The 72089-nt window shown below is 44.5% G+C and overlaps 1 protein-coding gene across 4 annotated transcripts; it reads left to right on the forward strand.

Moving 5' to 3' along the window:
• The first annotated feature begins 2023 nt into the window (after positions 1-2023).
• On the forward strand, positions 2024-58026 carry LOC146392122 (transcription factor COE1). Of its 4 annotated transcripts, none has more exons than XM_084941994.1 (17): positions 2026-3106; positions 4026-4182; positions 5462-5525; positions 6240-6295; positions 7652-7725; positions 9178-9246; positions 31801-31882; positions 33772-33913; positions 36275-36405; positions 38405-38531; positions 45762-45850; positions 49197-49262; positions 49829-49991; positions 51534-51713; positions 53312-53509; positions 53753-53821; positions 55005-58026. In XM_084941994.1, exons 1-16 carry the CDS (start codon positions 2973-2975, stop codon positions 53818-53820), a joined length of 1800 nt encoding a protein of 599 aa, XP_084798120.1. In that variant the 5' UTR covers positions 2026-2972; the 3' UTR covers position 53821; positions 55005-58026. The 4 variants fall into 4 exon arrangements, with proteins under 4 accessions (XP_084798130.1, XP_084798137.1, XP_084798120.1 ...); XM_084941986.1 differs by having other exon boundaries at positions 55008-58026; XM_084942004.1 differs by lacking the exon at positions 53753-53821 and having other exon boundaries at positions 2024-3106.
• Positions 58027-72089: the final 14063 nt, after the last annotated feature.

Below are 72089 nucleotides of genomic sequence, written 5' to 3' on the forward strand. Positions count from 1 at the left end.
TTACATCGTTTAAATGGCGTGCGCATTCCTGTTTGCGAGTAATGACCTGAGATATTTCGCAAACCTTACGTCCGGGTGCCAAGGAGTTAGTAAATCGCGGTATTAGCATTGCTGGGAGATCGGGGCCCAGACTGACATGCCTGTTTTTGGATACTGGGACAGTGATATTTGGGGTAACCGTGTGCGTTGGTGTTTGGGGATATAAATATATGCCACCCCGGAGACCTGCAGTGTTCGCGCGGGCCTGCATGCCGACCGAGGCAGACAGATAACTTTGAGGGAGCCACAATCAAACAAATGTGCTGAAGGATAGATCTGAACTTGTGTGTGTGTGTGTGTGTGTGTGTGTGTGTGTGTGTGTGCGCAAAAAAAAAAAGAAAAGAAAAGAAAAAAAGAAAAAACTGAGTCAGTACGAGCGTGAGAGACTTTTTATCACTATTTATTGTATCGTGTACTCACGTGGTAGGGTGCTCACATTTCTCCTCCCACAGCAGGAGACATAAATAAACAGCTACAGACAATGATGAGATGATTGCCGCGGGTTTGGTGTCTAACCTTGACCGTTTATGGCATTTCTCGGCGGTTTGCTGGTCGCTTATTATGCCGAAATGTCACTCAAAAAGTAATAGTTAAAAACAAAGTAAAACTTGTTTGGGGTTATTAGAGTGCCAAAATATATAACCTCATAATTCCAAATAGTGTGTATTTTGTTTTAATTATACGTGAGCTTTTTTTCCTGAGCCCGCAACCGCCAGCATCAACGTGTCAGACTCTTTCATTTGAGCCGTTTTTTGATAAAATCTTAATTTTTCCAGATATAGCCTCCTGATAAAAACAACAAAACCAAACGACTCTTTCATCCTTTCCATTTCATTATAATTAAGCAAACAGTACTTAGTGAGCAGATGCCTCCCCCGGACAATTCAATTTGACAATTTAGAAATGACTCTAATGATCGGAGGAAAACCAGGACTGGTGAGCAAAGTGGGGAGAGCTGCAGCAGCATCCTCATTTCCTGCTAGAGCTGCTGGATTTGTTCGTCCGGTCTTCATGCATGTGAGCTCACCGCGCAGTTTCATGGCTCCGTGAGCAACCATGCAAATTTTTGTCACACTTTTTTTCTTCATTTCTTTTTTTGTGCTGTTATTGTTTGTGAGCAGTTCCTTTTGAGTGACTGCAAATTTCTTTTTGGGCAGCAGGACGCAGAACAGTTTAGCTGTAATCCTCATATTTATGTTGGATTCAGCATTTAGTCCCGCAAGATTTATGTAATGCATCTAATCAAAGCTAATTTCAAACCACCGGGCTGTAACACAAAATTGTGCGCAGCGGCTGCCAGGCTCTGTTTTTTCTTTTTTCTTTTTTTCCTTTGGTGCGCTGAAACTTTGTTAAGCCCATAATCTGCCGGAGTTGATACTCTGAATGAACACTTGGACTTCTCCGTGCAGTTGATTCCGAATCTCGTGTGAAAACAACAAGACGGAGCTTCAGTTAAAAAAAATACAAATAAATGTTTGAACAAAGTCCTTTTTCTCCACAGCACACGCGTGCAGAATGTGGACAATTAAAATATTGGTTTTTGGTTGTTTGATGTTGAATTAATCTGAGACATATACGCATAAATCTGCGCGCAGATGGTGAGTGCTTCTCGGATTGTTTCACTCCACTAGTGCATGCTTTGTCACATAACGAGACAAAAACGAAAAAAATGTTTGTATATTAGAACATTTAATCAGAATCTGTTTGGGCTTTTTGCAGATGGATGCGGGGATAATTCGTGGCGTGCAGTTTCTCTCGCTCTTCTCTTTGCTCACAAACGGAAAACTATATGGATCAAACTAACTTCCTCCCTGGAGCTGGTGTTTGATTGCCATGAACATATTAACTGTCAGCTCTAAACACTAAACACAAAAAAGATTTAACACGCACACATCACGCACGCACAGAGAGAGAGAGAGCGCGCGCAAAGCTTCAGGCTAAGTGGCTGGGGCGGGACAGTGCGCGGAGCGAGGCGGGGACAGAAGGCAGGCGGGCGGGCAACGTGGTGGTCGGGTTGGTGGACAGATGATTGTCCGCGTTATTAACTACGTTTGAGGCGTGCAGACCACGCCTCCTTCACCTACTAGTCCTCCCCTTTGCGTGAAGACCACGCCTCCTTCACCTACTAGTCCTCTCTCCTGTTTGGCATCCCAGAGATGGTCCAAAGTGATTCCTCAGGGAAGGAAAAAGAGCGCAAATCACCCGAGCGGGAGATGAGGAGGAGTTGAGCCGCTGCTGCCCGGGACTGCCTCTTAATTGCGCGTAATCTTCCGTTTCATTCATCTGAGCTGAGAGAGAGATGAGGGGAAGACTTTGTAAATAAGGAAACGGAGCTAAGGAAAGCGAAACGCGTTTTCATCTCCTCGTTTTTCGTTTTCTCTTTGGACTGTTTGTTTGCAAGGGAAAAAAAGAAAAGAGCGAGAAAGAGGGGGAAACTGACATTTTTGCTCGCGTTTGTGTCAGCTACACCTTGATCCCGGGGACTGTCGCCAACTCAGTGCAGCCTCTCATCCTGCGCTTCCCCCCTCTTTCATCGTTTCTCACGCTGTTCATCTTCACACAGCTGCTTCTTCCCCACTCCGTTTTCCTTCTGGAGTCGCTGACACTAGGTGCAGCTAACCTCGGATGCTGACAGCTCCCGGCCTCCCTTTATTCTTTCTTTCTTTCTTTTTTTCCCTTCCACATGTCGCATCTTTTGTTTACTTTGAGAAACACGCCGAAACTAAACGCTGAGTGAAACAGACCACGCCACTTTGCTCGTTCTGACAGCGCGATCAAACAGACACGCAAGAGGAGGGGAGGCAGGAGGGGAAAAGAAGAAGAAGAAGAGAGAGAGAGTGAAAGGAGGGAGCCGAGGAGAGGAGGAGAGAGAGAGGGGGGAGAGGGAGAGAGTGAGTGAGTGAGCGATAGAGACAGTGTGAAGGTGCGTTTTGATGTTTGGCATCCACGAGAGCATCCAGAGGAGTGGGAGTAGTATGAAAGAAGAGCCCATGGTGGCCGGGATGAACGCGGTTCGGACATGGATGCAGGGCGCCGGGGTGCTGGACGCCAACACAGCCGCCCAGAGGTGAGCCAGAGGCGGCCTTGGCGGTGCGCTGACTGCGGGGCGTGGAGACCGGGGATATGGGGGGGAGAAAAGCCGCTCAGATCTGCGGTGTTAAAGACGGGAGAGCGGCTGCATCACTTGGGGCAGCACGAGTCCCAAGAGGACGCAGTTGTGGGATAATCACTGCTCCCCCCTCCAGGCATTTCAAGCCCATTTTTCCTCATTTTTCTCTTTCTTTCTTTTTTTTTAGCTCAAAGTCCGACTTACTAAAATATTGTATGTGCCTTGAAGTTTTGTATTTAACGGATTTCAGGAAGAAGGGCTGTAACAGTGACTAAAACTCCAGGGCGAGCGGTGTTTAAATCTTTCCTCAGCATAACTTTAGTTTGAAAAAGTGAGCGCTGAGTTTTGCTTAGACTTTTCAGCTCACTTTGCTGTTTACTCCTCCTTTATTATTCATATTACTATTAGTAGTAGTTGTGATTTTGTTGTGATAAAGCCGAGTAGCTTATGTGCATATAGAATTATATTTTTCAGGTCTACAATTTCGCAGTTTTCCCACAAAATAAAAGAAAGTGAATTTGATTTCATTAAAGCTTCAGTAGAAAGTAATGACGCTAACATGGACGACAGGCCTACCATCGAGAGAGCAACTGACGTGTCCAAATTATGACTTTAATATTAAATAGTACGTCGAAGCAATTTAACTTTACGCTTTAACATTTAGCCATATTTCTGTAATTATTGTTGATGAAACTGCAGCTTTTTTATTCAACTGCACAGAGACGAATTTTGCCACCGATGAGGCTGAATCTGAGGGCAGGTTTCTGGCGTGCTGTGATTCTATTTTCTTTATTTTATTCTATTATTTTTTTTATGTATATATTTTTTTGAATGCCCGTCGTTTTGGATGCTAGTTGGTCTGTGCTTGTGTCCGCAGCGGAGTGGGTCTCGCTCGGGCACACTTCGAGAAACAGCCGCCCTCCAACCTCCGCAAGTCCAACTTCTTCCACTTCGTCCTGGCTTTGTACGACAGACAGGGTCAGCCTGTGGAAATAGAGAGAACCACTTTCGTCGACTTTGTAGAGAAGGAAAAGGTGAGTTTGCAAATTAAATACACACACACACACACACACACACACACACACACACACACACACACATATATATATATATATATATATATATATATATATATATATATATATATATGTATATATATATATATATATATATATATATATATATATATATATATATATATATATATATATATATACACAAGCCTTATTATTTATTTTCATCGTCTCACCGCGTGTAATAAAATATTCAAAGGAAAGAGTACAATGTTTAAATTGCAGCGAAGCATCGACTGACGCCTGACAATATAGTCAAAGTGATAAATTACCAAACGCACACAGCAGGGATTATTACTCCCGAAGGCTTCCCTGATGTGATTTTTAGACGTGGGTTCCTAAAAAAATATAATACTTGCAGACTTCTGATTATATTTGTCATTACTCTGACTTCCTTTATAGCTGCAAAATAATGAATATTACACATGTTTACGACAACTTTTGCGCTCATCTGCCGAGAACCATATTGACTTTTATATTCTGTGACAGCTCAGCCCAGCATGCAGCCCATTCCTGCAGGTGCTCTCCTGACAAGCTTCTTCATTTTCACGTTTTTTAAAATTTCTTTAAAAAGGGAACTTTCAATATTAGTCTTTGAAGTCACATCGATATAGGAAAATGTTTTAGTTATTAATAAGTGCTGCATTTATTAGCATTTAACACCGACTTCTTTATAATTAATTATAGTCAAATGTTTTTGTGCTGCCCAATAAGAACACGTTACACATTGCGCGTTGTTGTGTTGGGGGAAGATAATAAATGTGTTGGAAGTTGTATCATTTTAAAAATAGGAAATAAAATAAAATGAAGCTGTGGGAGAACAGTAGAATAGTTTAGGTTACAAAGCTTAAAAACAAATTTAAAAAACAGTGTTTTTAAAAAAACAATTAATTATTAAGAAGTTGGGTTTCTTATTCTTTGTCAAATAGCCTCATTAAAAGTTACCGGTTAGGGTTAGGGTTTGGTTACCGATTCCTTTTTTTTTTTTTTTCTAACTCTTCTCTGCAAACTCGAAACGAAGAGGTGAGAGAGAAATGAAAACTTAATTTCACTGTAGATATGAAGTTATGATATTTCGCTGATGTAAAATATATATATATATATATATATATATATATATATATATATATATATATATATATATATATATATATCAAGTTGTAGACATGCAGTCGAAGTCCCAGGACGAGGTGGCTCGCTTGCCTGCTTGCTTTTACCGGGTCTGATTTAATTTTCATAGGAAATGACGGGGGAAAAGACCAACAATGGGATCCATTATAGACTTCAGCTCCTCTACAGTAACGGTGAGTTTGCTTTCCATAATTTTTATGGAGCAATAACAGAAGCAGCGTGTCAATGAAACGTCAAAAGCAAGTGAGAAAACTCTGGAAATAAATGTTTTAGGTGGTTACTTGGTTGAGCTTCGGTTTAGAGATTTTATAGTTTTCTTCTATGGATTTATTAGCTTTCAGCCAACATGAAAGATGATAACTTCAGATATTTTTAAATTATTACATTATTACTCATAAATGAAAAATCAAAAGCATGTTTTTTAATTATTATTTGTATTATTTATGTATTTATTTATTGCTGTTGCTGTTGCTTCTACCAGTAAACGCAGTGTATTCCTCGTCGGCTTGCTTTAGGAGTAAAAAACTCCAAGCTGCAAAATAAAACGTCTTCCTTTTAAACTTTTTTTTAAAAAGTCTTCCTTCCTTCGTTGAACAATTAAGTTGTATTGATTATATTTTAGTAGACTCCTGCTGTGCTTATTTCCACTATTAAGTTGATAATAAATATTTATGCAGATAAAATCAACACAGTAAAGACAGCAAATTGAATTTTCAAGTTCCAACCAAACTGACAGCGTGCAACAAATACTGAAAGTCATTATTAACAGTTTAGACTCATCGTTTCCATGAAGTGCCTCGCAGGGGAAATCAGAAATAATACATTTTGTACTCAGAGAGATTCCCCAGCCCGTAAACGCTTTGACTTTTTAACGTGTGTGTCTGCAGGGATCAGGACGGAGCAGGACTTGTATGTTCGTCTCATTGACTCTATGACTAAACAGGTAAGACGTGCTTCCTTAGACTAAAAAACAACAAAAAATGAACTCTACGATGGTTTGCTGGCTCTGTTGATCTGACTGTTGCCCCCCCACCCAGCCACCCAAACCCAGCCACCAACCCCCTCCTCTTGCTTCCCCCCCCCCCCCCCCCCCCCCAACCTGGCTTTGCTGCATGCCTGTGTCTGAGACCCTCAACTTCAGCACAGCACAGCCTGCTTGATAAACGACCTGTCTTACCTGTGGAATACATTTACAGAGGCCCAGAAAAGTAGAGGACATGTGTCCTCATATTCTACCTCTGCACAGCAGCTAGTAAGGGTGTGTGTGTGTGTTTTAACAGGCAATATATAAGTGTGTGTTCACATGAATGTGTGTGTGTGTGTGTGATTGTGAGTGTGTGAATCTCTCGGTCGTGGCGGTGTGTTAGTGTTTGAGAGAGACAGTGATGCATGCCAGCTCACTCTTTGAGGACCTTGACCCTCATTTCCTCAATGTGAAACAGAACAAACTATCCCAGAGTGCGTTATTGCCAATTCAATCGCACAACGAAATACAGAGCAGCTCATGTGGGCTGGCGCACTACTGAGGGATTTCACCGCTCGGATGAATTAGACAACGAAGAAAGTGAGCCTCTTCAGCGCTGTTTTGATATCAGGTCTTTTGTTTTGCCAATTCTTCCTCTGGTGCCATTAGGCTTGAAGAGAGTTTGTCTGAGATTGAAAAGAGTAGGAGGAGATGTTGTTTGTGCGAGAGCGTGTGTGTTTGCATGTTTATCGGCGCCCGCACGCGTGTGTGAGTGTGTGTGAAATTGTGTTTGTGGGTGTGTGTGTGTGTGTGTGTGTGTGTGTGTGTGTGTGTGTGTGTGTGTGAGATTGTGTTTGTGTGTGTGTGTATGCAGGGCGATCACAGCCCTGGAGAGCATGTTGAGTGGGGTTGGAGGGGTAACCAGACTAGATTTTTGGACGCTGTGCTGTATGGACCAGATGGTGCACTATACTCCAGTCTGGCAGTCCAACTGCTCACTGTACACCACGTATAAACATACGTGCATGCACAAACACATATGCACGAGCAGTAGTACACACACACACACACACCAACAATTTTGCTCTTACTGTCTCTGTCAGAACAGAGAGTTCCTGTTCAGGAGGACTGGATTCCCACGATACACAGATTTGCCAGATAGACAAACACTACTCCCAGATGAAAGACACACACACATGCACACACATCTTTCTGTTTTTTACTTGCCCCCTGCATCGTAGTTTGACTTTTTTTTTCTCTTAATACACCACTGAAAAAAATGTAAACTACAATCATTTTAACTTTCTGTCATCTTTCCCCCTCCCCTTTCTTTAGGCCATTGTTTATGAGGGCCAGGACAAAAATCCAGAGATGTGTCGGGTGCTGCTGACCCATGAGATCATGTGCAGGTAAAACGCAAAGAATTTTATACCACATTTCTCACTCGGGAGATGTCTTTGTTGGTGTAAAGAGGGGGCAAGGACATGAGGAGCGCTGCTAAATTGCAATAGAAATCTTATCATTTTCCTCAAAGTGGGTTGGGGAGACGGGCCCTGGCCTATTTCTGTTGTGCGTGTATGTGTCGGTGTGTATGTGCGCGTGTGCAACCCTCTCATGTTCAGCTAATTAGGACAAGGAAAAGCTCATTACTCAAACCCATCCTCCTCAGTTTGTGTAATACATGCAGTTTGCTGTGTCCTGACAGTGAGCTATGTGCAGAGGGAGACAGACTCAAATTACACATAAAATACAGACACACACACACACTCAGTCAAAAGTAGTAAGCTGGGAGGACTCTCACAGTCCCGTTGCATGCATTCACAATCAATAAAGGCATCACACAGCGTGCGATTGTCTCTTACAAAACCAGCCATCTAGAAGAACATGTAAGAGTTGCATGGAGAAAAATGGCTAGTGGCAAAGTGTAGACACTTCCTGGTTATCACACAAGGCAATTTAGACCACTTGTTTTCATATGCTGCAGGAAACGGTCGAGATCAGAAATCTGATCTGGCTCTCCAGTCCTCTTGTCCTGGGGGACTTGAGAAAGCAGGGGGAGGGTCAGTCTCTCTCCAGCATTCTCTCACTTGCTTCGATGTCTTTCTCCATCTCCTCCCACACACACACACACACATACAGTAGATGCACACATGTAGTCAGACACAGGTACACACAGACATGCAAAGGCTCAGGTGAGCAGACAAGAGAGGGAAAGGTAGACGCAATGATACTTTTTGGGGGGGAATACAGAAGGGGGGGTGTCGACGACACACAACACGCTGTTACATAGCGGTGCAGTCAAATGATTCAGAAAGGACTCGTCACATCAGTATGCAACCCCCTTCTACCCGGCATGCACTACTCTCCAGGTCCAGTGGGACCACTCTGTGACCCACTTCTGAGAGAGAGAAAGAACAAGCGAGAGAGAGAGGGAGAGAGGCGGGATAGAGGGAGGGGACGAGCACTGAGGAAAAATAGAGAACATAAGATGTCTGGTTTTGTGATGTCTGACAGAAATGGAGCTAACCTGAGCCCTGGAGGCTAATTCAAGTTTTTATCCAGTCCCATTCAAGCTCGCCGCTTTTCCCGTTCTCCTCGAAACTTTGCCTAAAAATCGCCTGGCTGATCTCGCCTACTGTAGTGCAAAAGCCCCTGTCTTACCTTGACAAGCTAAACAGAAATCCAACCCATGCTTCCTCTTGAACTCCACAAAAGTCTCACGCCCCCTTTACTCCCACATCCCTCTCCTATATGCTCATCTGCTTTCTTCTCCCCCTAATGCTGCACCTTATCTTGCTCTCGCTGCTGTTTGCATCCAGGTGACTAACCCCCCATCCTTTTTTTTGTCTCATCCCCTGCAGTCGATGCTGCGATAAGAAGAGTTGCGGCAACAGGAACGAGACCCCATCAGACCCTGTCATCATCGACAGGTAAGCAAACTTTGCCCTTTGACCCCCTTTGATGATGCGCTGTCACCGCAAACACAAGTGCAGCAGGTATAACTGTGGAGGGGTGTGTGAAACAAGCGCTGTGGGCCAAGTACAGGGGCAGTAAATAATGCCGGAACATACAAAGCATGACGAGAAGCCATTTAAATTTTTAGCGAAAGAAAGCAGTTGGAAGGGGTCTTTGACATGTGATTTGGCTGAGAAATTGCAACCTGCAGGCCTAATAAAGCAGCCACAGGTTGTTTTCTGGGTTTTTTTTTGAGCAGCCATAATTGTCTGTGTAAGCAGAAAGTGTGAAACGGCAGTAAATTATATTCCAGCTGTATGTTTGTGTTAGTGTGTTTGCGTGCGTGAAGTGGAGGAGCAATCATGGAGCAGTCGAGCTCTGCTTCAAGTGTGGTCAAACAGCGTTTGTGTGGTCGTGCTGATGACTTAGCTGATGAGCAGTTAGGGTTACAGCTACTACGCTCTGGTGTGTGTATTTCTGTGTATAAATCTCACTCGTGGATGGCTGTTGTTAGCTAGGTTGTTTTTTTTTACACACTCACAGCCTTTTGCCTTTCTTCTGCTGTCATAAACTACCTCTGACTGATGCAGCAGCTTGCAGGATTTATAGTCAGAGAGATTTACTGTCCGGCCTCTGCCGCGTGCGTGCGCGTGGCACACGGGAGGACGAGGGAAGGTATTTTGCTCGTACTCGAGCTGTTCTTGTTCGTGCAGATTTAAGGCGGTTCTGATCAGGACTTAAAGAGAGCTGAAGAGACTTTCCATGAATGAATTTTGAATGTATTTTCTGATATTCAACTATGTCCTAGCCACTGCGTCATTGGGTAAAATGAGGCAGATTGTAGTCTATCTGATGTCTGATTTGAATTTGTCACATTTGAGTGTATTTGTGTGAGTGTTAATGAGGCAGTGACCTGTGCTATCTGATGAACACAGCTGTCCCGTTCTCACTGCTGCTCTGTGGAAAGCTACTTTTTTACCTGTGCGAGTGTGTGTGTACATATATATATATAAATATATATATTTATGTGTGTTCAAGTTTGTGTGTGTGCATGCGCCACCCTTGTTCCGCTCCACTGAAGCAGAAGGCCTCACCTCAGCGCTCCCTGAGACAGCTGCACCCCACCACGTGGCCTCAGACAACACGCCTGCCCATCACTCTGTGCCATATTTCTGATTTTTGTTTTTCATGTGTGCATACTTGTTGAATTTCTCATCTGCGCGCTCCGTTGCTCCGTCTTCACGGACGCCATGTGAAAACTTTTTCTTTGGGTTTGCCGCGGTTTGAGCACAACCAGCCTTAAGTGAAGCGGCCTGATCCTCCCGCCAACAGCTTTTCCAACACTGAGCATGTGTTGTGGTCGCTCGCTGGCGGTATTCCCCCGACGCCCGATGGCTCAGGTGTGAGGGCAGCATTAACGAACAACAAATTAGAACAGGGGGAGGGAAAACAACAGCAATATCTCTGTTTTCCTCTCCAGCGAGCACTCTTTCTGGACAGCAAAATAGGTCAGGTGAGAGGAGAGCAGTTAGGAAAGGTTGGGGGGGGGGGTAGCTAGTTTTTAAAAAGGGGGGGCAAAGGGGAATAAGCAGAGGAGGGTTTATACGTTTGCTCATTTAGTACCAATATATTCTTGGCAATTGTAATAATCAGGGATTCATAAACAAACAAACAACTGTGAGGCTGAAACTGACTCAATTACCATGAGCTCCCCTCCTTCAAATTCATAAAGAAATACCATCAGCAGCCTCTCTCCACCCTTGAAGTTATTTAGTTCGTTAAATAAGGGCTCGTTAGCCCTCTGCTGTTTTGCAGAGATGATTAGATTTTACAGCCCTAATTAGCTGGGCTAGCTCTAACTCTTCTGGAAGAGTAATGGGTCTGATTGCCTAATTAGCTCTCTCTCGTTAAGATTGGAGAAACAGGCCACTGCAGCAAAACCACGGGAATGAGGAAAAATAAAGTCAGCTAATGAGAAACTTATTTGATTGTTAGGAGAACAAATCTGGTACAGTGTGGATTGGCAACGCTTTTGGGTACTGTACTCACTCACCGGGAGAGTCTCAGCCCTTTCTTTATCTCGCCCCCACCCACCCCCTCTGTTGAAAAGAGAATTTGTTTGGGCTTTAAAGCATCTACGAGGAGCAATATGCTTCAGATTTTTTGTTAAGAAGCGTATTTGTTTAGGCAGGAGTCGCTTTAACGCGACGCCAATCTGTACCGCTTTCTTGGCTGTTTTGATTTGAGGACTATCGTGGCTCGCGTTGTCATCTCTCTCTGCTGTCTGATGTGGATCAGCGCTGAGGAAGGAGAAGAAGAAGAAAGCAACTCGTGCCATATTTTATGTATTTAACCTCAGTAGCAGCGAGTTCTTGGAAATTCAGTCAGACCTTGGCATGACACATTGAGTCTGTGCTTGACACTGGGCAGGAGAAGCATCTGAAAGGTGTGATGCTCCTGTGCTTCTGCTCCCCAGGGAAACATGTGTGGTCCACTTTAGCCTCTTACAGAGGCAGGATAATATGAGGGGGAGCCCTTAACCCCTAAACCTCCACTTCCACTTCTCCCCATCACTCTCGGTTAGCATGGGGTTAATTGTATTCAGCCACAGTGTATGATCGCTCTATCACGTGCCCTGATGGGCCCCAAATCACAAACACATTTCCCTCTCACTCATGTAAAGCTTTTTTTTCTCTCCCTCTCTCTCTGAGTCTTATGTTTGTCTTCTCACTGAACTATTTTAGTATATGCACTTGGTATAATTGTGGACAAATGTGTCAGCCCTATTCGCAGTGGAGGGGGTATGGCAATCCCTCCAGCACCATGTGTCCTCTCCTGCCTCTTACCACCTGTGTCCTGTAGCCCTTTCCTGCTCATCCAGTTCCCATAGGCCTGCTGCAGGGTGTCCCCGAGGCTGGGAGAGCCTCTCTGGAGGGGTGGGATAGAAACACTCTGTGACCAGCGATAAGAATCCACTGGTTATCACGCGTAGCCCGCAATCCCTCTTCCGTTTGCAATGCCAGGAGGGGCACAAAGCGGTGTCAAGTTTACATGTACAGACAATGTTATTTCAGGTTTATTGCTGTTTTTTCTTTTCTTTTTTTGAGGGTGTGTTGGTGTGTGTTTGCCTTTGCACACACTCCTGCAGCCCGCTGTTGATGTGGCCCATTTCCTCGCATGCGTGTCTGTGCTTGTGTATCCGCATCAGTGTTGGTTATTTCCCCAGGAGCGAGTGTGTGTTTTGATAGAGGCCATTTCCTGACAAGTGTGTGTGTGTCTTGAGTGAAGAATGTCGGGCAGGAAGTGCTCCTCCCGGGGAGGGTGATGTCATGGCCGACAGCTTCCTGTTCTCTGAACCAGTGGAACAGGCTGATTCCTCAGCTTCACGGTGGGTAGTTAGCACTTGTGAACCAGGTTTTGGTTCACCTATCAGCTGTGTCGGGTCTACACCTTTGCTTAAAAAAACCCCACAAATAAACATTGGGTCAGCGTTTTTTTAAACACAGCCTTTTTCCAGTCTCATGTATGGCTAGTTTATCTCAGGTCCCTCTCTTGCAAGCAGGGAACCCCCTCATTGTTTTGGTTGTTATGTTTGGATGCACTTCCTGGGGTGAGAGGTCATGTGTTGCCTTGGCTGGGCTAACGTGCACTAGTGAATAATGTATGTCATTGACTTTATGTCAGCCCTGCCAGCCCCCCAAGCAGAGCCCACCCATGTTTAATTCATCCATCTCATTTGTGTGTGTGTGTGTGTGTGTGTGTGTGTGTGTGTGTGTGTGTGTGCGTGTGCCTGCAAATATGTGTGTGTGTGTGTGTGTCATTTAGAGGCCCAGTCTGCACCTGTCCAGCCATTAGCCCCCTTCTCATTTGCATTTGATGCTAATGTGGTTTACTGGCAGTGCCTTCCGTCCCCGTAGCTTAGTTTCATTTTCATATCCATGACTGTGTTAGTGAGAAGGTGAAGGCTCACACTTGCACCGCAGTGATCCTCTCACTGTACACGCTGACACCTGAAGGTCTTTATCATTTGCTTTTCTTTTCCACATCTTGGGTCAGTTGTATTTTATGCAAGATTGTGATTCCTTTTTTCTTTCCCTTTTTTTCTCACAGCTGTTTTTCTGTTGTCCATCTGACCACCTATCAGTAGTTTGACATTTCTCTAGGAGGGAAAGAGAAACTAGAAACACCCTGGGAGTGACACTTGCACATTCAAGTTGTCTTGCACTCCCCAGCAACTTTTTTTGTTTCCTTCATAACTTTTATGATCTCGCCTTGGCTTGATTTGTTGCCTTTCTTTTTTTTTTTTTTGGGGGGGGGGGGGTAATGTGCAGTTTCTTTTTTGTGCAGTCCTAAGCAGGATGCTATGGGAGGCTTTGAAAAGTACTGGCCCATAGCTGGATCTGGTTGTTTGCACGGGGCTCGGGGGCAAAGAGGCGAAGTTGCCGGCTCATCGATATGCAAGCAGAACTCCCCTCCCTCAGGTGCTAACGGCCTCGCAGAGCTGCCTGAGCTGCCTCCAGCCCAAGTGCACATGCAGGCATGCGCATGCCCAGTTGCAAGGCGTTCAGAAATATAGCATGCACGGATGTACACTGACCTGCAGCTTTTTGCATCTGTTTGCTTGTGTTCTACCCCCCCCCCTCCCGTGATGCCCCCCCTGCCAGCATTGGAGGAAAGCATGTCCCCAGGGTACGGACAGCTACGCTGATTGACAGCAGGGAGTTTGGAGGTCGAGGAGGCTCTAAAACAGCGCTGCCACTTTCTCTCTCATCCAAACCTACAATCTCCCCCCAAAAGCTGTCTCACTTTTATTTGCGATAAATTACCACGCAGTTCTCAGAGTTTATGCCTGGGAATTGTTCTGGGGGGGTGAGTTACTTCATATCAAATTAACCCTGGATAAGTTCGTTTTGTGGAAAGGAAACAATTAGGTACATGTTGAACATATTATTTTATTAATGCTTTTTGTGGGCGTGTGTGTGTTTGTGTTTTTGTTTGCTTAATTCTTTCCCCCAATAAACTAAAACTGAGCTGCAATCCCACTTTATAGGTATTTAAGCTGATTCTCTCCCCCCTGCTGAATGAAGGTAACAGCCAGTTTATTAGTCCATATAAAACGTCATTTACAAATGTCATAACAGTGAAAAGTTCATAGTTTCACAACACCAGGGTTTTGGGATTTTTTTGTTTGTTTTTTGGCCGGAGCCACATAGCACCGTTGTAAGCTCTATTTTCTCTCCAAACTGCTTTGTCATTACTGCTTGACATTCCCCGCTTGACCTGGCTGCTCTCCTTGGCTGTTCCCTCTGCCTTTGTGTCAGTGTTTGTTCTGTCCCAGAATGGAGGGGTTTGGCTGGCCAGAACTGACCCAAATGAGTAGCGTCCTACTTCTCTGAGAGCTATTTAAGACATTTTTTGGTGTTGGAAATTGCAGGTTAGAGAGATAGGGATAGAACGGGAGTGAAATAGAAGGAAGATATATTTGCACATGCAAAGGACCTCGTGTGCGAGTGTGTGTGTGGTGTACTGCAAGTGAGGAAAGAGTAACGTTTTCCAGGATTTAGTCCATGATTCGCCCTAGAAGATGCGCTCAATTTGCTTTTCAAATGAGGCGTGAAGAGCATGTGTGTGCGCGTGCCCCTCCAAGTGTGATGCTATACATTTGGACGTGCAAAGCTGTGTGTGTTAGTGTGTGAGAGGCTTTGTTTTCCCCATGCTCTGATGTGCGCAACCCACTAAGTGCTCTCTCACTGCCAATGTGATACACAGCTGCCCGTGTTGCTGCTCTTAATTGAATAGACACACCAGCTCCTCTCAGTGAAGGATACTCGGGCATCCTTTCGTAGCAGGCTGAGCCAGTGTGTCATCAAGCAGTGTAGCTTCAAGCTGCCCCGATCGCAGCCCTCACTGATGATTCATTGTTTACTGATTGTTTATGCTAAGTGAGGACACAGACAGTATGTCTCATGCCAGCTCCATACACCTCCCCAACCCTCCTGATGTTTCACTTCCTATCAGCCAGTAGTCCCTCCTCTGGTGTTTTACCTCAGCGCCGTTGCCCAGGATGTAAGTCCAGGTGTCCAGGATGAGCGCTTGTGACACGCTGTGCCCGAGCAAGATGTATATTCTGTTGATTGTTTTCCATCAATCTGTCCAGGAAGAATGGATCGCTGGCCAGGCGCTGCGAGCGGTGCTCTCAGTTTCACATGTCACAATGGAAGGAAAACCTGCACGCCATGTGGGAGATTGGGGGGTGGGGGGTGGGGGGGAGATGTGTTCTGTGATATCGGCCTTGGGATCCTGCGACAAAGTTACAATATTAAAAGTCATCTTCTGATTATTCTGCGCAAGATTTGCTTTTAGGTCCAGCGTTTTCAAAACCATAAAAAGAAGAAGAAGAAAAAGCAACCAAAGGCTATTTAGTTACTATGTCATCCTCTCCCAGTTAAACCTCTTCATATCTGCTCTTATATATGAGTTGTGTGACACTGAGCTTGACTAATTTGAGCTGCGATGTTAAGAGACAAAAGGAAATCTTCAAAGTAGCATCTCTGCCATAATTAAATGTAAAGCGGTGGACGTCAGTGTGCAGACAATTATGGTCAACAGCTCAGTTCGATCAAAGGGATGATATATTCTTACATTCCTAATATATTCTTTTCTTTTTAACTTTGCATTAATCAACAACAAATGAGACCTAAGCACATGTCACTGTTCCACCTCAAAAAGCAGAGCTGGATTTAAAGGCCTTTGTTTGTGTTTATGTAACTCATGTGGGGAGACAAAGTAAGGCGTAGGCAATCGACTGAGGCACTTTGTTGTTTTACACCGCCTTCACCCCCCCTCTCTTCTGTGCGCGCCTCTATCGTTGTTTGCTTGTTTACTGAGTGGCTTGACCTCACTCGGAGGAATGTTCACTTGTTTCCTTTGCTTCTGCGTCTCCTTCTGCGATCTGTGTCGCTCCCTCTGCTCTTCTCCATCCATGTGTCTCCCCTATCTTCCATCTCTCTCCCTGTCTGTCTGCCCCTCTGCCTATGTGTCTTTTTCTCTTTGGTCCTCCCACTCAGAACTCCAGATTTAACTCCGGAGGCTTTTCGGTTAATCACACTTGGAATCTTCCTCGCTTTTTGAACGCATCTTCCTCGGCAAACGCGTTCCTCCTCGATCTGCTCCTCGGCTGCAGGAGAGACTGCGCGCTAATTATCCCCCCAGTTATTGGCTTCCCCAAACACAGGAGCTGTGATTTACATGAGGTGACATTCAGTTCAAACACACAGACCTTTGCAACCTTTTTCTCTGGAAAACAATTAACAGTGCCGCTTTCTCTTCTGCCTCTCTCTCTCTGCCGTACCTTCTCTTTTTTCCTCTCGCGCGACACCGCTCCCTCCCTGCCTCCCTCTTCCTCTGGCTATTGTCTTCGCACAAACAGACAAGATTTACTGCCAAAAGAATGAAGGGGTGTGTGAGGTGTGACTGGCAAAATTGCTGGTGTATTTTTTTATATTTTTTTGTCTTAGCAGGCAATTACTTGCTTGTTAATTTACAGCTATTCTGTCGAGGTAGCTTTTCAGAGAGGAGTTTGGAGGAGCCTTCGAGAGAAACAGATAAGGCGCCAAGTTTAGTTTTGTAGAGCTGAAGCGGACTTAAATTAGGTCACGTTTTTACAAAAAGAAAACAAAAGATAAAATAAAAGCACTTTATCAGATTCGTCTGTATTTCCTCCATTGACCTGAGTAAATATGACACACGCTCCCTCACACGCACACACCTATGAAGAGACGTATAGCCTACACAGGCACGTTCAAACACAAAGACAAACTTACAAGCGTGCCGTTAATGAAGCGCATCTCTCTTCTGTCATGACGCCCATGTTAGCATGACAAGATGTTTACACACACGATCACGCCAGCACCTCTGATGTGGGCCCGGATCAAAGAGAGATAAGAGGAGAGAGAAAAGAAGAGGCAGGGATGCGACGGTGAGCGTCAGGTATGGGATGCTTTTCTCTGTTTGACAGGAGGACGCTTGTAATAGTACCCCACTGAGAGGCTGAGAGTGAGACAGATAGACAGACAACAGAGAGGGAGGCGTATACCTGGAGAAATGCATTCTGAAAAAGGGAAGACTTTTTTTCTTCTTCTTCTTCTTCTCCTTCTTCTTCTTCTTCTTCTTCTTCTTCTTTTTCCACTGCAGAGGACTTCTCTGAACTCAACCTCATTCTCAAATCTGGAGGAAAACAATTAGATCCACCCGCTTCCCCTTGTCCCGCAGTGTAGATTACAAATGAGCAAACCTGGCATTTATCACATTACTGCAAACATTTATTAAAGCCGGTTCCCCTCTAAAGCTGCAGAGATAACAGTGGGTAATTGCAGAGACTGGCTCTATTAGTTAAGTATGCCTAATGTCACTGCCTCAGAGCATTAATGGACGCCGTAGTATTATGTTCCTGCACTCATTACCACCCCACTCCCCTTCAAACAGATACACACACACACATCCACACACCATTCTCTCCCCCCTCTCCATTGACCCTGCAGCAGGAGTCTGTGCCACTCTAATGAGAAATGGAAAACACCGCTCCGCGAGCTCCAAGACACGCACACACGCACACACACACTCACTCACACATATACACGGACACACGCACGCTCAATGGGAGACATTACAAGGGGACAGAGGGGTACACTATAATCACACACGCCCAGGGAAACAATTGTGCCGTTATCAGAGTGATCACATTATAAAAGTTTAATAAACACCAAACGGCCTAATGGTGAATTAGCCCGCATCTGCCCCGTGTTGTGCCAGGCTATAATTAGTGATTTAACAGAGACAAACAAATGTTTTTTAACCAGAGTTCGTAGCGGCTTTTCACAGTTAACAGATTTTTAGTCAGGCATAAATTATCGAGTTTGTGCCGAAATTAAAGGGAAATGAAGGTCTTTATTCTGCGCTCCTCTTGACTCCAAGACACTAAAAGTCTCACACACACACACACATACATGCGCACACACAGAGCCATACAAACACTGAACCACCAAGAGGAGAGTTTGGCTCAAACCCCAGTCTGGTTTTCTAAGTGGCACTTGAGATGTGTATGGAGAGAGGCGGATGGGTGCTTGAGATTGTTGAGGAGAAGAAGAGAGAGAGAATGAAGGGGGGTGGTGGAGGGGGTGGAATGGAGAAAAGAAACAGGAAGAGATCGTGGCGAAAGACGTGGAGTAAGTCAAAAGGAGGTGGGGGGGGCACTCTCTTTCTTTCCTCCCCGGGCAAATGCAATTGTGTGACTGTTTTAATACGTGTGTTTTTGCGTGGACACATATGCATGTGTGCATATGGGGGCAGGGACGGGAAATCGATGACAATTTATAATTTAACAATCACAGGGACCTATCAGTTTTTATACAGCCTCCATACTCATTCATCAATATTACATCAGGACTCAGACTCTCCGTGTTAGGGAGTAGGAGGGTGAGAAAACAGCTGAGGAGAGAGAATATGGCTTTGGTCCAGTGTGTGTGTGTGTATGGTGGGCTTGGGGGTGTTGGTAAAGGGGGGAAGGAGGGCATCTGCTGAGGTTGTAGAAAACATGGCTTCCAGCATACACAAATGTGCAAACGCACACACCAAGCTGCATGAGTGTATGTGCGTCTGCATCTGTCCGGCTGCTTTTGTGTGTGTGTATAGGTGTGTGCGTCGTTGTGTGCGCGTGCATGTGTGTGCATGTATGTGTGTGCTTGCCAGCTGAGTGACAGCTTACTATTGATCTGTGGGAGGCCACGGTGTCATTAGACCCAGTATGGACCAGCAGGCACACGTGGAGGTCAGGGCATAGAGTTTGTGCATAAGTGCATGTCTGTGTGTGTGTGTGTATGTGTGTGTCTGTGTGTGTGTGTGTGTGTGTGTGTCTGTGTGTGTGTGTGTGTCTGTGTGTGTGTGTGTGTGTCTGTGTTTGAGTGTGCATGGAGGACTGGGGGACCAAGTGTTCAGTAGTGACAGGCTCAAGCCTCTGAAAGAAAATCAATCGTGTCATAAGAGGAAGGTTTCCTCCAGCCTCCTTCTCCCTCTTTCTTCCCTCCTCCTCTTTTTTCTCTCTCCTCTTCTCATCCTTTCTCCTCTTTTCTAGCTTTTTCTCCTTTTCATTCTCCTCATCTGAGAGGTCATCCACCCACTGCTCCATTTATACCTTTATCACACCCTTTTTTCTCTCTCACTTTTTTTTTGGAGACTGTTTTTCTACCACACGCTCATACACAGCACTCCCCGTGTCACACATGTATGACATACGGATCAATTCAAGAGGTTAACCTAGCAAAAACTGAGCCATTAGTGAGAGAACTGATCCTGGATCAGCCCTCATTAACTAAAAGGGTACGCAAACTGTTTGTCCAGATAAAAGAAATGACACCCCCACCCAAACCAAGGCCAATTAACCGAGAGGGCTGAGACTAGTTGAATTGATGGCACGCCTTGTTTTGTTTAACAGAAGTTTGGTTTAAAAAAAAAAAAGAAACTGATAAGACTTTCTTTTATTGTGAATTTAAGATGTCCTTCAGTTATTTATCATTAAGGATGAGCACACACAGACACACACACACTCTCGTATACACATAGGGCAAGCATCCACCTGTTCTCCTCTCCCCTGTCTCGCCTGAGGGGACTAGTGTGGTAGATAACAGTTTGAGTGGGCCTTCTGCAAAACACTAATCAGACCTAACACTGCCTAATTAGCACAGAGTCCACTGATTGGCTTACAGCAATAATTAACACAGGTGAGAATAATTAGCTCCCCATAGACCTGTTTGTGGCTGTGTGTGTGTGTGTGTGTGAGAGAGAGAGAGAGAGAGAGGGAGGGAGGGAGTCTATGTGTGTGTGTGTGTGTGTGTGTGTGAAGGATGTTATTATGCAGTCTTGGTCCCTAGTGAGACTGAGGAGGCAGAGAGAAGAATCAAACTCATTACTGAAACCAGGCCAACCTGTGTTAGGTGCTCTGCTTTCCCACACCCAGAGAATTAGCCACACAGAGATCCACCTCGTATTTCTCCTTCTCACTCATTCACTCTCTTTGTATGCATGTGTGTGTGTATGCTTATACTTTTTCCCTTTTCTTCTTCTTTCTGTCTCCGTCCCTTTCCCTACCAACCCCACCACCCCCTCCCCCATTCCCTATTGCTGATGAGTGAAGGTACGTTTGAGGAATCTCACCGCTAGCTGAACCTGCTAAGATGAGATGAAACGCAGACGCGGAGCATCTTTCGATCACATTCTGTCTCACCGGTGGTCTGCCTCTTTCTTGTATCCCGCACCCAACCCATCTTTCAATCTCTCCTTTCGAATAGCATGAACGTCAGTGACTGCCGCGCGTTCCTCGTCATATAAAAAGCTTTATCATGCGCTTCACCCTCTCCACAACACGCGAAATACCGCCAAGCCGCTCAGCTGCATAAAGAGGGGGACTGAAGAGCCTCATGTTTGTCTTACAGAAACAGAGAGCGAATGGGATAATGAGGTAGACTGGGGAGGAGAGACAAAGAAAAAGAGGACGTGACATTGTTTTGCTGCAAGACTGGCCGTCGTTCATCAGTCTGCGAGCAGCGTGGTGTCCTCCATCTCACTCTCCCCAGTTATTTTTACCAAAGTGCTGCTGCTTTGATCAAGCCGACATCACAGAGAAGGAGATGGGCATAAAGACATTGAGAGGGGGGTTAATATTGGAACACAATTGACGGCTTGTCACTTTTTAGCTCCAAGGCACCAACATCGCCAAGTAGTTAGTTAGAGAGAGTAAGACAGAGAGGGGGTAACACACACATACACTCACATATACACCTCCAAGAGCTTTTTGTGTGCTAAATAAATAACAACCACTGATGTAAATTGGTGTTTCCTGTAGTGTGCGGCTGCTCCCGGGATGTATTTTTCATGTCGAGGCATTTTAGAGTGGTTTCGGAGCACAGCATGTACAACTAATGAATTTAACCCCCCGAAACTGAGTGTAAACTCACACAAATGCACAGTTTCGCTCTCATGCGCACATGCTCACTGGGAAGGGAGTCAACCATTTACCTGACCACAGGTGAGCCACGTACCAGGCGGCTGATTGCCACCCACGTCTTCCTCTCCACACAACTGTTCTCCACCCACCGGGATCCAAGGGGAGGCGCCAGGGGCAACATCAGGCTGTAATGACAAACTATCAGAGACATTGAGGGTGCGGGAAGCTCACTGCTGGTCGACTGATCTCCGGCGTTTCATTGACAAGGCCTCACATGTTCACTAGATTTGTTTTATTGGGGGTTTTTTTGTTCTGTTTGCTCGTGGTAAACACTCACCTCTTGTAACAGGCAGCTACTGCCTCTGTCACACCGAGGCTGTCAACACAACATTCAACCTGCACCGTAATCCACATCACACTGAGCTGCACAGCATACAGATACACACACACACACACACACACATGCATGCGAGATGTACTGTATGTATGAGCGAAATAGATGTACTCAGAGGCAGCTTAAATGCATATAAGGGCTGTTAAAGCTGTGTTTATGGGAGGCATTTGCATAGTGTTCACAGCGCGTTCTGTTTCCCATACACACACAGGCACAAGCACACACTCCTAAGAGGCACTTCTCTACCACAAACACTCTCAATACGCCTTCCTGACTTAAAAAAAAAAATGAAAGAAGCTTGATTGAGGCAAAACAAGAAAGGCTGTTTTTTTTTCCATATTTCCTGTTTCAATAATTAATATGCATGAGTTTTATGGCCGCTTAAGATGCGATCAATTATTCATTAACAGCATGTTAATTGCATCCACAGTCGTGAATATTTAACCAAACACTAAATCAATGAGGTCGAATGAGCAGCAATATGGACACTTTATAAGCTTTGCCAAAAAATTAGGTTAGGCTTTAATGAAAAACAGGAGAGAACAGATTGAAAAGGGACAAAAAAATGTGAAGAAAGAACCAGCTTCACAAAAGGAAGGGAAGTTTGTGTTAGAAAGCAAACAACTGGAATAAATGCATGATCGTTGTAATATTATAGTCAGTAACTCTTAGCCTTTTCTCCCATTTTGTCTCTTTTTTCTAATCTCCTTTTTTAAATGGAGAGGATGTAATCTCTTCATCTTTGCCCACTGTAGCCAGCCTTTTTTTTCACTCTCAAAGACTCCAGACTCCTTTGTCCTGGATCTTTGTGTGCTCGTGTGTGTGTGTGTATGTGTGTGTGTCTGTGCGTGTCACAGCGGTGTCTGGACAGTGACATTTCTCTGCTTGGATAACCATCGCGCCCTCTGTCCCTCTGTCCGTCCAGCCATGACGCAGGGTAATGTCACCTGTCAGTCTCAAACTCCTACTTACAACCGCTGTCCCCCACCCCTCCTCAACTCTCCCCCCACTCCATCCGCATGGAACTTCACCACCCGTACACCACCTTCTCACTGCGACCCTAACTGCCCCTTCCCTGGACCTCACCTGGGGTACAAAGCCCTCACCGTCTTCCTTTTCCTGCTCCTTTTGTCCTCTTCTCCACTACCTCATATGACTCCATATCCTCTTGGTCTTTCATTGCACATATCCAAATGGCAACCCCACCCCTTTATTCCCCCTTATTTGCCCCCCTAGGACCCCAAAATATGGCATAGGAAGACAGCACATATAGCACTAGTCAAAGTCAGGGGGGTGGGAAGTTGACTTTTTGACTGGGCCCAGTTGCATTCTGCGCCTGTTTTCAATTATTCTCCTGGCACTGGCAGGGTGGAGGTTTATGCATTATATGGGAATGTAATTGACTATAACTGCCCTCTTAACATTAACCAGGTGTACTAGCTGAGTGTGTGAGATTAGGCCCCGGGACTTGGCTGTTATGGAGTGTTGGCCTGTCTGTGAGGTTGTGTTGTTGTTGATGTATTTATATCCTACTCCTGTGCGGTGCCGCCCATTACCACCGCATTTAGATGTGCCTTTCCCCGACTCTGTGCGCGTTTCTGTGCACGCCTGTGTTTATGCGTGTGTGCACTAAGCTCCCGCTCGCTCCTTTTTGTGTAACTTCCATCATGCATCTGCCTGTGTGCGTGTAAGAGTGAGAGGGAAAGTAAAGAAAGAGGCAGGATACAGATACAGGGGGGGCCTGACTTTACAAGGACAAAGTCAAAATGGGCCCATTCACAAGGCTGACATGCTGTGATTTGTATGTATAGTGGTGTGCAGCCTGCAGGGCACTAGCCCAGGGGCTATCACAGACACCCAGACCAGTACACCAGCAGGGGGAGGTGATGGAGGCGAATCGAGAGTGTGTGTGTGTGTGTGTGTGCATCAGTGTTTGTGTAGAGAAAGAAGGGTGTGTGATGGAGAAAAAAAAAGAAGCATCAACAGGCTGTCAATCAAGCCCTAGCCACAGCTTGTCACTCCTCGATAGAGCTCATCCGGGGGAGAATGGGAGTCCCTGGGACCCTGAGAGGAGAAAGGAGCAGGTGCTGGAGGGAAGGCGGAGGCAGCAGGGAGGAGGTGACTGTCTGCCTGTCTCAGTGACTCAAGCTTGATTTGATATTTGATACCGAGCATGTGGCATTTGAATGCAAATCTATTTTGATTGTCTCACCGTCTGATAGGGTTAAAAGGAATCTATAGGGGATATGCATGCGTGCATTTGTATCAGAGGGCCGGCTGGAGACATTCACATGCACAATATAAAAAAGAGAATTATTCAGATGGATTATATTACTGACCATTTTGCCTGCATCAAGCAATCCCCCCTCTGCTCTCAAAGTGATATACAGATATTTAATATAATAAATACAAAAGGTAAAAAGGTCAGAGGTCACACAAATGGGCCGTGTAGTCATCATCGCCTCCTTGATGTTATAGCAGAACTGAAAAAACTCAACTGTGTGCATACACATGATGTGCACGTGTACATCTGAAAATCTGAGCCCGTGCAGGATAATTATTTTTCCTGTATGCACGTGGAGGATTGTGTTTAAAAGCAAGCATGCCAAGTAGGTAGACAGACGGACAGATAGATCGATGGATAAAGTCGGTATTACTGCAGTATGGAAATCTGAGGCTCAGTTCCCCTCCCAATTAGAGTAGTGACTTCTGAAATGCCATAATACCCATTAATTAGCAGGCTGCTATTTTCTCAGTGATTTGGCTAATTAGTCTGCGAGGCTCTACACTATCTGGACCATTATTATTGGGCTGAAGCCATGCAAGCACACTCGCATGCACGCCCGCGTTCGAGTTGGTGCACAAACACGAGCGTACTCACCGTGTACCTTACAACTAGAAGCACAGTTGAGACTAATTTAAGTGGCATCATTATTTGCTTGCGGGACAGCATAAAAGAGTTTCAGCTGAAGAATGGTTTGATGAAGAGGCAGACACACACACACACACAAACACGCACATTGCCCTCATCGTTAGCTATATGGTCTTCGTAACATGGTACTGATACTGGCAAAAGCCCATCCTACTGTTAGAAACATAAGGAAAGCTTTTCAGCCCTCTGTAATGACTTGGCATGTATGTGTGTGTGAGAGAGAGTGTGTGTGCAGCTCTCTCTCTCTCTCTCTCTGCTTCGACAGTCCATCAGTGTCTCCCACCGGACAGACAGGCCACTGACACAGCACCACAAGGCCAGGAAACCTCTTCAATCACTCCCTCACTTTTCCTTCTCTGTCAGGCAGCAGAAAGGCGTGATTGATCTGTTGTTTCATCACCACCATGATAAAAGAAAGAAGTTGCTCTTCTTTCAGTGTGTGTGTTTGTGTGTGGCATCCACCTTCTTAAAACTTTATTAATCATCTTCATCAGTAACACAGCCCTAACATTGGTCATCTTATACTTCGCATGTGTATGTACGTGTGTTTGCGCGCACGTGTGAATGTATGCTTGCACCACTTGCAGCCCGGTGAACTTCATAAGTGTTCCATCACCACTTTAATCAAATTACTTATGAACCAAAATTGACAGTTTTCATTAATTATAAAGGATTATTCTAATTGCGATTCAAATTTATTCATTTAGAACAGACGGCATTCAGTAATGTTTCAGGAAATTTGCATATTAAATGGAGAGGGTAGGCGATTAGCTATGCTAATGTATGCATGATTCCTTATTTTGTGATTGGTGGGCCATATGTAGCAGGCTGGGGGTGTGCAGGTGAGGAGTCTAGAAGGAGCTGTAATATGTTTGATAAACACAGAAGGATGCAAGGCCAAAACATACACGTGCACACGTATTTGCACACACACACACACACACACACACACACACACACACATCTGTGTTCAGTATCAGTCTCCCTCCATCACACACTCTTTCTCTGTCTTGCATTTTCTCGGTCTCACCCCGCTCCCTGTTTCCACATTCCTCCCTCAAGACCCATTGGAGGAAACAACTTTTCACCCGAGAACAAACATGGCACACTAATTACGTTTCTGATTTCTGATCCTGCTGCATTTAGAAACATAACCTTGAGCCTGTGTACAGTCACAGTCACAGTTATGATTTAATGTGGTGTTTAAATGGAACAAAAAGAAAGAACTTTTGCGAGCGGCACATTCATCCCCACAATGTATGGGGCCGGTCCAGGGTTGACACAGTGCTCTTTATCAAGCTATATATAGTCGATGCATTATGCATTAAGTTTAACATGTGCTTAAATCAACAGTATTCAATATGAATGCATCAGTCTTTAAGTAAGGCAGAGGGGAGAACAGTTAAGGTAAATGACTGCACGGGGAGGTACACAAAGCAGGCTGAAGGGCCCGGTCTCACACACACGCACACACAAACGTGCGCGCATGCATGCATGCATGCGGTCACACACACCCTTCGGCTGTGTGGCGGTGTCAACCCAGGCTGATGACAGGGCCATTATTCACTGGTCAGTCCCACGAGGGCAGGGTTTGGGCTGGACAGCGTAGCAGCGCGTCCCAGCATGGCAGGACAGCGGTGAGGTGAGAGGGACCAGGACCCTTCATTACTCCCGTGGTTGGGGGCCTGGAGCCTCTCTTTCTCTCTTTGTCTCTGTCTCCATCAGATTAATGGGCCAGGCCCGACAGAGGAAGTGTTTCAATCAGTGCCGCCTGCCAAGATTGTCCATCACCTAGACAGCCTGCTATTCATCATGGCTTTGATACACAGATGCACATACACACACACATGCACAGATGTTTATTTGGTTGCATTTTTCTGTGGGTGGTTGTGGCGTAAAGCCAGCCCACAGGTAGCGATCTTATCCGGCTACAAGTTGTCGAACCGGGCGCTCTTTTCTCCGTCATCAGGAAGGCTCTCATTTCCTTGTGTCACAGCGCTCGGCGCACAACTTCTCAGCTGAATTTTGAATGATCTTTTTCGGATGAAATGGATGAAACACAATTGGTTAAGTGTCTCTGGGACTTCTGTCCCCAAGCTGGGACTTGAGCTCCGGATCCAGGGGGAAGCGAGGAGAGATCTTTCCCCAAGCAGAGCCTCTCCCCGAGCGGCAAAGGCACAGCGTGGATCCCCCCACGCTCCCTGACCCGTCGTCTCCCTCCTCCTGGGTCCATTTGTTCTGAGAAATATTTAACGACAGGGCAAATTCAACCAACATGACGTGCACACACATCAAGCAGATAAAGAGGAGGATGGGACGATGCGTGGAGTGAGCTGAAATGAATTTTTCAGCGCAGTGAGATGTTCTATTTGAATAAATCATGACACTTAAGATAGACATGAGGGCAGTATAGAGGTGCCCATCACTACTTTGAGGAGTAGCACTCCAAAGGAATGAAGTGCGTGTTTGGGAACGAGACAGAGAAAAATGGCCTCTCTTTGTCCATTTACTTCAAAGTTTTTGTGTTCAGTATTATTTTTTTTATATATTTAGTTAAATATTTTCTCTTTTTAGTCAAGTCACGTCACTTTATCTTACACTGGGTGTTTCTGTCACTGTCTGTCTAAAGTGGGCCATTGCAGACTATTACAGGCTGGTGTCCGAGACTGAGGGCCAGGCCCAGAGACAGACCTGGTTCTGGATTATTAATGTCCCCCCAACCCCGTGGAGCCAGGCCGCCTCCTCCACCCAGTGCCACCCCCCCTTCCTCTGCACTACACCCCTGGGGTCAGCCTGCATGGCTCCTGGTGCAAGGCCCCCCTCATAAATCTCCCTAAATTAGTGTGTGTATGTGTGCACGCGCGCGCGTGTGTGTGCCTCCATGCTTAAACATATACTGCAGGCAGGGAGACAGGTCACCACAAAAACAAGCCAGTCAGGCTCTCGGTTGAAGTGTCAGTGATGCATGGCGGAAAGAGTGCAAGAAAGAGTTGCAGAGGAAAGAAAGAAAATGAGAAATGAAACACAAGGGGAGGAAAAGAAAATATACAAAACAGGAGTTGAAGAAGATATTTGATTCCGTGAGAGCGCCGGACTTCGCTTTTAGTTTGGTCGCCTATTTATTGCTCCTTTAATATTTTTTTCTTGTTTTTTGTGCTGTAACATTATATTTGCTTACAAATATTTACACTTAATTTGAATCTGCCTCTGACTTCATTAGGATTGATCTCCTGAGCAAATCTTAATGCTTAATTGCTGAAGTGCAGGAACTTCCATCCTTCTACCTGCCTAGATTAGTTCAACATGTCCCACGGTGGTAACAGGCATGGGGAAGTGCTGTTGTGTCACTTAGTTAACCCCGGAGACAAATGGCTCCCCTCCGGAGCACAGTGAATTACACACCTCATGAAGCATATTAGGAGCCAGACACAGGGGCTTTTCTTCTGGAGATGATCTGTACAGCAGAAATGGATGGAGGGAGAGGGCTGAGTAATGGTATCACCCGCAGCCATTTTTACAGCGCATCCGCATCAGAACAAAACAGAGAGAGAGAGCGAGAGAGCAGCATGAGGAGGGGCGAGGGAGAAAGAAACGGCAAAGAGATGTCCAACAAAAGGTGGAAAAGATAAATAAACCAGAGCTGCGGAGGAAGATAAAAAACCCAGAGTTCCAAAGTTATCTGTGTTAGATTTGACAAGGAAAACAACTCTTTACCTCATTTGTGGCTAATGTGGCAAAATTATTAGAAAATATAACAGCATTGTCCCTCGGAGGCTTCATTGCTGTTAGCTAATCACTTAGACAATCTTTATCACCACAGTAATAATATTTAGATGCTACAGGGATTACTTAAAAGTTGTGTTATAATTGCTTTTCCTTGTTTTGTTTTTTATGGGCAGAGGGTGAGTTTGTGTTTAATTGCTCCAAAGTGACAAATAATGCCCCTTATGATATGATGAAAGTGTGAGATCATTAAATTACTACGCCGACTGGCTGCGTGTGTTTATTCGTTCAGGGGTTTTTTTTCTGCTTTTACAAATTTATGCCATGAGGCTTCAAGAGGCCAAGCAGTTATTTTCACAAATTCACTTCCACAGCCATTTCTAGATTTGGAGGGGGGGTAATTACGTGAAAGCAAAATGGTTTTATTTCATTTAATCCAGCCGGCGCAGCAATTTGCACTGGTAATATTTGTAGCTGTGGAGTCTGCACAGTAAAACAGCTGAAAACCACAAGAGTTTCAAATACAAACAAGGTAGAGGGAGGCTGTAATTGAAGCACGACCGTGCGCGGGAGACAAGGGTGCGTGTAAAGCAACTGAAAATTGATGTCTTCAGAGAAGATGCTGTTTTATTTTTTCATTTACTATGTGTAAGACTTAAAAAACATCATATGCTGGCCTGAGGAATATAAATACAGAAGTAAGGAGGCAAAATCCCCAAACACACACACAAATGAGTTGTCAGGTTTTCCAAGTGCTTTTCGGCGTTCAGCTTATTCGTTTCATTATTTTCTATAAATCTTATACACCTACATCCCCCTACGTCTCCCTATAGTAAAAAAGTAAAGAATTAAAGATACTGACTTTGGTAGGACTGACTCTGTGGGTCCTGAGCCTGATAAGATGTAATGTGACCATGATTATTTTGCTTGGTGTTCCCATTTTCCTGGACCAAACTACTCTCACACGCCACCATGTGCATGGAGAGAGTGAGAAGCAACAATTGTTAAACATCAAATGGGTCCCCTATTGATCAAAAAGCAAAGAAAACAGTATAATAGGGAGCTGGATCGAGCAAATGAGAGAATTACAGGCTATCTGTCCATATTTACCGGTCAGCTGTCAATCAGATTATCCATAAATCCGTATGGTAATCTCCTTGCTAATGCATATCCACCCCCCACTCCTACAGCACACACCCACACTCTGTTGATCCATGTAAATGTGTGCCAGTGGTGATTCTAGTCCCCTCGGCTCTCCCTGGGAGACGAGATGGAGCACAGAGGAACCAGCTCGCTGCAGTTTTGTAATGTTTCCACACGGCTGACTCGAGACACCTTAAGTCATGTAAATAATGAATCAGATGATGCGCGATTGTGGGAGATCCGCATGCTGACATATAGAGCAGCATATGAGACGCGCTGACTTTCTCTCGCTGTGTTTCAGGAGCAACCCAACCCCCTCCTCCAAACTCTAATATTTAACCATCTGATTTGGTCACCTCTGACTCGGCTGACCCTAACTTTTCTCCTTCCACTTATCCATCATCTATCTGTCATGAATAGCAGAGCAAGAGGAGGAGGAGGAGGGCAGTTGAAGAAAGCGTAGAATCGATGAATTAAACAGGAGGCGCAGCTAGGAAGGTGGAGTATGTTGGACAAGTGGAGGTAGGCCACAGCTGTCTGTGAGGCTGCTCCCTGACCTCGAGGAGACAAGAAAGTTGGGAGACCCTCAGTCTGTGGGGTCTAACAGCCACTGTAAAAAAAAAAAAGGGGGGGGGGGGAACTCCATCTCTCTGCTTCATGAATTATTGAGATATTGGCCTACAGCTTCTAAAATATACAGGAGGGTGGTCTGTCTCTCCTTTCAGATTTCACATACTGTCTACCTCGTCTCTCTGTCTATGTTTCTATCAGTTTCTCCTCTCACTTTCTGCCTCCTCTGTTTTTTCCCCTCTTTTTCTCCCCTCCCCTTCTCATTTCGATTTGGCCGCTCGAGCCAGCGAGACTGTAAATCAGAGCACAAACAAAGCCAAAGAATAAAACAGAGCATCAGAGAAAGACAGTTTGTTATTGAGAGCATATAAGAGTCTTTTTCTTCTTCTTCTTCTTTTACTTCAAGAGGAGCATCTACCACTAACCAGCTGTCACGCATTTAAAAGTTGTCAGGGATAAATTCACGAGTTCTTGTGTTACATCAGATGCTTATAATGCACACAGCAGTAGGCTGGCCCTTGGAATGAGACATAACTCCAGCTTGTCCATTTATCTTCTTTGCTCCTTTCTCTCTCTCTTTTTTTTCGTAACCCTAGATGAAGCAATTGTCCAAGGCACGCTGCTACTTACAGTGTTTCTCTTGACATGTTTCTGTATGTGTGTCTGTGTGTGCCCGTGTGTGTGTGTGTGTGTGTGTGATGCGCTCACTCGTGCATGATTATATCTGAGGCGGTTGGCTCCAAACGCGCTGCCCAGTGCAGAATCCCAGCCATAACAAATGAACAGAGGGGAGAAAATAAGACATATGAAAGAAAAGCTGAGCAAAGGAGTGATTCTCTCACTGGCTGGTCGAGATCTGTATTGTAAGCAGTTTCAGCTGTCAGCACTTCTTTGAGCTACCTCAAAGGGAAGTGGGGGGGGATTGGGGGCGGGGGGGTCGGTGGTGGTGGCGTGTGTTGTAGTTTCATTTTTCCCCTTTTGAGGGTTCCTGTTTATTTGTACACGGCGCTGTTTATTTTCGCGGCTCATTTGATTTCTGTGTTTTTTGTGTGTTTTTGTTGTTGTTTTTTAAGACAGACAGACAGCGCAGAAGGGAGAGTGACGAGACATACAGTAGTGTAGGTTCAGTTAAAGAAGAAGTTGTAAGGCTTCGAGCCTTGAGGTGGGGCTAGGGAATAAATTGTCAGCCGTCCCCCTTCCTGCTTTTCAGCCCACCCCCACAACTCTCCCCTTTACTCCTCCGACCCTCCCTCTCTCCCCCTCTCTCCTTCCCCTCCCTCCCTCCTTCATTAAGTATTGATGCGGGTAGCCATACTTGCCATCTCAGCCTATTAATAATGCATGGCAGGTGCTGTTGATGTGGTCTCTCACACTGAGATTGAGAGAGGCAGGAATGACAACACTATGCTGCAGAGTAGCTACAGCACAACCTCCGTCACACGGCTGTGCAGCTGTGGGGGGTGGGGGGGGTTCTGCGTCTGCCCTGGTGAGTTTATGGCAAGCTGTGACAGCAGCTCCAAGAGATGGATATACAAGGTAGCATCTTACTCAATATCCCGGAGCTGTTTTTACATAGAAAAGTGCCTTTGTCATAAACAACTGATGGATGATGGTGGGATAGTGTATGAGCCTTGTCTGCCACTGCTCTTTTATTTGTTTTATTTGTGTTGTGTGTTTTATTGAAGGGAGCGCACTGTTTCAGTGACTCACAGGTGCTGTTGCAACAGCTCATTCGGTTCTCTTGCTGTTTGTTTCTCTTGCACGTGCAGGTTCTTCCTCAAGTTCTTCCTGAAGTGTAACCAGAACTGCCTGAAGAATGCAGGGAACCCTCGAGACATGAGGCGTTTTCAGGTGATACATAACTGTCTGAATGCCTAGCTCAGTGTTTATAGTGGACAGGAGTAACACTTCTGTCTGTTTCTTCTTCTTCTTTCTTTTAAGGCTACACACACAACCACAGCAGAATCTCCTTCCTTTCAAAGAATAACAGAAAGAATTCAAAAGATCTCTTTCTAGTAAAAATGTCCAGAAGTCACAGAGCATAAATGTTCGAAAGTTACAAAAGAATTAATAAACAAATGTCCTGAGGACTCAGAGAAAAGCATCACAACAAAAGAACGTTCAGTTCTAAACCCACATATGGAAACGCCACAAACAAAGCTGCAAAATGCCTCATGAAACGATAAGTAGATGTGAACCCCTTAGGAATGATAAACCCAGCTTTCTATTTGAAAGCTCTTCAAAGCATCTTTCTGCTCTTTGCTTTGACAACTCTACAGTTTTGGATGACTCCTACTGCTCTCACAACTTTGTTTTTGGTGGCAGCCACTGGCTCCTTTCAGGGAAAAAGCTCTGAGAATCCACTGTGCATACACTTCCTGTTCCTTCTGGAAGAAAGGCTCACCACTGGCAGCCATCTTGGCAACAAATTTGGTGGTTATTTTGAAGCCCCTGTCTAAGTGAATGAGGAAATAGCAATAACTTTAATTTCAAAGGGACATAAGTGTTGCATGTCTAGAATCACCAGTGAATCAGAATCGATTTTTAAAAGTTTTCCTAACAAGTTACACTTTAACTATTCATGTTATAATAAAAATACAAAATACTTTGCACATGCATTTGTGCATCTAAACTGGCTAATAGATGTCCAGATGTGAGCAACCCCCATATATGCGTTCAAGGAATTCTCCTATGAATTTCTATTACGGATCATTGGTGTCATGTGTCTAGTGCAGAGAGCTGCTGGTAAAGGTAGAGAGGTATTTAGCAGCTAAAGAGCACGCCATTTCTATCAGAGGTTGGTGGAGACCAAAGCGTAGCTAAAAGGAGAGTGCTCCACATCTACAGGATGTGTAAGTAGGCAACTGTAGGCTATGGTTTGCTAATACATTACCAACACATACTGTGTGTTCCCAGCTATTTTCTTAAGTGACCAAAGTGGGTTTTTTTTTAACTAAACAAATGGTAATATAAAAATATGGTAAAGCAAGCAAAATAATGTCAAATTAACCCCTCTGGGACAAAAAATAATGGAAGTAAAACTTAAAAAGTGTAAAATATACTGTTCATAAAAAAAAAACAAGTCCTAAAAGTCATGAACGTGAGACTATACGAATAAATATTATAATGTAAATAAGAGTATTTGTTAAACGTGGGTTAAAGATTAGGTAATGTGTGTAAGCGTGTGTGTGTAGGTGGGAGTGAATCTCAGGGTACACGTATGTATAGCGCAGGTGACTGGCAGGTCATGTGAAAGTAAGATATTGCTGTCATTCATTAGACAGGAAGGAGCATCAGGGTCATATAAGTTTATACTACTTCCTACTCACGTTCAAGCATAAAACTTGACTTACTTATATACAGATGATTAATATATTTGGGTTTTTTAATATCCATATTTGTCAGTTGTGCTTTATTCTTTTACATGTTTAAAATAAATGTATATACTTTACAAAAATAGTGATTCATATGTTAAAACCCATTTATTCCTAGAAAATATATGAATCAGTCTTCATGAAGTGTTTGGTAAATTGTAGATATAACAAAAGAAGTATGAACATGTTTACTTCAGTGTGAAAGTAAGTTAATCCACATAGGATTTTGCAAGAACTCCTAATGCTTGTCCAGCGTAATCACGACAGCGTTCAATTACTGAAGATTTGTAAGCACCCACAACAGGGTGCTGTTTGTTGTTTTTAACACCTTGTTTCTCACTTTCTTTTGGTTTTCCTTTTTCTCAGGTGGTTGTGTCGACTACGGTGAGCGTGGAGGGTCACGTTCTGGCCGTCTCCGACAACATGTTTGTGCACAATAACTCAAAACACGGGCGCCGAGCTCGGAGGCTGGACCCGTCAGAAGGAACGCCATCCTACCTGGAACACGGTATTTAAAGCGAGAACAAAACACCTCGGCTCTCTTCCCCATCTTTCTTTGTCTCCTTCACTTTATTTCTCTCTCTATGACTCCACTCCTCTCCCTCCCTCTCTCAACCCCTTCCCCCCTGTCTGGCTCCACACTCAACCCTTCCTCTGTCTCCCACTCCACTCCCCTCCAACCTCCTTTCTTTCTTATCTCTCTCCTGTTTCCTCCCGGATTCTCACTTTCCTCTCTTGTAGGGTTTCTAACTCGAGCTAAGAGAGGAGTGAGTGGTAGCTAGTGAGTCTCTTGTCTCTCCCTTGTGGCTTGCTCCCCTCAGGTCTCTGCCTCTGGGCCTTCTACTCTGCCTCGCATAAGCACTATGTGTCTTATGAGGTCTGTTCTGCTTAAAGCCAACACTGGCTTTATTTCCTCAGAGACCTGCTTTTATCCACCAGCCCTCCATCACTCCCCATCCCTCAGGTTTTCAAACACACCCATACACATACTGAAAAGCCCCTTGCACACACATACATACACACCCCCGCATGCACAGTCAAACCCAAACCTTTAATACTTCATAATGACATGTGCACATGATTTAGGAGCCTGCACTGATTCCCAAGTCCCTAATCCAGTTATTTTCTCATTTCGATTTCCCAGACATTGAATAAGAGAAACATATTTTTTTTTCTTTGAGGAAAGTCAACCTCAGGGATGATAATGACAAAAAAATAACCGGGGATTTACATGATGGCCTATAGTAGATTGCATTAAGATTGAATGTTATGGTTAAGTCTTTCTAATGACTATTCTCCAGAGGCAAGGTGGACCACTTGTCCCTGCGACTGGTCTCACAGATGATTAGAAAAGTTCACAAAGATGAGACATATTGGAGACGTCAGCGAGGCTTGGATCTTGCACATAAAGAAGAGTGCACACAGGACACCAACAGATGTTTCTTGTGTCGTAGAGATTTGTTTGGGAATTTCTTCCCCTCTGATTTTCAGTTTTCCCGGTGATGGAAGTTAAAAAGGAGGAACAAGAGGAGAAGAGAACAGGTTACAAGGGGAAATGTAAATGTGATGAAAGAATGGGGAAAAAGTGCCCAACAGTGTAAAGAATAGAGAAATATTTTTTTTCATTAAAAAGAGGACAGTAGTTTCCCATTACCTCCCCCCACCCCCCTTTCTGGTGTGGGTTCAGTTTGTGTGCAGGATGCGCAACTTTGGGGCCCATTTCAGGCGGTAATAGATGAGCAGTGCATAGAGTTGAACAGATGGCACCGAGGAACACCCCAAAGTATAATCCTATCACATGGATTCACGTTCCACCATCTGGTTAATCCACACACACACAGATACACACATAAACACACACATGCACATCGAGCGCACATAATATCAGCGGCTGTGAAAAGGAGGCATCTTAGGCCATGATTACGGCCACAGATTGCTGCTTGGTGAACGCTGATCTCTGCAGGCGTATCGGGGGGCTAAATATCATTCCAGCTTGTTGGGGAGGATCAACAGAACAGGGAGTCAGGCAAAGAGCAAAGGCTAGGCTGCAGGGAAAAAAGTCAGCCTAGTCTAAAGTGGATTATGCCGCTTTACAGAATTACAGCATGTCTGACAAGCTGCATATCTGTTAAGGAGAGGAGATTTAGCTTGTATAAACATGTATTTTCCCAATGCTGTTCTTTTCTTCAATCACATCCAGCAATCATAACACCAAGAGATAAGGTCAAAAAGCCCACTGAATGGCAGTTATTGAAAATGCTGTTTATTGTTTTGGTCCCACGTACTTTGTCCCATAAGATGCGAAGAATATGCTTAAAAGGAAAACACTGGGAGCTTAGAAAAACCCATTACAAATGTACCGGGCAGAAGCTGGAAGGAGCCCATGTGGTCGTGCTCTGAGACACAGGCTACTACACAGATATATGAAACAGGCAGCTGAGCAAGAGCTAAGTGTTTGGCTAATGAAGGCAGTGTATTCAGAGGGCAGAGCTACTGTTGGCTCTGCTGTGTTCCCCGGTCGCATGGCCTTTGATCAGACACTGAGCACACCTGACATTTACACGCCCGCACGCTTTGCCACGTGTCATAAAACAAGTGCACCGCCGCTGCCCTCACATGCGGGGCAGGGGTGATGTTTAATAACGGGGCGAATATAATCACTCTGATTAGTATTCCTCACTCGCCCCCCGACCCCTGGGAGAGAGGCAATAGGTGATATATGTGTATGTGTGTGTGCATGTGTGTTAAAGAGAGGGAGAGATGGAAAGTAGAGAGGACTGTGCATGCTGCCAATAGCAAAAGACCTTCTAGGCTTTCATTAGGATAGCAGCTAATCTGTTTTATTTTTTTATTTTTTTATTTTTTCCAGCAACCCCCAGCATCAAAGCCATCAGCCCTAGTGAAGGCTGGACCACAGGGGGCGCAACAGTCATCATCATCGGGGACAACTTCTTTGACGGCCTACAGGTCATCTTTGGGACAATGCTGGTCTGGAGTGAGGTTAGTCACAATTTAGTCATATTTGTGTTTTTTTTTGTTTGTTTTATTTTTATTGGCTTGGTGCACTTCTTATATAGCCAGTGTGGGCAAACAGTCTTTTAAATGCTTCATTTGGGAACCATTATTTTTACATTAGATTAAATACATAATTGTGATTTAAAAGTGCTCAAAAGTTTTGCAAAAAAACTTGTAACACTGTAGTATCAGACTTTTGATAATGTTGTAATTATTTTATAGACAAATAATATAATCAGATAAACCCTTGTTACCCACACTGCATGAAATCAATATTACTAAACAGAGAGCAACCATCTGCAAATAGCCTCATTTAAATTCCACCAAAACTACATCAAATGTTGAAAATGAGGCATGTTAAGTTGTTTTCAGCATATGGAAAAGCTGGGCACCGGTGAAAATACATAAATAAAAATCACCTGGAGGAAAACATGGATCAGTGTGTGACGCTGTTGTCGGATAAAAACCAGAACCCTTAAAAAACGATTTTCCTTTATCTGAATAGAACAAAGCATATGTCGTTGTTGAGTCATGTTCAGCAGTGCTGATCATCTGAAGTCCCGCATCAAGCGAGAATAGGACAACATTTGGCTTTCACAACTACTCGGTTCCCAAACACTTGCATCGTGTTGTTAAAAGAAAAGGTGATGCAACACATTGGTAAACATGTCCCTGTCCCAACTTTTCTAAAACGTGTTGCTGGTGTTAAAAAAATCTGAAATGGGTGTAGATTTTTTTTCAACAAAGCAAAGTAAATCCTTTTAGTTCCAACAAATCATATCACATGTTTATGCAATTCCTACATTAATATGGGGTTTAGATGAATGGGAAAGCACAGCATTCTTTTTTTGTTTGCATTTCACACAGAGTACCAGCATTTTTGGAAATGCTTTTTAATTGAAATAGCAGTCATGATTAATAAATGATACTATAAGAAATAACTGTTTGCAGGGCTATAAATGCATATTAGAAATACTTAACAATCTCAATAGAAGCCTATTGTTGCATTTCTCTCTGTCAGCTCTCACTTCTGTCATATTGCTATTCACCTCTCTTCCTGTCTTTTAATACGGTGCTATCTTCCGTCTTGAAATATATTCACATCGTACAGTATGAATCCCTTTGTAAGGAGCATCTGCTACATGACTAAAATGTAAATGGAGTCCATGTGTGAAATTGAAGGTCAGTGAGCAGCGCAGCTAAACAGCTTTCTCTTTAGTAAAGGAATAATTCTATAAAAAGCTCCTATATTATCTCTCTGAGAGGTGAGTGGGGCCAAACAATGCTAGAATGAAAGCCTAGCTAAGTGAGCAATGAAAAGGACAGCTAGAACAACACACACACAGATGCACACATACATGCGCACATACGCAAAGCGCTGGCAGCAGCAGTGATAGCTTTTGAGCACTGCTAGTTTTGAGTGCTCGTTCACTACAGCGTGCAGGAAACGAGCACTCAGCGAGGTCTCATCTGTGTTTTGTCTTGTTACCGTTTTCCTTCAAAGACCCTTCAGCGTGAACACACGTGCGTGGCGAGCGGGCTCATCAGCTGCACTAAGTGAGCCTGTTTAAGACACAATTGTGCTTTAATGTGACTAACGGCAGCTTCAGCTGACAGACACGGAGACAGGGGCGGCAGAGGCAGGCGCATTATACATTAACTCGCATTGTTCAATAGGCGTACGTAGAGGAAAAGTGTGTTTTATTCATAAACAGATAACTGCTTTTGAACCCCTCTTACAGAGTCCGTGTCAGCACTGATAACCATCCCAAGCCTCACAGTGACATTGCCTTAGGCTACGAGGCCACCTGAGGGCTCGTAGCCAAGCGCATCATTTTCAGGCCGATTATACAAAGAAAAAAAGTCAAAGCTGCAGAGGAAAGGTCCGAGACGAGCCGAGAATACCCCCACCCCCACCAGTGCACATGTTTAGATATGAAGTATCATCGCATTAATCTGCCTGGCCTTTCTGCTTTTCCTGTAGCTCATCACCCCCCATGCCATCCGCGTCCAGACTCCACCCAGACACATCCCCGGGGTGGTGGAAGTCACACTCTCCTACAAATCCAAACAGTTCTGCAAAGGCACACCTGGACGCTTCATCTACACAGGTACCTTTACACTAACATTTACCAATCTGCTGGCTTTTCTCCCAGTTTCTCTCAATTCTACATACAACTCATGTAGAATAAATTTACAGCTATAATCACATCAAAATCTTCACACGCTGACTTTAAGTTTTATAAAAAATCTCACTTTATTGTTATATATATATATATATATATATGTGTATATATATATATATATATATATATGTATATATATATATTTATATATATATATATATGTGTATATATATATATATATATATATATGTATATATATATATATACACATATATATATATATATATATATATATATATATATATATATATATATGTGTGTGTGTGTGTGTGTGTGTGTGTGTGTGTGTGTGTGTGTGTGTGTGTGTGTGTGTGTGTATTCCTAAAGTTTTGTCTTTCAGTTTATAAGCTGTCATTTCTCTGGACGGCTTCTGGTGAAAAATGTGCATGCTAAGCAACTTAAAATTCAATAACAGAACTCAATAATTCAGTGGAAAAAGCCTGCTGATCAGACGAGGAAAAGCATTTGCCCTCTTTTATGAAGCAGGTGAAGGTCAGGAGGAGGTTTAACCTTTTGATTGGTGGGATTATTGAGAATTGACCCTGTCGAAGACGCGATTCAGAAAGGAAGAGGTCCGTGTGGAGTGTGTGATATTTATTTATTTAATTATTTACTTTATTTTTTGGATGGTCAGCACAGGGGCATGAATAGCTCGAGTGTTACATCAGAGCACGCTGGTGCAGAGTGAAAAAGGCGCCGCGAGAAGAGCAGCACAGAGAGAGTGAATGTGAAGTTGTGATTAACCAATGCAAGGCCACAGGTCCTCTGGGAGACTGTGAATCACATAAATCTGTCTGTAATCTCAACCACTGATAGACTTAGGCCGTAAGCCCCGGCTGGAATTACCAACATTTGACAAAATCACAATTGAGAGAGAGCGTGCGTGCGTCACATTGCTAGCGTTTCCTGCATCTTGTGTGTTCCTATGCGTCACAGCTATGACTGTGTTTTGTGTACTTGTGGGGAAGACTGCAATAGGATGCCTGTGTTTGTTTGCACGTAAGTGTGAACATAGTCCAAGCGCACACATGCACGCTGACAAGTAACTGCATTACTAAGACACAGGGCAGATGGGTGGGCAGCCTTTGCCATGCCAGAGCTGTCCAACAGCCCACACTCTGCCAAACCCATAGAGCTATGTGTGTGTGTGTTTGTATAAGTGTGTGTAGGTGTGCATATGTGTATACGCAGCCTTTTAATGTGCCAGACATGTGGCAACCGCATGCATAAACGCCCTATCGCTTCCTAGTCCTCCAATCTTTCACCTTGTCACATTCACTTATTCAAAACTCAGCTTCTTTGAACAAATTCATCCTTTCCCCGCTTTCTGTCCCTCCATGATCGGCTTCCGGGGAGACGCATAGAAGAATCTCAACAGGTGAGAGGTAGCAAGAGGTCATCCGCTGGGTGCCGAGCGCATGCGCCACGGTGCCGCGTGCCAAGAGCTGGCGGTGACAGAGTCAACTGTGTCGAGGCACAGACCCCAGTTCTACTTTTCACACACTTCATTCCAGCCACCCCCGTGGGCAATTGTGCGTCTCAAATATAGGTTTTTGTCATTTTACTTTCTCCCAGTGAGGAGGAAACCTGCTCACATTTAGCGGCGGGAAAAAAGAAAAAAAAAGAAGGGGAGGATGAGCAGGGCATTTGGAGCAGAAAAGCAATCGATGTGAGTGGAGTGAGAGAGAGGTGGATGAGAAAGAGGAGAGAGGAGAAAGATGGGAGCGAGGGATGGAGGATTACCATGGGCCATGTTGCCCTCCTGGGTCTGTTTGGCACCAGTTTGAGCCCAGTTGCCAGTGGGTACTAATCATGGAGGATTGGCAGCGCTGCATGGCAGCTGGCAGCCGGCACATACACACACATCAACACATCCCCACACTCACAGACATGCATATACTCCTATATTACATGTGCATGCACGATCACACACACATGCACGCTCTGAATTACATTGGGGACAGCTGGCATTGCTAATCAACTTCTGCTGAGGAGAGGAAAGCGAGCAGCTCACAGACCTAATTAAGTCAACACATACCCAATACTGCTGCTACTGCTGCTTTGCAAACATACCCGACACACACACACAAACCTACCTACATAGCCCTACCTATAGGTTTATCCCCTCCGCCCTTCTCTGCATCATTATCGATACTCTAGAACCAGCCGCCACCAAAATGAAAAAAAAAAGAAGAGACGAGAACTTTTGGTGCAGAGAAAATTCGAAGAGAAGCTATTACAGTAATGTGTCCTCTGCCGTCTCTGAGGACTCCTGTGCCATTAGACTTCAGAAAGCTCCAATTAGACTCATCAAAGGCAATTAAGCTATCCACTGATAAGAATAGAAGAATGTTTTTTTTAATTCCCTGCTCTTCCTCTGTCTTTTTATCCCCTTATCCCCCTTCTGTTCCTCTCTCTGCCCTCTGCCTTACCCACCTTTGGGGCTGAGAGCTTTCCGTAATCTCCCTCACTTTCCTCTGCTCTCTCTCCCTCTCTCTCATTATCAGGTCAACCCCCCCACCCCCCCTGTACAAATGCATCTCCATGTTTGGTTGTGTATCACCTTTTACTAGATTGCTGTCTTTGTAACATTCATCAAGGAAGCTCTCTCTTTTCTTTTCGCCATGCAACATAAAATGATAATACCCAACCAGTGCGGCCTATGTGTGTGTACCTGTACTGGTGTGTGTGTGTTTGTGTGACACAAGGATGCCGGCCATAGATTGGGGGAGTTGATGAATCACCCTTGTCGTTCAAAAGGCAATCCCTCCCTCCTCAGTATGCAGCCTTGTCTGCTTAGTGCTTCCACTACAGCTTCTGCTGATATTAAAAGGCTCTGCTGGCTCACATTAAGGCTGGCACCGCGCACGGTGACACGCATCCGCGCACGCACAAACATTAGGGGTAGTTTTTCAGCGCTCAGTGCAGATTAGGTGTGTAGGAAACATCACTCAGTTGCGGCAAAGAGGCGCGGGAATAGTGAGGGGGGGGAGAAAAGACAAAAGTCAAGAGCAGAATTTAAACCAGCTGCTGCTGACATCTCTCTCCGTCTCTGCACGCCTGCCTGTGTGTTCCAAATTAGTTTTAGGACTGTCAGTTGTCTCTCATTTTATACAGTGCAGACACTGTATTGTAAAAGTGTGACACAGGTAAGTGCTGCAAACAAGAGTCTGCAGTTTAAAGTTAGTGCTAGCTCTAATTAAACTGTCCCGCACTGTGGTGAAATCTGCTGGTGATGCACACTGAGAAGCACTGCTTTAATTACAAATCACCAGAGTGCTTTAAATTCCTAAGTATATGTGATCCTGGTTGTGTTGATATCATAATTTTGGAGAAGCATGATGCAGTGCATGATAATCAGCGGGAAAATCTCCCGCACATGTTGCTGCATAAACAAACTTAACATTAACATAAACAGACGTAGTCTACATTCATATACACACGTGGATCGCCGCACGCATGAGCACGTTCGCACATCACACAGATGCACAAATGTGGCACGAAGTCATCTGACAATAAAAGTGGGGTGCAGCCACGAGCTGGTCAATTACTTGTCTTGCTCCTGTTTGTGAATGCTGTCTTTTATTGAGCCTGGGCGGGATGCCTGCTGTTGATTAAAACGGCTGGTCTACAGCTGGAGACAAGGCCAGCTGAGATAGCTGCATACATTCCCGTTTACGGCGCGCAGTCTTAACTGCGAGGAAATTCACACCTCTATTTGAGATTGAGATTAATTTTCTGCACCATGTGGCTTGTCTTGCCTCTTTAGCATGCTCCGTTCTTATTACGGGAGCATCTGCTCCATGATGATGATGTAAATGAATTTCGAATGTAGATTATTTTGTTCCCCGCCGAAATGAGCGGCGCTCACCGGAGGAAATGATTTCTCGTGTTTTCTTATATCTTAATTCAAGCGCACACTTTTCATCTGGATTTTTCAGAATTTGCATTCTCCCAGCGAGAAGCCATGCTGTCAGGTATTGTTAACTGTCGACATGCACTTTTTTTTTTTTTGCAACAGATAATTAGAGCTTAGGTTGTAGTAGTATCCACACCTCCATTGATTTGTAGAATCTCTCTGCACACACACAAACACACACATTCTTTCCCTCCTTCCAGCCCTCTCTCTCAGGCTCAGCCTCTCCTCTCCTTTAGGAGCAAAAAGCTCTACTCATCTGTTTTCTGTGTATGAATTTCCAGCCATGCATTAGTCTCCCTGACATGTTCAAGCGATGCTTTATTTAGCTTGTCGGATTCTGCAAATAAACGCAATCTCAGGGTTTATGGAAAAATGGATAAAAATTAGATTGTAAGGTATTGATCTGGATTGTGAGTAGTTGGTGGGGGTGCTGTGCGTGTATGTGTGTGCGTGTGTGTGTGTGAGAGAGGTGGTGTTGGAGGTGGGGGGACGGGGAGCTCTCATGTGTGTGTGTGTGTGTGTGTGTGTGTGTGTGTGTGTGTGTGTGTGTGTGAAGAGGGTGGGGCGTGGTGGGGGTGAGCAGAAATGAAGCCGTAATTCAGGGCTATTGAACCCCCTGCCACTGGCGGCATCGATCGCCAGGCAGCGGTTATGAGATCACACCTGAGCACTGGAGACTGCAGAGGGGAGGGAAGGACGGGGGGGAGCTGTGCGGGCGGGGGTGGGGGGAGACGAAGGAAGGGGGAGACGAAGGAGTAAGGAGCGAGGAGGAGAGAGAGAGAAACAGAAGGTTGTGATATGATCAGCTCCTTACCCGCTGTCTGAGGGCCTGTTAAGGTGTTAACATCAAGCCTCAGAGCCAATTACCTAACCCTGCAAGTACACTACCCACTCACCTCCTCACACTCACAGTGTTGTGACACAGAAGGAGAAGAAGACAGGGCAACTGGACGCTGGCTGTTGTTCTCCCCTCCTCCTGCTCTGTGTTTCCAGGACAACTCCACTCTTCTGACCTCTCAATTATCCCTGATCCCCCCCCTCCCCACTCGACCTTCTACTCTTTGCACCCCAAACATCCATCTGAACCCCCCCCCCCCAATTCACCCTAGCCCCCCACCCACCCCTTCGTACACACTCCCCCTGCGGCTCTGTGGGTTATTATAGTGAAATATGAAGCGATGTGGATTCTAGGCTTCATGAAATTTCCATGAGCATTGATCTGATCTGATGTGGGTGATTGCTAGGTGAATCCCTCCAGTCCAGAGCTGTTGCTCATCTATTCATTTATTTATGGCAGTTATGTTTTACTGGCTTTGATTTGCTCTTCTGGAGAGCGACAGCTAAGGATTATAAATATACCTGAATAGGAGAGTGTGCTTGGAATCCTGGAGGGCAGCAGCACACCACTCCTCTTTCCAACTTGGAAAGTTGTTTTTTTTTTCTTCTTCTAGCATTAATTCTTGGTGTAAAATGTGAGATATTGAGCATGGATATAAGGGCATAAAAAAATAAGACAATCCCCAAAGAGGCACAGGCAGATAGTTAGTGATGTGCTTTGTCCCCCACATACTCGTCTTCTGCTTTATGGTCCTTGAAAACGAGCAGAGACAATATCACTTCCTCTCTCAATTACCAAAATTGTCTCTTTATTTGTAATAGGGGTATCTATGTATGTCTTGGGTTTTTATGCTATTGTTCACTCGAGGCTCATTTGGCACATTGTGGGGAACTGATAAAAAATTCATCATAAAAACAAAAGCCTCTGAGACGAAAGAGAGGATGTTGTCGGAACAATCCCCTCCTCAGACTGAAGGCCTAATCCAGGGCAAATCCTCCTTAAAGCTTTAGAGAGATCAGAGAATAGGGAAGTAATGTCAAATATTTGTCCTCGGAAATAATTCATACTTTATTTGTTGCATGTGATCGCCTCATTGTTTTGGCTTATTTTATCAGCAAACCAGCTGGCCCTGTAATGTGTGTCATTCTCTGTAAGCTGAGCCAGCCTCTGGCATCTCTACTTCGACTTTTCCATCTCTTTGCTGTCTTTGCTTCTAGCTATTCACCTTTCCTTTCATTCACTCTTATGGATCGCTGGAACACTCCACTGGGAGAGCTGTCCAAATACATTTGTGTTGCCAAAACAGAGCATCACCCATTCTCGCTCCCGCGCTCTGTTTTTTTCGGTCCGTGTGTTTGAGCGGGCGGGCTCAGGAGGAGCCGTGGTGAAGTCACTGGAGGTCCAGCAGGACAGCTTGTACTCATAGCCTCTAGGGGCCTTTTTTCTGGGGGCCGCCTAGTCAGCCTGGCTGCTCAGATGTGAGGCGAGCAGGGCATCAGCCCCCAGGAAACGTCCAAGCTGCGACCCACAGGGGAAACAGACGGACGGCACAGACGCATACAGGCGATTCTCACGTGTAATGGCGCCTTTTCTTTTTCTTCCATACAAGTGCACATTTACTGTTTCAAACTCTGTCCGGAAGCAGCGTCTTAAAGGCTGTAGCGCAGGAAAGTTGTCAAGACTGTGCCCTGACCCCCCCGAGGCAGCCCGCAAAGACAGGAGAGGGAGAGACAGTACATTAGGAATGAATTATATGGAGAGAGCACTTATCCAACAATCCTCCTCTGAAGTGTTTGTACTATAAGCCTCAGATCTTCATTGTATTTATTCTAATGTTTAAATATTCATGGTAAACCTTCTCATATTCAATTACCGAAGCACGACTACAGCATGCAGAGAGTGCTTTCTCCCTGCTGCCTGGATGATCTGACTGTGTGTGTGTATGTGTGTGCGTGTGTGTGTGTGTGTGTGTGTGTGCATGCATGTGTGTGTTTAGCTTGTTCCCTGGAGCGATCAAGCCTTTGTTATATTGGAACCAAGCTCTGTAATTGCTTATATTAGTCGCTGATCAACGCAAGACCACAGGACACACACACACATTCACTTTCCCTGATTCCTGACAGTCTTTTTATTAACCACCAAAGCGGGCGACAGAGAGAGATTCATTACATCACAGGCAAACAAAGACACACACCAGACCTAATAGAGAAAACCCACATTTTTCAGCGTGGTTAGTTTAATGTTGAAATATTCATGGATTCAGTTATGTCTGCTGTCACTTCCTGCTCCCGCAGTACCTTCTCTGGTGCTTTTGAACATTAGGTGTGTTCATCATTAAGGATCAAGCTGTAAATGTTTTTTTTCTCTCTCTGCCTGCTTCCCTCCACTTCCTGCTCAGCGCTGAACGAGCCAACCATAGACTACGGCTTCCAGAGGTTACAGAAGGTCATTCCCAGACACCCTGGAGATCAAGAGAGATTACCTAAGGTACAGTGCCTCTGCTCCTCTCATGTGTCTGCTCACACTAGTTGCCAAGCACAATAAATTCACAAGAATCTGTCTTGGTAACACTGGTACAAAGATGTATTGAAAACCTCTTGAGTTTCATAGTATGTAGGATATACATGGCACAAGGACAGCATGACCTCTTAGACAGAGGAACAAACCATGCGCTATAGACAGTAGGCCATACATGACACTATGCACTATGCACATAAACATTTAACCACATGTTCATGGTCATTTTCTGTTCAAACAAACACTTTATTTGTGCAATGAATGCACAAGTGACTCTATTCATCCTTCCACTGAGTATAAGGTCATTTGGACTGGCAAAGTGGGAAGAGGAAAGGGGATAGATGGAGAGAGGAAAAGAGAGGGAGAGAGGGAGAGAGGAAAGGAGGTTGAGGGGAGAGAGAGAGGAAGAGAGAGGCAGAAGCAGGTTAGGTGATCCATCATAGCTGTCCAGTCTTACCTCCTGCTGGGTCAGTGGATCGAAGTCAACCCCGGGTGGACTTTATTACTTCCAACACACACACTTATCCACAATGCAGCACACACACACAGAAATGCACACAGACTTCTCTATGCCTTCATGTGCACGCACACATACACTCAGTGGAGGGAAGTCACCACGAGACAGAGATGGAGAGCACAGGTAGATGCAGAAGGAAGATAGAGAAATCACTTGTCCTCACTGTGTGTCATGTCTGGTGGATACAAGACTTGTCCCGGTGAGTTCTGGTCTTTAGCCTATCAACCCCCCGTATCTCTCCAAATATCTTTGTATCCATCCATATCTTTTCCTCTCCTCCTCTTTCTCCCTCGCTTGGCGGTGTCTCTTTCACTTCTAAATGAACAGCGGTAGCTGGCAGGCCTGGTTGTTCATTTCAGCTCTATTGATTTGTGCCTTTATTGAGGTAATAACAGTTTGTTGACCACGCTTCTCTCTCAACTGTTGGCCTCAATCATTAGAGAGGGGCAGGAGAGGGGCATATGCTGGCAACTTCTTGAGCTACAAATGTCCATTCACAGCTACCTTGGCACAAGCCTCTGTGTGGCTGTTCTTTGGTGGGTCTTTAAACTAGATTCAACTGACTGGGACTATAATATATTCCAATATATTGGCACTTTAACGAACCCGCCCCGCCCCCAATACACATACACACATACACCGTGCAGAGAATAGGCAGGATATATGCCAACCCCTGTTCTATCTCTGTATGTTGCGATAATGATCCAGTGATCCAGCTGAAAACAGCCCCATACTGTGCTGTAGAATAGTCAGGCAGTCAGACTGAGCGGGGACTGCTGGGTAGCCAGACTGCAGGGTGTTTAGCTAAGGCTGCGGTGTGGCTGGGGGTCTGGGGCTGGCTAATGAGTGACCGCCCTGCCAGACGAGGCCAGGCTCTGCTCTGGATCAGGTTCCCCTTCCTGTTGACGTCTCTGTGGGCCTGACTTTACGGGAAGAGACCCTGCGCCCAGGAAATGGTCTCCCCTTACAGCAGCAGGGCTAGGGAGGCAGCACGGTGCTAACCACATTTATCTGTTTATCAGAATGACTCTGGAGCGCTGCCTAATCGCGTTTAGCTACTGGACAGATCCCTTCGCTAACGAGAGACTGATAGGTACAGACAGGGCACAGGAGCATGAGAGAGTGATTAATGGAGGGGGGGGGGGGGGGGACAAGTGAAAGTAGTTCGGAGGCTCAGGTGAGGGGAGAGTGAATTATAAATGAGGAGATGCACGCACATAATAGACCTAAGGAGAATGAGCAGAATGGCTGGTGCAGAGAGGGGCAAAAAAAAAATTAAATAAAGAGACTGAGGTTGCTTGTGTGCTCCCGGAACACCGTTACACTCCAACTGCAGATCTGTTCGTGTCCTAATGCCTCGCACTTCCTTCATTTCCCCTCCTCCCCCGCTTTCTTTTCCTCCTCCTCCTCTCCTTTTCCTTCATCCATCCATCTAACTATCTAGCAATCCCTGGGAGGCATGGGGCGTCGAGGAAAAGCAGAGAGAAGGAAGCGAGGAGCAGTGCATACATACTAAAGAACCACTTACCTTCCTAGGGCCTCTACATCTCTCAATCACCTCAAGCAGGCCTCCTTTCTGGTCTCCCCTCTTCCCAGCTCTCACCCTCCTCCTCCCCTCGCCTCCTTTTCTGCCTCCCCCAGATAGTGCTAGTAATGGGAGGTTAACACAGAGGCAGCGCTCCCATTATTGAGTGAATTTAGCACCTCGGACAGCGCTCTACAATCTTTATTGCTTTGCTGACCCTCTCGTCATGTCCTGGGCGTGCTCGACAGCCTCCACATGTGCATGGCTGCGTGTGCGGTTACACTCGTGTGTGTTTGCGTGTGTGTGCGATATGAGGTCTGATTGAAAGGCGGCGTGTCACGGAACAGAGAGCACACATGCTCCGGGGCTTGTTCACAGCGAGGGATACACTCAGGAGAGTATAACGCACAGCGTGAGTGTGCGCGAGTGGAAGAGAAAGAAACGAGGAGAAGGTTGGAGGGGAGGGGGCTGCAATTTTCTGGTTGTCGCGCCTCCAGCATATATCCTGGCCCCGGCACATTAACTTTTAAAAAGGGTTTTGTAGGACTGTAGGTGTCTACATCACACACACACACACATATATATATATATATATATATAAAGACTGCCTGGAGTCACACACTCATACACTCAGGGAGGAAAAAAGAATAGAGACAGAGAGAGGAGGGAAAGGGTGGTAAGCGGTGGAAAATGAGTGCGGAGAAGCTGCGTTAGGATAAATGTTTGATGTGGGAAATTCCACTCGGCGGTTTTCACCTGAGCAATGATGTTCTACATTTATCACACAAAGTGGATACAGGGCTATTCACTCGGATCATTACCAGGGTTAATACAGGGCAGGAGACGGGTGTGTCCCAGCTGACGAGGAGAGTTGTATAGCCGTCAACCTGATGATATGTTGTGTTAAATGAGATTGATGCGTGATCATGTGCGGCGGGTTCGTGATCCATCAGCGACAGAGGAGAGAGAGAGAGAGTGAGTGAGAAGATGTGGAAGATAGTTGACTGATAGAGAGATATAGGCTCATGTTTTATTCACAGATAACAGTATCTTCCCTCTGCTCTCCCAAACTGCCCAGCTAGTAACAAAGTGCTGGGATGGGCCCATTTCTCTTCCTCTCCCTTCCTCTGTCTACCCCTTTCCTCTCCCTCACACTCTCTCTGTTCTGCATTCACAGCATAATGCAAGGAGTGAAATGTAATAAAAGTGACTGAACTCTTTGAGCCGCCACACTTGTGATCAATCCCCCTTCCTCTGTCTGCGCTTGATTGCAGGAGGTGATTTTAAAGAGAGCGGCAGATCTGGTGGAGGCCTTGTACGGGATGCCTCACAATAACCAGGTAAACTCTCTCTTACACACACACACAGACAAAAACACAAACAGCAATATCTCTTATTAGACATTATTATTTGTTTGTGGTTCGGGCCAAGTGGCAGCATCAAAGGCGCTTATCTCTGCTGGCGATGTAGCACCCTGCCGTGTTTGCGCAAGATCTGGGACCCACAAACATGCACGCTAGACTATGTTAGAGCTTTTTATCAATGCAGAGGGTGGAGATGAGATTAGAGGGAACGCAGAAGGCAGTTGAAGAGGAGGAGTGGGATTAAGGCTCGAGTCTGAAGGAGGAAGAATGGAAACACAAAACAGGGAGGAAGAGGCAGGCTAAAGATCTGATGAGTCTGGTTAATGAGCCTTTCCTCCATTTACTGAACCAATCCCACCACTCCCAGCGACAACTGATAAAAACCACTCAGCTCTGCTAGATTTACATGTGCAGTATCTTGAGTGGAGATCTAGCATTCTTATCAAGCTATAACGCCAACATCAAGGGTATATTTTCCCTCTTCTCTTCTCTTCTCTGTTACTGACCACCACTCTTTTTTTTTGTTCCTTCCTCATCATCAGGAGATGATTCTGAAACGAGCAGCGGATATCGCGGAGGCCCTCTATACAACAGTCCCAAGAGGGCACAACCAGCTAGCCAGTCTTGGCAGCAGCTCTGTTCATGCTGGCATGATGGCAGTAAACTCCTTCACCGGGTCAGAGGTGGCACAAACAGCCAATCAGGGTGAGCAAACGCACCAGGAAACAATTCTCGCCTATTGTCATGGGAAAAGGCAAAAATGTTTATTTGCTGTTGTCCATTTAGGGATGACAGTGGGGAGGGGGGCAACTGACATTTTATTTTTCATGTGGGAAATTTAGAGATAGTGATTTAAGAGCATGGAGCAAATAAGAAAGTGTGAAAAAGGAGGACAGGAGGAGGAGAGGTGACAGTAAGAAACGGGGAAAACTTGAAAGAAAGATGGTGAGAGAGTGAAGAATGGAGAAAAAGAAAGCCGTGGATGGAGTACGATGGAGAAATATGAGTGGGTCCTAGGGGTGTGTATATTAGACTGGGGTCGGCCCCTGTCTGACAGAGAGAGATGTGGGTGCAGTCAGTGGTGATTCATCACATGTATCGGGGGAACCAGAGGAGAGTGGATGGACCAGCCTCTGGATGCATCTCAATAAGTCCAATGAGCTTCCTCTGTCCTTCATTTTCATCCGGAAACATTTTTAACCTATCGTTTGTTTCACCCTCATATCAGATGAAAATGTAAACTTAATCAGGGAGGAGCAGAGTGGTGAAGAAGTGAGACAACACTTGTGATGAGTAGCCTTTGTTACACTAGAGCAGGGGTGTCAAACATAAAGCCCGGGAGCCAGAATCACCTCAGCAAAATCCGTTTTGACATCCCCACACTAGAGAGTGGAAATTCCAGATGTTCAGTTCCAGCCATTTTTTCCCTCACCTATGTTATCATGTTGTATATTGTATAGATATTGTGTAGGCTCACTTTGTGTCTTCAAAGCAGCTCTGACCCATGGGTGCCCTGTAGTGTCTGGTACTGGGATGTTGGGAGTTTGTGATGTGGAGTGATGCATCCGTATATGAGGGATCTTCCTGAATCCTGTAGAGTTTGAAGGCCGGGTGAACAGATTGGGCACCATTCATGTGCAGGCAGGGCACACCGTCCTGCAGGGCAATGTGCAGGTGGGCGTTACCACGTCACATGAATGGCAGTACCCGAGGCTTCACAGCAAAACACTGCGGTGAAACAATGATTTTCACTTTGCCCGTCAGCGGTTTTAGTGTTGTAGCTGATCAGTGTGTATTTATAGTCTTCCATTTTACATTGTTCTCCTTCTGTTCACTGCCCCTGTAAAGCATGAAAAGTCCTGTCAGAAATACTAGCTTCATTCTTTGTAAATTACAAGAGAGCCGCCAAGGCCTTTTACCGTTAATTGCCTTATCAATATATCTAATTCTGAAGAGGAGCCAGCAGGGTGATATTCCTCTTGTTTCAGGCGTTGGGGGGCTGCAGCTAGATCCCTATCATATCATTCTTCCTCCACTCTGTTCATTGCTTTCTTTCTCTCCCATATGCTGTCTAAGATTTTTCTAAGAAAAAGCAAAACATTTCTTCTGGCTTGTAAAGCTATGTCCATTAGTATGAAAAAAGGAGCATTTAGCAGCAGCTGCATGTAGGCTTTCTTGTTTTGGTATGTCTGCCATCTGCTATACCTCTAACACTCTCTCCATCTCCCTTTCTTTCTCTGTCTTTAGGTTTCAGTAGGAGCACAAGCAGCGTGTCCCCTCATGGTTATGTTCCCAGCTCTACTCCCCAGCAGAGTAGCTACAGCTCTGTCTCCACTAGCATGAATGGCTACGCTAACTCTGGCATGGCAACCTTGGGCACCTCGCCCAACTTCCTCAATGGATCTGCAGGCAACTCGCCCTATGCTAGTGAGTAAATACAGTGCATACTAGAGCTGAAAGTTTGGGTGGGGATCAGCATTTTGTAAATGACAGAAGACATCTCTGAGAGGAACTGAGAAGCACGGCAGGAAACAAGAATCGACACGACAGGAGAAAGTATTTCAGTTCAGCTGGCTCATCTGTTTCTTTAAGAGCAGAGTCAAACACAAATCCCCACTTTGTTGGCCAGGGGAGGAGATCACCTAGCACGTCCCAACACCTCCTCGACACACACGCGCACACACACACACACACACACCACCACCACCTCTGCTCACACACACTCACCCTCTACATTAAAGACTCTTGATTAAATCAATAAACTAATTGCTAGAGAAGCAATTCCATTTCAGCTCTTTGATTCCTGGGTGTTAACAAGTATTTTAACAGGCTCATCGGCCCCACACAGACACTTTCAATCAATGGCCCCTCGGCCTGCCTTTGTAGGTCCAATTTTCATTAATTGATTAGTTAGGCCCCTTCATAAATGGATTATGACTTTATTGCAAGGATTTGTCAGGAAGAGCCATAAAAGCTAAGTGTTGGATAATAACAACAATAAAGGCAGAGGCAGATATCACAGGGCAGGTGAAATACGGCTCAGCTGATTGTAAAATCACTGAAGGGGGAAATGCTCTTAGTGTATTAGCAGACAAAAGACAAACCCGGGAGAAGTGGATGGATGGGATGATGTCAGAGGACATGATTTGGATTGTGAAGAGTTGGGTCATTTGGCTGTGTGTGCCTCTCATGAGGGTGAATTACAGTGGCCACAGTAAATCCAGCTAACAGCTATCTTGTACAAAGCTTTTGATTTCATTTCAGAAGCACTGAGAAGCTCTTTTAGATATGAATATGTTCAAAAAGTTTCTCTATCTTGCATTTGAAATCTTCAATCCACCGTTCCAGAGGGGATGTCCCAAAAGTACAAATCCACATCTAGCCCTTAAATTACATGACATATGGTTAACAACTGTTTAGAGTGCTTTTAAGGTGGTGAATGATGCCTAATGTGCAGTTAAAATGCAAAGAGCCAGTGGGCAAGCATATTGCTTATGTATTCTAATTTTTTAAACCTTGTTGGTTAAAACCTCTAGCATAAATATCTGTGATAAAGTAGATGTGTGGGAGCTTTGTTTGTAAGTTGCCCTGAAAACAAATTACAGGTTACAGCACCTAAAGTTGCTGAGGAGATGTTTATCACCCCCTGAGCACAGGATGAGTCATCAAAACAGATTGATCAGAAGGGGGAAAAAATGACCTCAGGCCATTTTCAGCATTTTCCAACTAAACACATTTTTGTGTAAGATATTAAAAATCTCGTTGCCAAATAATTGCTTAACAGCACAACAGGTAGCAAAACAAGTCTGAGCCCGTTGATCTGAGACCAACATGTCACCCCTCCTGCCATCATCCATTGACCAGTCCCCTTCTGTTCGTCCCGTCTGCCTGTCCTCTGCCCTCGGCCCTCTCTCTAACCCCCTTTCTGCCATCGTCGTCCCTTCCTGTCCTTCTTCCCTGACATACACCTATGACGCCCCTTCCTTAAACACCCTCTCCTACCCGTCTCTCTCTCTTTCCCTCAGTCGTCCCGTCCAGCCCGACGATGGCGTCGTCGACCAGCCTGCCCTCCAACTGCAGCAGCTCCTCCGGCATCTTCTCCTTCTCTCCAGCTAACATGGTGTCTGCAGCCGTCAAGCAGAAGAGCGCATTTGCCCCCGTTGTCCGACCCCAGAATTCCCCTCCTCCCACGTGCACCAGCGCTAATGCTAACAGCCTGCAAGGTAAGCCGCTAAGTAGCCTCACACTAACTTGCTGATGAATTTGAAATTTGCAGTATGAGCACAGTAAAAAGTTTTAGTAAAAATATTTGCTAGGAATTGTTCACCCTCAAGCTTTAATCCTGCTTTTCCTCACCTCTTATGATAACGTCTCACTTTTACTCCTTCGATTTTCCTTTTTCTTCCTCCACTCCTTTTTTCCCCCCCCTTTCTTGGCCCTCCCTCCACTCTCCTTCCTCACCATAGATCAGTCTTTTGTGGACTCTAGCAAGTACTCATCAGCCAGCTCTCTGCAGGGCCTGGCCTTCTCCTGAAGTATGTTACTCCTCGCTTTCATTTTTCTCTTTCTCCGTTTTGGCTTTCCACTCCACGCTATCCCAGACCGCTCATTTGCACCATCCTGCCCTGCCCTTCCTTCTCGTTTCTGTTTTTATTTGTCACTCTTGACTTGTCAGATAGTCATCATGCTACCCCATATGTGTTATATTTCCTGTTTTCACTTCCTGCTTCCTGCCCGTCCTCTAGTTGGTGCGTCTGTGGGGGGAGGGTGTGAAGGGAGGTCGTGCCACCACGGGTCACTCTGTTCTCTCATTTCCATCGAATGCGGCACGGGGTCTGTCCGTCTGGGCAGGATGTTGTATGGTGCTGAGATCCTGAGAGAGAGAAATGATGGATGGGAATCTTTATCAGAGCCCCAAGCTAAGCACTTCCTCACTTCCTTCGTCGGCGTTGATGAGCTCTGACCACTGTGACCTAAGGGCCAATGGCCACTATGCTCTGATCACACTGACACGCGCACACACACACATGCGCACACCATTCTGTTAATCCCAACAAGCGGGAGACACTTAGGAAATAACCTGGGAATTAGTGGATTGAAGAGTGGGGGAAATCAATAGGGAGCCAATATGTTATATGAAAAATTTCTATCTGTGATGGTTTCTGTGTAAGAAAAAAAAACAGGATTGAGGGAAGGCGTGATGGAGGGAGGTGGCTTGTGGGGAGGCGGGGGTGCAGGAGTTGGTGCTATAGGGAGGTAAAGATGTGAGTATATCTCATGGATTTCATTTCCATGTTTGAGCCTAATTTTCATCACCTCTGTCACTCCGCATCAGTTCATTCTCTACCCACCCCTCTCGTTTGAGTCATTCTCCATAATGCACATAATAGGCTTGCACCATGTAGCTGTTAACAATTAACAGCGGCAGCTCTTGCATGAAGCTGTTCAGGAGGCCTGTGAGAAGCTGAACAATGTTGTCGATGCGCGGCCAAGTCAGCGGCAGCGGCGGAGGGAAATGTTTTGATTCCTGGGGCCTCGGAATGAAGAGATAATGAGGGAGAGTCGTCTTTGTTCGCCAGATGCTGGAGCACATTGCTGTTATGTGACTGTTGTGATGACAGATGAAACCCAGCAATCACATGACTGACCTTTCTCTCTCTTTCTTTACCCCTCAATCTCCCATTCACTCCTTCTACCTCCCCCTCTTTTCCCACAAAGCAGCGATTCCCGGGATGATCGTTCCACCCATGTAGAGGATCTGGGATAGCTGGAGATTTGGGAATGTTGAGAGGAAAAAAAAAGACAGTAGCGGAGTCTGGTGAGTCTCTGTTATGCTGCAGAGCTAAACTGAAGGAAGTCAAGATAAAGACGCAGGACTCTGTTAAACTCAGGCCTTTCCATTGGGATTTCATCTGAAGGCGATAGGAGAGAAAGAAAAAGGGGACAATATGAACCTTTTGTGATGTTATTTCCCTCTTGGTTGAAATAGTGTAGCTTCTCTGACACCATGTTGGATGGAGTGTATAGAGACTGATAGTTTGCCCACAGTGTGACACTGACCTCATGAAAAGAGCATTTATTTATCTTTGTGTTTATGCCTGTAAGGTTTGGGTTTGATTACTGGAGGCCCCCACGCCGCCTTGCAATCCATAACTCGCACAAACAACAGTGAAGTGTTGGTTTGGCCATGAAGTTTACAATAACTTCTGTCACAAATAAAGGAGCTTTCCTTAGCGTTTCCGCCTCTCTAAAACCACAGAGCGACACAGTGGCCAAATGGAGAAGGAAAAGAAAAGTTCAGCAACACAGAAAAAAATAGAAAATCAACCATTGATTTTGCTGCTAATTTTCCAATAAATCTTAAAAATTGTCTAGCAAAACTGCCCTAAGCTGTTTAAACATCACGCCTTGCTTTTATTTTCTTTTTTTAAAAATCTCTCTCTCTCATTTTGGTTGGTTTGTTTGAATTTTAATAAAACTGTGAGGATAGAGCTGTTTGCAATATGCTTTTTCTGCTTGACATGTGAAGACAAGGTGACGATGAGAATTTAGCCAAAACTGACGAGGTTTTTAGTGAAGACTTGAAAAGCCAGAGGATGTGTGTGCGTCCAGCCAGCACTGTAACTGAAGGAGCCTAGCAAATATCAAATTAGAATAAATGCGTGATATATGTGATATATTTTTGTATATAAAAAAAAATGTTCATTTTGGGGTTTTTTTTCACTTCTTTACTCTTTTTTTTTGCGATAGCTCTAGTTTGAAATGTAAACATTAAATGTCTTAAGGCAGCTTCTCAGTACAGAAGATAGATTTACTGCGTCTTGTCAATATCTCATTTGCTAAACATGAGAAACATGGGTTTGGATACAAAAAGGGGATCCCTGTAAAATACCCTATAAATAATGTATTTATCCCTTGTATTTGTACATTGACTCTCACCCTCGTTTAGTTGTGTTGTGTAAGTTTAATACAGTAAGTGAACACTTTTCGCAGTGTTTCGTTTCATGATTTGCTGTTGTCTCTCACTATTTAAATGTGACTTTTTTTTAATCTTTGTTCCTTTTTGTTTTTTGTATGTTGTTTTGCATCAGTATGCCATGCTTCTGTTTGTTGATTCAAAACATGCCATTGTCTATTTTTGTATTATTTGTAAGTTAATAAAAAAATCTTTTTTTTTCCTTATGAAAATGTTTATTGTACGGCAAAAAAAAGTAGCATCCTATTCAGAGTATTTCGTTGAAGTAGATTTTTTAAGAATATAAACACACATTAATATATACTGTAAATCTATATCTTTTTGTTTGAACTCTGAGGCTTTCAGATTGATACTGTTCTTGAACTGATAATATGCATGGGTTCTTCTCTTGAGTGACTCTTTCTTTTTTTTGTGTGGAAAACCAAGAGAACAAACAAATTGCTCTGTTTTTCTTTCTTTGTGTTCCTCTTTTTCGCCTCCCTCCTCTTCCTCCTCCTCCTCTGTTCTTCCCTATGTTATTTATGCCTGCTTACATACTGTATCTATATACTCTTTCTTTTATTTCTGTCACTGTAATCTTTACCAGCAGTCTAGATGCCTTAACAATGCAAACCCATTCTTCATTCAATCATGTGTACAGTTTTTCTACCCTCACCACAATTGTCTGTTGCCACAGAGGAATTCATGAGAACTTGGGGACAAAGCACAAACCCACTCTGTTTGGTGGTAAAGCCAGACTAGAATACAAAGAGCCATAATTCAACAATCACACACACACACACCCCGATGTACTATAATACTGCAGCAATGGCACGCTTTGAAGGACAAGTCGGAGCGGCCTTTCTCAGCTGTGCTTCCTGCACGTTCGCAGAAACACTTTTTGTAGCAATTATGTAGCTTTTTTTTAATGATTTTGACAGCATGATAGTAACATTTCTCATCAACCACAGGATCACAACAGTACGACAACACATGGCTGTTTTTATTGTAGTACAGAGGGGCGCACAGTGAAGACAAGCGCTGCCACAGCACAATTTTAATCTCTACACGGAGTCGTAGGTCTGACTCCGGTATCCGACAGTCAACCCCCCCCCCACCAGTCCTTCTCCGTCTGTATTGGCCTTTGGACAATACAGCTTCATTTCAAGCTAAACAAGACTAAAAAGAACATGTGATGAACCACAAAAGGGAGCTCCTTGGCCCATCAGACATTTCTGTAGTCTTTTTTTTTTTTGTGTCTGCCGTGTGTCTTCAAGCTGTTGCTGGACAGAGAATAGGGCTTTTTCTCTCTCTGCTTTTTCTTTTCTAGAGCCTGGTTTTGTTAAGGGGGTAGAAAGGACCGTTTTAACAGAGGCGCCTGCTGACAGACGAGTGTTTTTCAGGCACTTGTGTGCCTGTGCCGGTCTGGGCCAGGGCGGGAGGGGCCGCAGCATATCTGTTTCAAATGAACTACAGAGGTCTGTTGTCATACAATGGCATCTTTGTAAGCAAAAGTTCCATCCCAAATATGAGTATCAGTAATGGGTGACAAAGTTTTTGTATTTAGGTAACAAACAACAAAAAAAGAAGAAGATGCAAACCAAATAGCTGGTGTCTATTTTTTCCTCTGTTTGTCTTTGACTGCAAATACACTGAACAGCTCTATGATATAAGGGAAGAAAAAAAATCTACTGTATAGATTGTTATTGTTTTTGATGAAAATTGAGCTGTAAGATAACTTTTGGAATCTCACAATGTTGAATTAAAGTTACCTCTTGTCTGTGACTTTGTCAGGTGTCTTTTTATTTCGAAATATGCCTCATTCCTGATTTATTTTATGTTACCGGTTTTCTCTGGGGTTTTTTTTTTTTTTTGACTGAAGATGCCTTCTTCAATTAGCTGACAGCCAGCTGACTAAGAATAGAGGAAGAACGGCTACGGCTTGTTCCACAGGTCAAAAACAGGCCTGCATCCTTTTCCCTGCTTGGCTCCTTTCTCTAATGAATCTAATTCATTAATGCATTACTGATGGCATGGTGAACATGGTTAGCCTGACAAGTTTCCTCCTAAACATATTAGTTAATGATGATTCCAAGGTTATTAATTGCAAAGGCACCAGCCCACCATAATTGAGTCATCATTTGCATACCCGGTCATCAGCAGAAAATTAATTTATTTTTTATTTTTTGCATATCTAATTTAGAAGGCTGCGATTGGATTAGCTCGTGAAAACAGCGGATCCCAGGATTCTGCTGACCTCAAAGTATTCCAGGGTCTCCTCGGTAACTGGAGGCTTCCGCAACACCAAGGGGCGGTGAGGGGGGAAAGCAAGACGACCTGGAAGTACTGATGAAATAAGGGCTCGTAAACACTGCGTGTGCTTGTGTGTGTTTGCCTCCCTAATTGCCTAAAGGTTCATAACAACACACAGTCTTTTTTTCCTCTCTCTACTAAGTCTAATAACAGAGTTGATAGTTTGCTGACAAACAGTAAAGTGGGTGGCGGCGTGCATGATTTAGCAGTAAGAGGTGGGATATTGAATTATGGAGGTTGCACACTTAGTCCTGAGGAAAATGAGTCCTGGAGCCTAATGTTTTTGATTAGCAAGCCGAGCACCAATACCGCGTTGCACCGAGGGATTCTGCTTCCCCTAAATGTAGCTTGCAGTGCAGCACATATACGCACCTACACACACTGAAACACGCACACACTCATAAATCATAAATACACATAGACAAAAGGTGAACGCATTTTGCTCTTTATTTCCAGCTGCTTTTCAGGCCCCAGATAGACTGGTCAGTGTGGGAGGAGGACAATAGGAGTGGGAGGCCGAGGGCAGCGTGGAGCCAGCAGACCTCAGCCCTCTGGAGACGTAACATTAAAGACACTATTCCTGGAGAACTACTCCACTGGATAGAGCCGGCAGAGCCCTCGCACATCAAGAGAGGTGCTGTTCAGGAGCTTCTGTGCTACTAGTACCCTAATGAAATATATTAATGCACACATTCCTCGCTCTCCTACTCCACCTCCTTCTTTTTTCTCATTCTCCTCCCTGCATGGACACATGAAGGGAGGAAGAGCGGAGAGATGTATTTGAAAGAAAAACAGGAGTCCCCATGGGGATCTCGGATAAAGAAGAGGAAAGGAAAGAAATGGAAAGGAGAGAGGATGGGAGTGCGTGAGTGTGTGTGTAGGGGGATATTCAGAATGGAGGCAAGGCTTAGACAGCGAACAAAACACAAGGAGAGGAGGGATGAATATTAATAATATTCTGTGTTGGAAAATAGTCACAATGGACATCATCGAAAGACGCAGAGAGGCAACGGGAAGCGAGAGCCATCCCAGGCCTTACTTACTGAGCGCGTGCGCACCTTCCCGCATGCGCACGAACACGCCTGCCAGTTAGACGGAGCATATTTGAGCACACCTCGAACAAGTGTGTACTCACAGTCGGGTTTTGCGCGCCCGCTTGCGAGGGTGTGTGGTCGTTTCCCACAGTAATTATCCCGATGACTGTGGGTGTCTGTCTATGATCTGTGTGGTACCTGTCAGAGGGAGCCCAGCAGAGCCCGTGCTTTATATTCCCTGTAATTGCTGCTGCTAATTTACTGTGCGTTGGCCTAATGAGTAGGGAGGTGAGGGGCTGGGGTATGTAATGGATGTTAGAGAGATAGAGATAGAGAGATGGATTTCACCACTGGCGGCACACAGAGAGGGAAGAGGGGAGGAGGCCGGCGAACTGTGTGTGTTAAGCAAGCATGTAGAACACTTATCTTTATTGTTCTACTAAAATGAAAAAAAAAAAACCAAAACAACAAAAAGCAAAAAAAACAAAACAAAAGATAAGCTATTTGCCCCTCCACCACCACCACCACCCTCCTCCTCCTGCTTTCCCTCTCCCTTTTTCTCCCCCCTCCAGCCTCCCCCCTCCTCAGCTGACGGTACAGTGGCGACAACAGCGAGCGCATTAGACGAGCTTTTTGTTATGTTGATTAATGATAAAAGCAAATCCATAAATAATATAGATTATTTATTCCATTTATTCACATGCTAATTAGAGCTAGAAACAGATACCTCAGAGAGATGGCCCTTTTTTTTTGTACACCCCCCTCATCTGTTCCGGTGCAGTCAGATAGATAGACCAGCTGACATTCACCCACACGCATAGACAGTCACACGTTAATGTCATTCACACTTTGAAGCACCAATGGTATCTTGTGATGGGGACACGTCCACCCTTCATTTCTCCCTAATGAGGTCATGATAGAGGCCAGCGGTTTCGGCACGCCGCACACACCCCTCTGTTTTTCCAGGCGCACACATTCGGCGAGCGCTGGATTGACAGGGTCGTCTTTGATTGATGCACCGCGGTTCTTCCACATGTTCTACAGCTCACTCATTTAATTATGTTTCCTAAGCATCATTAAGTACCATTATATTCTATCATATTGTAATGAGAGAGGTGGCCAGTCACAGGACAAGCTAATTGGTGATTAATGTTGTGTATCAGTGAGAGACGAACGCAAGATTGGCCGTTTAATGACAAAACACTGTATTTAAGTGCTGAATGTGTAAAAAAACACAAACAGAGAGGGGAAATTAGAGAGAGTGTGATTGAAATCAAAACAGATATGGCCTCTTAGAGATCTAATCTCTCACCTTTCCCTTCACACACACTCAAACACACACCTCCCTCCCTTCCCTCCTACCTTAAACACACACAAACTTCCTGCATTATTCTGAATTGTTCACCTCTTAGCTGCATTAAGGACACTTACTCAGGTAATGCTGGAGCCTGTCTCTGCAGACATAACTTACCTGCTCCTTGAGATTAACTGCTAACTCAGTATTGATGCACTGGCTGCATCACAGGTATACACACACACACACACACAGCACACAGATACAAACATCCTCATCTGGTATTGATACGCCGCGCGGCTGTAGGTGTTTCCATTTAAGGTCAGTCGATTGCCTTAAGTATGTAATGTTAGGAGGGGGGTCCGTAAACATGTCAAATTAGCAGTAATGAATGACCAGGCACTGGCAGGGGGAACTGTCAGGGTGCACGGCCAGGACAATACATTACCCTGAGTTATCCTAGTCTGTCCTCATTGTAACACACCCACAGTGACTGAGCAGACACGGGGTGTAAACTAGTGGGACCCATTCAGCGGTCACACACTCCGCTTTAATGGTCCGTGTGGCTGATTGGTGCCCAGGAGATGAAAAAGACTCGAAACAAGAAGTAGACACGTCACCAGAGCAAGGAAAGTTCAGGGTAAAATATTCTCAAAGCAAAGTTTAAAGATTGATGGACACAACCAGGAAGGTAGAAGGGAAAAAATGCATGAAAATAGATAGAGAGATAGATAGAGGACTAAGCTAGAGGGAGAGAAAACAAACTGTGGTATTTATTTTTTCTTCTCAGTGTTGAAACAGGAAAAGGACCTCTGGTTTAATAAACCATGAATCCTTTCACAGAGGGTTTGTATGTTATTCTTCGGAGGAACAGATACGTGAGGAGGAGAGGAGAGCGAAAGAGAAGCAGGGAGCAGCAGGGGGGGAAAAGAGAAAAAAAAAGATGCTCTGCAGCCATATGAAATTTGCTCTCCCCACTTTACCAACACACACACTTATACATCCACTCTTCAGCCCACTTCCAGGCTGTATGTTAGTTTTGGGTAAGAAGTGTGGGATGAGGAGGGAGGGATACACATCCTTTCCCCCTCCTCCTCCTCGGACTGGAACTGAAGAAGCATAAATGAGAAGTAGAAGATATACTTTCCATCTGTAAACACTCAAATTCCTCTCTCTTCTTCCTCTCTGCATTGTGAAAACGACCTTCTAACATATCCTGTCCACACGGAAAATCATCTGTTCACCACAGCAAAGCGCTCGCATCAGTATGTGGCACATACGCACAACGAGACTGTCCACTTGAATTTCTGAGCTTGTCCCAACTATATGCACAGTACTGTGGCAATGGTGATAAATAAACATGTACACAAGCGTGAACCTACTGTTTCTGTATGTTGTCTCCTCGCCTCCCACACTCCTCTCCACGTCTTCTCTCTCTCTCTCTCCCTCCCCTTCCTGTAACAAAGGTTACATTGATCATGTTTCTAAAAGAGTCTCTGTATTTCCACATGGCCCAGCCTCTGATATGTTTTTCTTGGCAGGTCCAACTTCTACTTTTGTCATTCACTCAGCATATTTTAACAAATTAGAAACATTAGAAACCGGGATCGCGGCAATGTTTTGGTTTGGTTTCGAAACTCTTACAGTCCCCACAATTATATTTCAAAACACGGCCGAATTGTTTGACAGCCTGAGCGGAATAAAACCCCTAAAACAACTTATTCATTAGAAACACATGCTCTTGCAATTACAGCTTAGCATTATGTTAATGTGTGTTTGCACTGGTTCATTTGTTGTCGTGTGAAAGGCTACGTCGCCAGAGTGCGAGCTCGGGTTCGAATGTGTGCCTGCTTACACGCGCGTGCCCTCTTGCGCGATTGCGTGCCGCATGTGTGTGCGTGTGCGTGTTTAAGGGACAAAGGGACACAGTGCTCCACATAACAGCATTACAGATGGCTGTTGTGAGTGGTTGTGACAGTGAAAGCAAGTGAGTTCCCACTCCATACAGATGTACTCTGAGTGACCTTACAAACACAGTGGAACTAAAACAGGCCCCCTACCTCTCGCTCTCACTCTGGCACACACTGTCAATTCTCACTCAGCCCTTGCGGGGCACTAAAAGTTGTTTCCTGAGCCAGGAATACATCAAGGGCCAAGAATATATAAGCAGGGAGCAGGAGAGATGCATAGCTAGGGTCCAGGAAAGCATAACTTGGACTAAGTAAATATTGGACTGAAGGATTAGTAGCTTTTGCCACCTATAAAAGCAAGGCTGCTATGCCAGGCTAAGTTAACGACCACACGCTCTGACTTTACCGTGGATTGTTTTACTAAGGAGCTGCTGTGGACAAAGAGGACATTTCAACAAGATCACATTATGGAGGAAAACGAGAAATGACTTCAACAATTGCCCCCTTCCTTTCACTGACTGTCAAAAACGACTCGAGTCAGGAGAGGGGTGATCTTTATGTTTCACTTTGTGAAAAGCCCAGGCTCACCACTGTTGCTGCTACTTTTAATTTTCTTTTGGATTCTCCTCTCAAGTAAGAGAAAAATGCTAAACTATTTCTAATATCTCAAAATTGTATAGCAACATTATTTGCAATGATTACAACAGGTATACGTAAAAGTTAAAATGGTGCTTTTCCATTTTTGATGTGTGTTCAGAGGTCTTGTGGAATACTTCTACATATTGGTTGGGAAAAAAAAAAAATATATATATATATATATATATATATCATTTGGTATTTTTTGACAGAGCTGCTTAAACTTTGATAAATTCCCAAGCTTCTCAAATGTGAAAATGAAAAGATCAAAAATCAGGGGATGTGTAGAAAGAAGGCTGCTTACCAGATTTAGCTAGCACCTTGAGGCTACATTCAGATCGGTTAACACTCACTCGTCGTCTCTGGTTTCTTCCGTGTTTTGGGAACATCTCCTAGTGCCCTTTCATTTTGCTCTTTCTTCTGGAAAACTCGCTCAGTTTGCATGACCCCTCAAACTCTATTATGAACATACCGTTTAGATGCAAAACAAAATAGCTTGCTATCTTAGCTTTTATTTTCACCACTTTCTCCCCTTGCAGCAAAGACAGCAAAGATTAAAGAGCAAGATTTTAAAACACCAAAATAAATAATGGAGTTGTCTAATGTTTGAAACAGGGAGTTGGAGTCTTTGTTAAAGTTGGAAAGAGTTTTCTAAAATAATAACTTTTTTTTAAAGAAAGAAAAAAATGCAGCTACCACTAAAATATTAAAACAAACAGTTATCCTGAGACATGGACAAACAGCACTGGTATCAGGTACTACGACCAAATTTAAAACTTGTTTTTTTAAGATAGAAAATTTATTTTACTTACCCAGACTGCACCCTCCGTCACCATAATGTCAGTGTTACAGAATAAAGCACAGCGCAGCAACTTGCTGTGTATATGTACTGTGTGGGTTGAGGTAGTCACTATGTAGCGGAGACCTCTGTTTGTTCACTGGGAAGAGGTCATTTAGCTTTGCCTATGTTCTACCTCTTTGTGTGACCCACATAGAGAGAGATTCGGTAGTGCTGATGTAGCTTGCTTGTTGGCAAGAAGTCAAGGCTGCGTTGCTTGCCTCCGCTTTTCTGACCCCACCCAGGATGCAATGGGGTAGCTTGGAGATTGTTTGGGGCATGAGTAGTGTAGGTGGATAACGTAATGCCAAAAACTACCATCTTTAAAGCCTTTTCAGATTGGGCTTTGAACCCCAACAAGGGTCCCCAGGCTAGCCCCTCAATCCTAACATGGAATATGAGCGAGAGATAATTGAAGGATTAACAAGGTCTGCATCCATATGCATCAGGTGTTTAGGAGAATATAACAATGAGAAGTAGTACACTCGAACAAGGTTACATGCAGAGGAGTTATATGCAATACGTGAAAACTACTGATGGATAGATAATTTTTTAATATAGAGCAGGCGTTTGTGTTAGCCTATGTATTAAATTTTAGCATATAAATATCGAAGTATATATTTCCTTATTTGTTCACTATTTATTCTATTTAGTAGGAGATAGAAATGCTTGATGCATTTTAAAACATACAATAGACCACGGTTTGGGCGAGACACAAGTGTGTCTTACGAACATCGCTTGGAGAGCAGTAGGAAGTGGCTAAAGCAGCGGTCAGCTACATCGATGCTACATCTTTTCAGCGAGAAAACAACGTTCATGCTACCTGATGTCAGATCATTAAGACAGAGAACAACCAGTGGTTAGTGACGTTACCCTGATGTCTTACTGCTGAGAACGCTACATTAATGCTAGAGTCGCTGTCTGTGTGGGTCACCCAGAGACAGTTGGAACATAGAGCACTGCTAAGCAAACAAGAAACGACCTCTTCTCAATTGGTAAGCACATATTTCTGCTCATAGCAGCTACCACTACCCACAAAGCAGTTATATGTCAGCATTACATCACTCTGCTGTCTGGGTAGTGTACCTTTATCAGTTAAATCTCTTCACACATCACTGATCCCCTTGATTACACCTTGTAGATTAGTTTTTTGGGGAAAATGGGCTTTTTCACACCGGAAAAGTCACTATCACAATGTTTCACCAAAAATCGTTTCACGTATGTCTTAAATTAGGTGTTCCTAGCCTTAACACAGCTAAATCAAACACTAAACCGTTGGTGGATGAATTCTTCGTAGGTATAGATAAGGACAGAATTATTAGACCCCTTATGTAATTTAAAGTTTCTGTCAAAAAAATTTCCAAATGCTTTTTTAACAGCGCAAGGGAATTTCAACATAACACTCCTACACATACTATGAGCAGTGATGTGCTTTAACTTTGTAATGCTCAGACCTTGTAAAATCAAGTTAAAACTGAGGGTTATCTTCCAATTTACACACAGTGTAAAAATTCCAGCAAGAGTTTGAGCTGTAACATGAGAAAGCAAGAAATCAGATTAGACTTCAGAAAAAGAATTGTTGATGCTCTCCAAGCAGGAGATGGATGTACAAAGTTATCACAGCGAGTGTCAAGAACTGGAGTGAGAAGCCACACAGTATTCTGTACTGTGTGGCTTCTCACTTCTCACTCCTCACTCAAACCTGAGGTAGGAAGTGAAAGATTTCGAAGACTGTGGAACAAAAGCTAGTGAGAGATATATCTAAAGACTCCATAACAAGTGCCAAGGCACTAGTGAATGACTTAGCCAAGCTGGGAACTGTCTCAAAGAAGGCAATTACTAGAAGCGTGCATACCAATGCACTGAGAGGTTGCACCCTAATAAATATTTTAACTTCTGCAGAAAAGACACTTTCAAGCCAGATTGAAGTATGCTAAGGACAACCTGGAGAATGATTATGGATGCTGGAATCGTGTCCTCTGGTCAGATGAGACAAAACTACAGCTTTTTGGCCACAGAGTTGCTGCTTATGTTTGGAAAAAGAAGGGAGAGACGTACAACCCAAAAACACCATCCCCACCGTGGAACACGGTGGTGGGAGTATTATGCTGTGGGGATGCTTCTGTCCATCTGGAACTGGAAATCTCAACAAGGTGGAAGGAATCATGACGGAGAAGGATGGCAGTAGAAAAAGTTGTTGATCTCAGTGCTGCAAAAAAATTTGAAAACTGGTAAGTATCTATTGGAAAGGGCATAAGCTCTCTGAGAACCCATCAGAATTCTTAAGTTAAGGCTTGCTTTGTGTATTGTCCTTGCATATTTTGTTCATATTTATTTGGTTACTCATTCTTGTCTCTTATTCTAGTACCAGGTAGGGCTGTGCGATATGACCAAAATCACATATCCCGATATAAGAATTCTATCGTCCCGATAACGATATAAATCACAAAAATGTAACATTTTCTGTAAATTCTGTGAATCTTCGGCAGCTCGACTTGCAGGAAGTGTTTCCAGCTGCGCGTCATGAAGCTGGAGTCCAGTGTTTTAACAGATGCATGAAACTATACATTTTTAGACATAAGTTGTAACAGCCGCCGTTTTCTTTGTGAGTATTTATTACACGGTGTGCTGCGGGGAAAAACCTGTTCTAACGTTTGAGTCTAAGGTTTATTTTTTAGCACCTGGCGGCTCTTTTTTACTTCTCATCTCAAATAATCTGATCTTTCACGTGATTCAGTTTATTTTGAAAAGTCTCAACAGGATCTTGAGCTTTATTGTGAAAGGTTTATGTGGAACATAAACAAGCGGACACGCGATGGTTTTACCGTCGTTGTTGCTAACCACAACGCATAAAAACAGGTGCTTGTCTGTCCGTAGTGTGGTTATATTAAATATAAGAGAAAGAGAGAACTTTAAGAAATTAATATAGCCACTACAGTGACCATCAAAACGATGAAAAAATATTTCGTGACACCACGAAACAAACGCTAGCGTAAAATGAAATGATAGACGTTTTTATATCGTCATCTGATATATATCGTTATATCGAACAGCCCTAGTACCAGGAGTACTTGCTTCCATCAGATGTTCTTCACCTTCATCTAATTGTCTTCTTCGTGTATGTACGTTTTTTTCCCCCCATGTCCTCTGTGAGATCATCTAATCTTTTCATGTACTTGCCCCTGTTTTGTCTCCTGGTTTTTGCCTCTGCTTACTCCTTCTGGTTTTGCTTTCCAAATGAAACTGATCAACCATGTCCCTTTCCATGTGCTTTTACTTCATACAAATCGCAAACTCTAACCTAGTCTGTAGAATCGTGCATTTGAGTGCATCCTGCTTGTCATCACTGGCTGAAAATTAGTTGACAGCTACTTCCCTTGTGCTACATAATCAAAATGGTGATCATGCAGCATATGGAGCACTGCATATTTGGAAACAATTAGCACTCCATACTGAACCATCATGGATCTCATATTGTTCTAGGAGTGCAATGAAAAATGTCTGTTACAATTATGATTAGTCATGGCATATGGCTAAATACACTCAAGGGCCATTTAATGTGTATCTTCTTGAAGACTCTCCCAAGACAAGGATAAAATAAACAGTAAATGTAAGTAGAATGAGGAAAAAAGACGATCCCATACGTCCCTTAGAGTTATGACTCTTGGTCTCCATCATAGTACAAAAAGATACTTTTCCGACCCCCTGTAATTTTTGTGCAGTCCCTCATTGTGCCTCTCTGTTTTCTTTTTAAATACAAATATATTTTTAAAGGGTATGTCTTGGAGCACTCTTCTGCTTGCTGTGATGTTGAAGCTGATTTTGATTTTTTTTTTTTTTTTTTTTTACTTTGCTTGCTCATTCTTTTATTCATCCTCTGAGCCAGCTCTTTTTCTGGTGGTGGATTGCGAAACAACAAGAATGTTTTTTATCTTCGTGCGGTCTCACCCGCAACATTTGTTTCCAATTTGACAGATTTTGGAACAGAAATTCTTGGGAGAGAAACTGATGGTTGCATGATGGTTCAAAAATAAGCTCTTTGCAAAAGTCCTCCACCTATTCCTCAAAACTCCACCCCCACCCCCCTCTCATCAGCGCTCTAAGGCTCTCTCCACTTTACTTCCTGCAGCCCTTCTCTGCTTTCCTCTATTGGTTTAAGTCCAAACAAAGTCACCTCATCGTGTATTGTGGGAGAGATTGTAAAGTTTTCATTGAGTCCATGTGGAAGTGATTTGGCTGTAATCTCCAGTAATTGTGACTGTAACACAGAAACAAGCTGGAACAGATTGGCCTCATATTTTTTCTTCAGGGTCACTATGGGCTTATCTCAATATTTAGCGACTTGCCTGATTGAGTTATCATATCACATTTGCTGTTAAGAGCTGAGTGATGTCAACAAACGTAACTAGAGAGCGCAAGATGTTGCTTTAAATCACAGAGAGGAAGGTTCCTGTTTGAAGAAAGCACACACATCAATGTCAGCGTGACCTGCGGAGACCCGACTTTTTAAAATGCATGACATTTAAGAGCGTTGGTGGAGATGTGAAACAGAAATGCTGTTAAAAAAGGCACCATTACAGCATGACCTATCCTAGATCTGAACCCAGTTTCCCCCGACCCATGTCACACACACACAGAGAGAGAAGTCAAGAGCACTCTGCTCAGTTGCTGCTGAGGTGCAAATGGTTTGCCTCTATGCATCATTGACCCAACGCTGCTCCTTCACCTACTCTCACTCCTCTGCCTGCTCCTTCTTGACTCTGTCCATCAGTGCTCCACCTCACTCACCCCTCTCTCTTCATATGCACTTTTTGTCTCCTGTGCCCTCTTCCTCCTCTTCTCCCCATCATTTGTCTCTTTGTCCTCTGTTCGTGGTACTTTTTTCTTTTTGCCATTTTTCCAACTCATGAATTGTTTTCTCTATGCTCCCTCATCCCAACGGCTCTCAGTCACACGTCCTGATGAATGAGTAATCTTGTTTCATTGTACTCAGCCATGCCTTGCCCGTGTTCGATAATGGCTCATTTGATTCTTTCCCACTAGCGTTTGGTGGATGGCAGAGACTGGGAGCTGGGAGCCGTGCAGTTATCATAAAGAGCATGTCAACTGTGAAGCCACAAAGCCTGCGAGTGATTAAAACCCTTCAACTCAGGGTTACTTCATCACAATCATTAGTCTTTTCTTGTCCTACCTTCTGGCTGTAAAACCCACACAGCCTAACCCTCCCCGTCCGTTAATAATATTCACTCAGCTTCTGATACATTAGCCAGTGAATGATAGGGCAAAGCCCTGGCCTAATTGCTTTTCTTCTTGTAAAGTCTCAATTCATTTTTGCTGAGATGTGTGCCTATAGTGTGCACACGTATGAGCCAACACACACGCACGCACAACCTGAAGCGCATACTTTCACACACTTGCACTTACACACAACCCCACCTTCCCACTGCTGTTTTATGATGGATGGGGCTGAGGATGCACGGGGGAAGGGGTGGGGGGATAGACTGTAAGGCTGCGTGTATGTGTGTGTGTTTCTGTGCACGAACAAGTGTGTGTGTTGGTTGGAAAGAAAGAAAAAAGGAGAGGGAAAGAGAGAGAGAAGCTGAGCTGAGGAGCTCTGATTAACGACACAGAGAAGAGGTCCCAGAGGAGTTGGGGGAAGAGCAAAACTATCTGGGGCCAGCTGAGAGAGAGAGAGAGAGAGAGAGAGAGAGAGAGAGAGAGAGAGAGTGTGTGTGTGTGTGTGTGTGTGAGAAAGAGAGAGAGAGAGGGCACAAAAAACAGGTAGAAAATGGGGGCGGGCGGGGGTGGTGGGGTTGAAGATGTTTTCTTTTCATGCCTTTCATTACAAGAGACTAACAAACACATGAAACTCTGCATATCCGTCATGATCATCTGCAAACCGGAGTATCAGCTTTATCCACTTTAGCCCCGCTGCTACCCGGTGCGTTCCTTCTCTTCTACCTACTAGATTTGACACCCACCCATCAGATTAAATCTTCTCACTTTACCTTACTTAGGATCCTGCAGCCCAGCGCCTCCGGCTTCTGTCCACACAGCTGTCAGAAGGAGAAACAGGGTGTGTGTTGCCAGAATACAGGCCATCACCTCTCTCTGATTGCACATGAGAGTAGAGGTAATGGGAGTGTAATAGCACCTTAAGTACCCTGCTCTCACTGACACTGGCTGTATAGCATTACCCCTTGGTCTGACTGTGCGGCAAAGTGTATGTGTGTGTGTTTGGTTGAGGGGGGGGGGGGTGTATGCATTGGCATATGCACAAGTTTTTCTTCTGTCAATCCATTTGTCTGCTGTGGATATGTGTGTGTGTGTGTGTGTGTGTGTGTGTGTGTGTGTGTGTGTGTGTGTGTGTGTGTGTGTGTCTCTGCTAACACAAGTCTGATCCAGGTTTGAGTGTGCTGTGTTTTCCCTGAGGGTCGTCTGAGCCGTAGCGATCAAAGAGAGAGATGGAGGTTAACTGACCAGACCCGAGAAGCTCCACAGAAGGACCGGAGGGACTACTCTCTGTTAGCCCAGGTACCGATCATCTGACACATAAACACACACAATCAGTAGAGCGGTGAGTGTACAAGGGGGCAGTTTGAGTGATCCGGGGGGGATTTTAAAAAAATCTGTAAGGCCCAAACTAACTTTGTCACTTCACTCACGCAGCCGTACCCTTTCACACAGTATCCATTACCTCAGATACGTTTGCTACAAAACATCAAATAGCTTTATCCCAACTCCTACCTCAGTTCTTTCACAGAGAGATGCCTTCCACTGATATGGAAGTCCTGTAAAGTGAGTATAAGGTATATAGCAGTGCTCCCTGGAGAAAAACTCAACGACTAGTCTTGTACTAGAAAGTTAGACTGTATTCCCGAGCAGCTCAAAGTGACGACTTGTGCTGAAGGACTAGGGAGTGGCGCACTTCTGCTGGAAGTTAAGCTGGAAGTTGTGTTCTCGAAAAAAGAAAGAGGGAGAAAAAGAACAATCGCGTTCGTGTGCGCGAACGTGTGCAACCGTGCAAACGCGGGTGCGCAAACGTGCGTTGGGTGTGGGCGTGTGCGCGTTTGTGTTTGTTTAAAAATGAATGAGAGATAACCATCACAGGCAGCTGCCGCAGTGAGGAGAGACGACTAGCACCAGCTATGCGGCAGAGAAGTTTCCGTGGAAATAACATCGGCTACTTGTTGATTCCACGGCTGCTTACATGTCTCGTAGATTTTTATCGCAAGAAGGCAGATCCTTTAATTGCTCGCAGCACTACAGTTTAATGCTCTGCTCTTCACAATTTAAAGTCCTGAATTTTCAAAGCATGCTGATAAAAGTGCAGAAGTGGTTGCAGCAAAATGCAATTGAGTATTAAAAATAAAGCACTCATTAAAGTCCTTTTCACACTGAAGTGATGCACTACTGAATTCCACATTGCAATGAACTGTAGTAACAGTATTGGTCTGTGTAATCAACACTGTTTATTCCGCTGTCCCACGCAAACAAAAATGATCAATAAGGCAATAATGAGCCACACTGTTGGACCGGGTGGTATTTTTTCTTTATTGTGACGAATACAGACATTTGTTTGATTTAATTCTGCTGATTTTTAAAATTTTATTCTATTACATATGTGTATGCAGTTGGCATACACAATCAAATGATGGGGGGAAAAAAGCTACACAGAATTCAAGCCCAAGGAGCCTGCATGTCATCACAGGAGCCACAGGAGATAACTTTTGCAACTGTGAAGGTGGCTACAGTCAGACAGAGATTACACTAATTTATTTTACATAGCACAAAAGCCAGGAAAAAACTTTTACTGCCTGTAA

Source organism: Perissodus microlepis, chromosome 2, assembly GCF_051167445.1.
Source record: "Perissodus microlepis isolate ML-2025 ecotype Zambia chromosome 2, ASM5116744v1, whole genome shotgun sequence".
NCBI classification, from domain to species: Eukaryota; Metazoa; Chordata; class Actinopteri; order Cichliformes; family Cichlidae; genus Perissodus; species Perissodus microlepis.

Excerpts from the sequence above, each read along its gene's own strand:
- LOC146392122 (XM_084941994.1), top strand. The coding sequence starts at position 2,973 with ATGTTTGGCATCCACGAGAGCATCCAGAGGAGTGGGAGTAGTATGAAA. Across the intron at positions 4,183-5,461 it reads ACTTTGTAGAGAAGGAAAAG|GAAATGACGGGGGAAAAGAC; the intron begins GTGAGTTTGCAA and ends TAATTTTCATAG. Across the intron at positions 33,914-36,274 it reads GCCATCCTACCTGGAACACG|CAACCCCCAGCATCAAAGCC; the intron begins GTATTTAAAGCG and ends TATTTTTTCCAG.